The 72,089-nt window shown below is 31.4% G+C and overlaps 2 protein-coding genes across 2 annotated transcripts; one reads left to right on the top strand and one right to left on the bottom strand.

Moving 5' to 3' along the window:
• Positions 1–25,689: 25,689 nt before the first annotated feature.
• LOC130897208 (scoloptoxin SSD976-like) lies at positions 25,690–29,838 on the bottom strand. Its single transcript, XM_057805949.1, has 4 exons — positions 29,529–29,838; positions 28,365–28,541; positions 27,161–27,385; positions 25,690–25,926 (listed from the first exon to the last, which is right to left on the bottom strand). Exons 1-4 carry the CDS (start codon positions 29,770–29,772, stop codon positions 25,721–25,723), a joined length of 852 nt encoding a protein of 283 aa, XP_057661932.1. The 5' UTR covers positions 29,773–29,838; the 3' UTR covers positions 25,690–25,720.
• Positions 29,839–32,887: 3,049 nt separating this feature from the next.
• Positions 32,888–34,532, top strand: LOC130897045 (uncharacterized). Its single transcript, XM_057805545.1, has 2 exons — positions 32,888–33,209; positions 33,997–34,532. Exons 1-2 carry the CDS (start codon positions 33,008–33,010, stop codon positions 34,470–34,472), a joined length of 678 nt encoding a protein of 225 aa, XP_057661528.1. The 5' UTR covers positions 32,888–33,007; the 3' UTR covers positions 34,473–34,532.
• The last annotated feature ends 37,557 nt before the right edge of the window (positions 34,533–72,089 follow it).

Below are 72,089 nucleotides of genomic sequence, written 5' to 3'. Positions count from 1 at the left end.
CAATTGTAAATTACATCAAATTTTTTAGGTTAGGTGGTTATGAGTGTAGTTGAGTTTCATATATTAGGTAAGGTTAGTTGGTTGCCGATAGCGTTGAATTTCTTTTAGTGATTTTGTTCTTTGTTCTTTCAAAATCTAAAAGATATGCATAGCAACATAGTTAAATTGTGGTAGTATTTGACAACAATTAGTAACTTTTGTTTTGACAATGAAAAAAATTATTGAAACGAAACACAATTTTTGATAGAAAAACTAATATTTAGAAAGTGGAAAGAGGCTTCAATGAATAGCTGGTGTTATCAGATGATATTCAACAATAATCCTATCAAAGTTATTCGTATTGCCAAGGAAAAATGAAATCTCAAATGAATTCAATTCGAATGGAATGGATTCGAAGGGAAATAACTGGCATAGGAAATTTATGGGTCTGGATCAAAACACTATGAATAACATAATTTGAGTGGAAATTTATATTATAAGAAGATATACTAGAATATTACCTTTCTGAACACGCGGTTTACATTGTGATACACGTTTTGAAAGCCAATTTATCGTCAAAATATGTCAAACACACGTGTAATTACCACACTGTATTATTATGGAATTGCTTCAACTTTATCAGAAATATGTCGGCCAAAAATTCTTTTCACTTATTTTTAATGAATGGATTATAACATTTGCGAGCATCATTACATTTTTAATTTGCTAAATGTTTCTAAAAACTATCATAAATGTACATAAAGCTCTAAAACTGCAAGGTAAGAATATTATACATGCTTATACTGAAAATTCAGAAGCTCATCCTTTAAAAATTTTCATTTTTCCAGCAGATTATTACTGAGTATGTGCTTTGAGTTATGATAAATATGCTTTTAGGAGTAATAAATATCACAGGGAAAATTTCATGTGAAATATCTCAAATAACTATCTTGTATATTTCGTGAGTGTGGCGGCAGCATCGGCATTCCAATTTGTCTAAAAGCTTCAGATAAACCAAAAAAGTATTTGCAGAATAAAGCTCCATGACTTCTACGAGGGATTAAATATATCTAAAATATACGGTCGGTCTGTTGAAAAATATGGAATTTGGTTACAATCAATGAAAGAGAATACAGTTTCTTAAATGGTTTCGTCGACTACTAAAAAGCTTTATATGATATAGTTTAAGTGAATCCATTAAGGTGCGACAAAAAAAGGATATTTTGATTTAATGGACTAATAATTATAAACAGCTTATAAAATATATCTCCGTTTCATCTTATCATTATCTATATAGTGGGATATACATTTTTACTAAAGACAGACACAAATATTCGAGTATATCACTTCGCATTTTTGGTTACGAAAGCGGTATACTAATATAGAGGTTCAAAAACTAAATGCAAACAATAAGTACTTGATAAGGAGTTACAAAAATAGATAAAATACGAACTAAAGGTTTAAAGATGATGCTAAGCTTCGAACCGATATTAGAAAAAATTGGGATTACAACACTGGAATGGTGTGACCATCTAAGACAGATGAAGAATGAGATACAGGTTAAAATATTTGAGAACACACGAGAAAAATCTTACAAGAAGATCTCCAAGACTTTCAAGCATAGAAAGAAGTCTCTGCCCTCTCATATTTGAAACAGTTATACATAATCTGAGATCAAACAATTCTTTTCCAAGATATTGAAAAAATGATATAAATCTTGTTTTTTTTAATAGCAGTATCGGCAACTGGCTATAGCATAGTTCTCATTATTAATTCTATCAGATAGCAAAATTAAAAATACAAACTCCACTTCTAGATCTAGAAGCGGAGAAGTAAAACTGGATGGAATATCCATGCAGAAGATCGCATTTTTAAAAAGAGGTTCATTTCTAAAATTTGTTTGTAGGAGCTGCTTCATAACCTTAAAACAATGTGGTTTACCTCAGCAGTGCTCCATAGTTGTTGATCCAGCCTAGCACCCAATGATTTCTTCTTATTTCTGCGGATCAAAAATAAATTGCGAGGTCAACCTGAACCTGAACATGAACCCTACAACTGAAGAACCAGTTGACGCACGATTTGGAGATACCTCAATCGAAATTGGGAAAAATACTAATAATTTAATACTCAATTTAAGTCACCTTTTAAGGTTGATATCTCGGAAAGGGGTGATCTGAGAAAATTTTGTTATAGGAAAGTCCTATCTAATTTCATACTGGTGATCACTTTACGAATTTTGTCGCAATAATTTAGAAACCCTGTATATTGAAGCAAAAAATTCAGTTCACTTTGATTAAATCGCGTCCGTAAGGCCTGGGAAATGTTCATTCGAATGCGCTGTTGGTCTAACTCGAGCAAACGCGACCCCCAACGTGCAGATAGCTTGCCCATGCATAATTGTTTAAACAGTATATGAAAAATGCGTATGCCTTCTATAATTAAATCCTATCGTTCATTATTTTTCCATGATATTTCCATGAACACTCGTCAACATTCATGCTGATAATTTAGGATAAATTTTCCGTTTCGCAAGGTTAATCAATTTACTTTTAACCACGAAACCGAGATGAAGTTCACTGACAATTTGGGATAAAATGTGTAATTAAGTTCGATGTAATTGCATACTTATTACCTGATATTTTAGTTTGAAAAGGAGGTTAATTCCTTAGTTAGCCAGTCATTCTGCTTATACATTGACTAGAATGATTCTGTTCAAAAGTAGAGGATCATCCGATTCGATTCTAACATTGTAAAACCTGAATTCAATTATATAACGAACGTATCGAAAGAAAAAAAAAAGGAAAATTCATTTTAATATGGCGTTATTGCACATTTTATTTTGATATCTGCATTTAAAAAATTACCCTTAATTAAGTTTGGAAACAATCAATTGATTTTTTATTTAATTTTTGAAAGCAAATGTTAGATAAAAGTTGTCGTAACCCCTCTGATTACCTGTTTCACAACTGATTTAGATTTAGCTCAAGGATGGGGTGTTATAGTCTCTATTTTTATGGATTTTAATTTAATGACATTATCCAACCTCGTCGCTCCCACGATGGGTGTTTCCAAAGTTATCCGAAATATTATTGCGTGGATCCAACATAATGTTACTTGACTTCACCTTTATTACACACAATTGCATTACAAATTATCTTCTACAGTTCAATACGGGACTCTACATTACTCTTTATCACCCATCACAATTATTTGCTCTAAAATATGATTATATTTAAAAATATATAGATAAATAGATAAATATATAAAGATAAACAGATATTTTTCTGTATTTTCCATGAAAACATTAGTGGAAATATTTGCTAGGTTTTGGTCTTTTTCAATAAGTCAACGATTAACACGAGTAGTGATTTGAGTGACTCTAACCAGGAACATCGTTATCGATATTCATTTTCGAAGAAATTGTACAGTGGAGGACAATAAACATCAGTAAAATTTCGTTACGATTTTTCAATAATTAAAACTGAAATCATAACTACATTGCGTCATTCTTTCCATTATGACAGAATTCTACTACTTCAAGGAAGTATTTTCTATTGAAGATTTTTCTAATCTTCATGAATTAGCAGATCCTCAAAGTTGCAGCTTCTCTTCATTCTTCAATTTTTTTCTTCTTGGTGTCTATACAATTAGTTTTGAATCGATTGTTTTCGCGATCTTGGATGCTTGTTATAGTTTCTTGGTTATCCCTTTATCATTAATTTTAATTAATTCACCTATTATATTGGTTATTCCTATAAGTGACCCTTATCGACATTATTTTTTTATTTCAAATTATCTCATCCTGTATCAAATTCTACTTTTTTTGTATATATACCAATGTTCTGTGATAAATGTTACGTTCCATCCTGGATGTCGTCTCATATTTTCAGTCATAAAGAAATATAAATCGAATTAATGTGTAGAACTTTTGATGGAAGTTAATGAAATACGATTCATGAATAGAAAGGGGCAGTTGTCTTGAAATAGCTAGGGCTATTTATCATTGTAACTGAGGGACGGTCTTGTTGAAAGGGATTTTGCAGATTGACAATTAGCAAGCAACTAGCTAGTATATCAGAATGACTAACGAAACGGAAATGGCTTTATCTGAAACGTCGAGGCGAATAAATGAAATTGATCGATCGAGATGTCGAAGACCTTGCACAAAATTGTTATTCATATTAGGTGGAGTATGGAAAACGTTCATTTTGTAGTTTATTAATTTCTTTTTCAATTCATAAAATAATCGCAGATATAACTTTTCATTCTCTTTATGATGAATTGATGCTTTAATGAATAATATAGAAAACAGGTTATTTTTGTTTATTTTCGTTCCTTACATTATTCGCTTCAAACATGTGTTTAAAAACATTTGAGCATCTACCACATTAAAAAAAAAACAATTCTTCAGCGACATATTTGTCTTTAATTTAGGGTCAAACTAACAATTATTATTAACTGAATCAGTTTACTAATAAAATATGTACTAGTAGAAAGCTTCATATTTTCTGCACAATATGCAGCCAATATATAAGTGATATTCAAAAATGACTAATTAATAAAATAGAACAAACTTTAGTCTAGATGGTTCAATATCTATTTGAAGCAAAGAATTATGTTATAAAATTATGTTTAACGCAATTTTTCAATACTCTAATCAGTGCAGAAAATCGAAATTGACGAAAAGCGCATTGAAACACCAACAAATCAGGGAAACCATGTTCTACCAACAACTCAAATACGAGAATGGTTCTAGTACCTAGTACCTGGCCTGACCTAGTGATGGCGCTAGTGAGTATTTGTTTGGCAGACATCAATAGTGAACTTTTTCTGTGAATTTGTAAACATGGAAAAAATTAGTCATCGTTATGTGATACTTTACTTTTATCTGAAAGGCATTGGTCCAACCAATATAAGTACTGAACTAGATTCTACTTTGGGTGAGACTGCTTCTTCGTTATCAACCGTAAAATATTGGGTAGCAGAGTTTAAACTAGACCGTACGACTTACAGAGACCAGCATCCCAGTGGTCGACCAAATGAGTTGACTCTAGAAATGCTGGATGATCGTCGACTGAAAGTGGACGAGCTATCAGACATAGTATTTCCAAAAAAAGCGGTACAATGCATATTAGATGGAAATTTGAGCATGAGAAAACTGTCCGCAAGATGGATATCGCGTTTGCACACAATGGAACAAAAACTGTGTCGTTAATTTTTCACATAAATTTTTGCGCCGCTTCATAACCATGGATGAAACATGGGGCCATCAGTTTACACCCGAAATGGACTGAAAACTGGGTCATGACGTCGGTTTTTTGGAATGCGCGTGGGAAAATTTTCATTGACTATTTTGAAAAAGAAAAAACTATCAGCGGCGAGTATTATGGGAACTTATTGCAACGTTTTAGCGAAGGAATCTAGCAAAAACGGCCCACATTTGGCTAAGAAGAAAGTATTGTTTCATCAAGACAATGCACCAAGTCAAACATCCGTTATTGCAAATGCTTAAATTTAATATATGGCCCTCTGCGCAATTGATTTTGACACCTTTAGATCAACTCCTCTTCCAATTTCGTAGACGTATTGCCTTTCAAAAACAAATATTTAATGATAGCTCGATACTAAATTTTTCCCATTATCAGAAAAACCATCACAACGACTCTTCAGATTGAGTTGGGAAAATTTTCAGACAATTCCGTCATGTTAAATAATCCAAAGTGGAAAACAACATTCTATGAAAAAAAACACAGAAAAAAAGGTGTTGAAGAATGCTGGGATTCTTAATCAATTAATAAACGTTTTGAACGTTTAAACATATTATTATCATTTTAAGCTCATAATACTTTTATTGATATAAAACTGAATCATTTTTACTATTTTTTGTAGTCTATTGAATCATATTCACCTCATCACAAACCCTTAGGTGTCTTTTCGGGGGTAGTAGAAAGGCAGATGTGCCAAGACCAAACCGGCAAATGTTAAGAAGTTAGAAGCACGAACAAAAAAGGAGTGTAAAATAATTGAAATTGTTCAAAACGAATTTGGATACTGCCAAATAGCCAATGGCCTGCATTATGAGCATACAGTTATTTCAATTATTCAATTACTTTTGTAGCGAGAGAAATAAAAATTTTATATATTATTATAGCAGTTAGGCACAACTGAAACATTTTATAAAAAAGTATTAGAAATAACAGTTTTGTAGTTTTGTCATTTGACAAAATTAACGATTTGATTGATTGAATTTGGGACATGTTGTATACGTTATTATTGTATGTGAAGATATTAACAAGAAAAGAGGCTAAACAATGAGTATTCTTATTCCAATTGACAGACTCTTGTCAAAAGTATTCTTATTTCCGTATTTATTGTCGTATATTTTATAGTCACAAGTATTCAGTAATTTCAAAATGAATGAGAATATCTAACAGTGGAAGTTGAACTACCATTGTGTTACGAATTTAGAAACTCAACCAATCTTATAGAAAAACTAACGCATTCTCCTGATATGGCTGTAGTTAACTTTGTTCTCATCTTAATATTCAAACCATGCTTCTAGGCACACGTTCTTAGTTGATTGCAACCACTAACGTATAAAAATGTCATTCCATATATTTTCAGCTGCTATTTTCTATGTCCTTGCTCCATTCAGTTTATCACGTATTCCATAATTTCAATAAATCAAACAGAGAAAAATATAGATAGAGTTTGGTTTCTTTTGGAAAATACGATAGAATATGGAAATAAAGAAAAACAATTAAAACACAAAATCTTGATTTATTTTTCCAAGAAAACTTCATTAATTCTAACCATCAATAAAAACAAAAGATTCAGAGAGTTGAGAATAAATATGATAGTTCCCAGTCTAGTAACAAAAATTTTTCCAGCCAAATTGCGTTTTTATAAATCAACATACTTCCCTTCCAGAGTGATACAATCAGTCTGGAACACTTTTCCAACTTTTCTCTGTTATTTTTATAGAATGATTTTTCCTCAATCTCAAAATGGGCTTCTATTTCCTCGATTGATTGTTATTTTTTCCTATTGCACATTTTTTCAAGTCAGAAAGTAGCTAGAAGTCGTTGGGGGAAAATATGAAAAATATAGCCGGCAATGAAGGATTTCAAAGTTCTACTTATTGAAGCGGATTCTTTCTGATTTTCTCTAAATCTATTCAATTATATAATAATAACTGATAATTGTTTTTTTATTTCCTAGCTATTTATCATAGCCTACTTCCACCGAATCTCGTCCACTCAAATGATTGATGATAATAAATTTGTTCCTAAATAGCTTCAAACAGTTCTCAGATCATCAGTTCATTGTTTTCATTTCAAGAATATTTTTGCTTGTGGAGTAAGTCCGTATGACGTTACGTCTTCTCTCTATAAATTTATGTAACCACCTATTTTCGACGTTCTGATCGTTAAGCATCATGGTTGTATGCCTATATTTCAACTCCTCATACCAGTCAATGATTAATCATTTTCTCCTAATTTCACGCAGATTTTTAAATCGTGAAGCTACGATATTATTTTTTTCAAAAAAGCAATAAAAGTATGAGTACGTAGAAGACGTGCTTTTGGTATCTGGCAAATCTCTATTGTTGTTAATGTTAAAAAGGATAATATCTATTTCTGGTATTTCATTTATTAAAAAGAAAACTGTGTACGGGACCTTTTTAAAGAATTTTGTACTTCCTCCGAAAAATCTAACAATTTGCGCAGTCTCTTTTGGAAAACTGATACACTCAATCTTATACACTCATATAAAAGGAAAAAATTTGATCCACTTATTTAATAGGTATAGAAAACGTACCAAAAGATTTAGCACCAAATTCCACACATTCGGTTTTGAATTGTCTTTTTATCAGTATTTGAAATATTTGGAACTGTCTGCTTTTCCTTATTTTTTTGCGGAAAGATAATTTCTTACTTTAACACAAAACACACTTCTTTTCATGTTATAATATGAAAATATAATATAGTACGAAATATCAAAATCTAGAAGCACTTAATTTGACAATAAACTGACTAATATAATAAATGTTTTGCTCCTAAATCTTTTATTACTCCACGTACTATTTTTCTTATTTTCCAATTAATGATTTTGTTGTAGTTGATTCTATGTCTCATTCTAGCTCAGTAAAATTTTGGACCATGCAACTGAACTAATTGTTAGCATTAACACACATACACAAATTGTATGAAAAACTCAGAGGTTGGTCATCCAGAAAATTCTAACAAACAATTTATTGGAGAGAATATGCTCAAAAGTTCAAGGAAATAATAGTAATATTGATATATGACATCCATAACAATTTTTAAGTATCAATATAGTTATTGATGTCAAATGGTACTAATCATATGGCAAATTCCAAAAATAATGCTTAACCCAATATTCACTTCACTTAATGTACCGCAAATAAATTCAATTTTCAATCGAGCATTAGACCGCATTACGCAATTGAAATCTGTAATATGAATCATCCTCAGAGAGGATAGATATAATTTATTGCATCTCTAAAGCAATATGCTAATATTTTACAATTTCAATTAACTTATCTCATTCAATGTAACAGTTTACTTTGTTGTTGAGGTGTTTGTATACAACTCACGAAGTGGAACTTATTTAAATTGATATAAATAATTTTTTGACGTAATCGAAGTTTAATTAGATGGGAGACTGAAAAATGTATTCAGTTCAAACTAGAGAGACCTATGGTAAGCAAAAGATTATCATCCTGTCCGAAAGTCTAGCGGCCATTAGAGCTATAAGCTCCAATATAATAAAATCAAAACTCGTTTGGGATTGTCTAGATAAATTGAACGTGCTAGATAGATAAAATTACTTTACAATGGATTTCAGCGAAGGGAAATAATAAAGTTGATAAGCTCACTAAAGCGGGGCCAGACAAGCACTTCATGGGTGTGGTATCGGCTACAGAACAATGGAAACAGCCCTGGAAAAGAAGGAGTTCTATCGTGCCACCGTCGCCACAACAAACACCTGAAGACGCTGGAATTAGCAGACAGTGCGGCGCGCAGATTTCGTTGCACAGAAACCTCTATCCAGATTCTCTCGAATTGTGAAACACTAAGCAACTCCAGAGCACTACACCTGGGTGAGCTTGAAGGAGACGAAGACCTCTGGCAATTGAAGTTATCCCACATTCTAGACTTTTTAAAAGAAGTGGAATTAATCAGCTGTAAATACTGGGTTCTTCAGTATCGCAGTAAGAAAGGAGGACATAATAGATCCTTTGGGTCGCAGTGTATACGAGACCCCAAATCTATACATAAATATATAGGCTTCAAAATGTTCTTGGTTTCAAGTCTCTTCTTTTTTATTAATTTTTGAAAAATTAATAAAAAATTGTCATTGTCAATATCATATTTTGCTATTCCTCTTCATTAGGAACTAAACTTTTCCTTAATAAGGTAGAAATATTCCAATCCAAGAGCAAAATTTTCTGTCAAAGTATCTGTATTCGACTTATCTTTTCATCTTTAATGTTTCTACGGCTACAATTATCAATAACTAATTATTTTGCATAAATGACGTGATCACACCTGTGGAGTCTTTCCCAATTTTTCAAACTAAATACTCTCACTATCTTATGACTTACCAACTAGTTACTTATTAACTTACAAGAGCTCAACATCAAGTTTATAAATCGGTAATTGAAATTTGGGGTGGGTAAGTTTCTGTTGGGCCATAGTTATTTCATAAAAATTGTAGACACTTCGGCAACATAAAAGGAAGTTATCACAAATATGGAAACAATATCTACAATTATTTCTCTCATTATTCAGCAAATTGCTTTTGAAATAAGGAAAATACTAAACTTGTTATGTCGCACAAGTTTCGTTGCGACATATTATTTTTTTATCATCATGTTACATCATGTTACATATAATATGTCTAATGGGAAAATTAGTACTTGGTATATTGATGAGAGACGGCAGGAGTATTCTTTGATAAGGATCTTTTTTTTAAACTAACTTAAATAAGTTTTTATATTGTCTGTTTTTATATTTTAATTGAATCAATTTACATGTCCATTTGGTTTGAATTATTTAAGACGACGTATCTTTACGTAACAAGAAGATGGCGTCTTGAACAACAGTTTCCGGTTAATCGACCAATCACCAGTCGTATTTGGCGACTGTTAAAACGAAGCAATTGATTGGAGATATTCATATCAAGGGATTTCTATTCAACTTCGCAGAGTTCGTCTTATTAGCAGACTACTCAGCTATCTAAAAGCTGTACTTTTAGCTACATCAAGAATGGGCTCTGAAACCATTGGTGGTTTAGCGGATACTTGTCAATTAAGAGGATCACTCTCGTTGCTGTTCTTATTTCCCAAGTAACCCGACACCCAAACAATTTTAATCTCTACGCAATCCCCTAACTATTTATGTAGGACTGTTTTACCTTACCACACTAGTTCGGCAGTTATGATTTTTATAGCAGCTCTGTATTGGAACAGATTCTGATAACTGTTTGGCGTCGACAAGGTATTGCTCCACCACGTTCCATCACACGTCCATACATCTTCGGTTTATGTATTGTGTATTCCAAACGAGAAAAATCTGCTTATTTTCTTGGACCAATCCGTGTACCCGTGTACTCAGTATCGCGAGCTTGGTATCCCCCATCCACTGTCAGGAATGTGCGTCCCAGCCTTCATTATCAACAGTCACAGGCGTTATTCGTGATTCGAGTTAGGTCCTGATCATTCAGATCATGATTAGGTTAACGCGATCATAGTTTCCGAGAAGTTCTCCCGTATTATTCAATATATTTTTTTGAAAACATAACAGAAATGGAAATACTAATAAGAACGTTACTTTATGAGCTCACTGTGTATTGGACTATTACTCAAAACTTCTGACAAGCTATATGCTATACAACTTCCTCTATCTCCGAATATCATATAAGTGAAACTAAAATGGCTGTCATAGCGTACACGTCAAAATGCCGGATAATATCAGATAATCTTCAACAAACACATCGGTTGGATTATACAATCATTGCGGGCGGGTTTACTGTTTCAATTGCAGATGTATTTCTCTCATATCAGAATGTTGTGAAGCAAACATCGTGTGTTATCAATTTATGAATCTATTTGATGATTCCAGAGCTGCGATTGAACCATCATAGGAATATCGGATGTTATTCAGACCAGTGGCTTCATGTTACAATGAACAAATAGAAATATTGAACGAAACGTAATTAGTGTGTACATTAATTTAGTTTTTTGCACCCACAAAATCCATTCGATAAATGGAGAGATTAGGGTAGAAAACAGAATAGATTCGATAGGAACACGTTATTAATAAAATAACAGCGGAATTAACGGAAAATTCTGCTAATCTACGTTCAAAACTACTTTTGAGTACAAATTAGAAACTAGATATAAAATTCAGGCCTCAATGAAATTAACTTCTAAATAGATGTTAATCGATTAGACAAAGATGTGGCGGCATAATTGCAGGAAATATAATGTTATACTTCCTTACATTGAGATCCAAATTGTGAATGAGACAATCCTAATTAACATTATACAAGCCGCTTATTTGCTGGGTTTTTACGTATTTACTTATGGCAGCATCATCATTGTCAATTAGCTCCCAGTGGAGCGAAGGGCAGCTGTTGGTGTTTCAGCAGCAATGATGTTGCCTTTCTCATGTGCATCGTTCCATCTAATTTAGTTGAGGACGGCTCTCCATTTCCATCTGTTTTTGGCTATTCCTGTAGCCTTTTTCCATGTTAAATTCATCTGTTGCAGTTCGTTATCGATAATTTCTTTCCATGTTTTATTTTGCCTGTTTTAATATAATTTTAAATGAAACTCATTGTTATACGTTTAAATTAATAACAATGATTGAATTTTCTGGAATATCTTTCCATTATATTTCCATTTTTCCGCCCCTATATAATAGAACAAATTTTAAATTCGTCTAAAACGTTATTAGTTTTGTTGTTCTTGATATACTTGCTAAAGAACATATTTTGAACAGTGTTTTTCAAGCGTTTTGCACCAAGCCTATTCTTCTTTCGATGTCATTTTCAGTAACTCTTTTTGTACTTACTATACAGCTAAAATAGCATAATTGTTCGACGTAATCTATTTCTTTTCCTTCCAGTAGATGGTGCATTCTATTTCGATTTTGCTGGTTCGTAATATATTCGGTGGCATTCGTAAAAAATTTTGATTCAAAAAATAAGCTGGAGGTCCTGAGAAACACAATGTACTTTAATGCTGGTCTTTACAATAATTTGCAACAAGTCTATTGAAGTTTGTTTTTACGTACATAGCAATCCCGCGATGGCGGGAAAAAGAAGGCAATGTTACATCCTGGCTAATAGTACGCAAAAAGAGTAGAAGGGAATTTTTGTAGGAAAGTTAATAAACTAAATAAAAATCTAATTAACAAATGTATTTTATTATTTCTGTTTTCCATTTTGCTCAATGACCTTTTTCCATATTTTTTTCAGTTCCATGTTTCCAGGCTCATGAAATTTCTAGTCCTTACCAGCAAAAAACTGAACCAGGTGCGATTGAAGGTCATTTGTGTAACTTTAACCATTTAAAGAATTCTGCAAACTTCGAAATAAATGGTAATCAGATGATGCCAGATCAGGGCTGTATGGGGGATGTAGCATCACTTCCCAGGCAAGCTCCAATAGGTGTGTGAGAACAAAGATGTGTGAGGCCTTGCAATCTCCTGGTGGAACGCTAAATCTTTCCAATTCTGGCCGTTTTTATTTGATTGTTTTATCCAGTTTTATTAATTGTTTACAGTAAACATCAGAATAGATCGTTCCTTGGAAGCAGCCCAATAAACACAACATCTTGTAATCCCACCAAACTAACAGCATGAGCTTTTTTGCTGTTTTTCAGCTTTCGAAGTGGTTTGTGCCGGTTCATCGTATTTGCCCCATGATCGTTTTCGAACTATGTTACTGTACAGGCCCCATTTTTTAATGAATTTCTTTCAATTCGGTACTCGAATATCAAGCTAACCCAAGATATTTTGAGTGATTCTCAATTGTTTTGTGCAATACATGTACACTTTTCGCAACTTCTTGAAAAGTTATATGCCGATCCTCTTCATCATCAACTTCAGTAGGCCGACCAGAACGTTTCAAATCTTTGAGGGAAAAATCTCCAGAATGGATTTTTTTATACCAATTCTGACACGTGCAATCTTTGAAGCAATCGGCAGCATAAAACTCATATTTTTCTTGGTGATCGCAGCAGCTTTGTTTTCTTGGCAGAAACGAAAAAGTAAAATACGCCGAAAATGTTTGTTTCTGCACTCTATATATTCTATATATATTATCATGAAAATATGTGCCAATTTTGAGAGCGTTACAGCATTTTTTCACCAAAAAATCTCATTTTACTATACTTCATTATATTGAAAAAAAGATTCTTGCTCATGCAAAGCCGAGCTAGTATATATTATATTTTCAATAATCTCATTCAATAATGCTTGTTATAAATAGATTCTTACAGGTATTCGTTATATTAAAAATCAATGACACAACACTTAATTAAAATTATGAATACATATAACACTCGAAAGAATACAAAACAAATATTAGTCATTTTGAGGTCAAAGAAAAAATCCAAGAAAAATTAACATGACTTTCTTAGTCACCTCATGTTATTGGTTAGATTTATTACTTTAGTTATGTCATTCATGTTTCTTACAGTGATTACGCTACAAATTTATCTTCATATTTACAAGTAAATCAACACCATATCAATAATTCATAAATTGTTTAGGAATACCGATGAGCTGATATCATGATAAAGCATCAAGATTCTGAGTGCATTTCCTGAATATTTTACATGAGTTTCACCATAAGCTTTCTTAGTAAACGACTTTATTTCATAAATCATCCGGTAGCTTTACACAGGGTGCAGGAGAGGAAAATTAGCAATTTGCAGTAATTTTTGAAAAATATCAAGTCAAAAGAGTAACAGAAAAATTGTAAAGTTATGAAAGAAAAAAAAGAAACTTTTCATAGTTTATACAAACGAGAAAAAAATCATAAAATTTTGTCTTTGTGATTCAAAGATACTAGAGAAACCTAAAACGATTTTGGGTAAAAAGCTGTAGACACAAGAAAAAAATTATTTTGCTTGAAAAAATATTATTAGCCACTAAGAATATTTTACTATATATGGTATATGTTTAATCATCAGAACCAACAAATGCCTTTTAAAACTTTTCAATTGTCGTCAGTGCATTACGCTAGTTTTCTAATGAAATTAACTCGAATCTACTATCATTATAAGTAAACAAAACAATTAATTCTAAAACTTTTTCATATGTATTTCGCACTTTTAGGTTAATTGAATCTGATTTGTGAAAAATACGATATATGTGGCTTCTATAAGAATTCTCAGCTCGAAGATAATTCTATCAATGATCATCAAAAGGCTTTAGTCCGTAAAAATATTACAAACATGTAAATTTACCTTGGTAAAATCTAAAGTTTGCATTTGCATTAAAACTAGTGAGAATAGACTCGCGTTTTCTTGATCCATTAATATTTGAAAAACGTAGTCGAAAATGAAATGCATTCGTTGATACTCCATTACTTTCTCATTTCAGATTTTAACAGAATCGGCTTACGATCCTTAGCTTTGGGGAAATAAATATGGAATTTATGAATGGATTTCAGCTAGAATGTTACATAAATCGACTTATTTACAGCATATAGGTATGATGGCTTTGTTTGTTGATGAGAATTGTTCTCCAAGCATTCTGGAAAATCTTGTACTTATTTTTATTTCAGCGGTTTCCTATATCTCAAAATGTTGCAATAAAACTAAAAATACTATTTCCTTTGGGGCCTCAGGTCCATATCGGCCTGAGAAGGAAGGTATCGTGCATAAAAACAGCCCGATTCGGTCTCAAACCCAGAATCTACTTAGCGGTAGACTACTGGGTGCTACCTATTTAGAAATTTAAATCTAAATGTTACCTACCAGTTTTTTTGGTGAAAATACTAAATTTTAGTTGTCACATAAATCACACATCTTAGAGAGGCACAAGCGATATGTTTCTTCACGAAAACAGAATACTAACGAAATATAACGCCCATTAAAAACGCCATGTATAGTGAAAAGTTGTTTAAAAAAGTGTTTTCCTAGATTGCACACTCATTTTTACCTAAGAAAGTATCTTTTTCAGACATGCACTAAAAAATAACAAAACATACATGTATTGAAATGCTTCTTTTTCTTATGTTATATATGGTCTCGAACGATAGAGGGAATATGCTAATACAATATGAATTTGGCTGGGTGCCGAAAGGCAAAAGGCGAAATTTAAGAAGACTGAAGAAGTACACAATACACCCAATGTTTTTTGAGGTTGCAATATAAATTGAAAGTTTGTTGTGATTAGTGACCGCAAGATAATTTAAACGTTAAAATTAAGTATTATTACTATTACTGGATAATGTATAAAGTAGTTGATGAAAATTTATTCACCATAGTGAAGGAAAACATTCTTCATTCTTGATTTTACTAGATAACAGGTAAGCTAGAAGTAAAAATGATATTAAGTAGTATAAATAATTTTCAACTCATCTGTGATATTGTTTAATTGACTTTTTTATTTAAAAATACGTTTTTTTGAAGAATTTTTTATGTGATCGTAGGAAAAATAGTGTACGCAACTTGTTGGAAAGTTTATGCTCGTTATGTAATATACTATTTACCACGTACGCTTGTGATTTCACTTAATTTAACCGAATCACCCATTTTTCCGCCTTCTTTTACTAGATTATTACAATTTAAATGTTACTGTAGAACTAAATAATCTAACAATGAGCACCCCTAAGATAGTCCTTTTAGGAAATAATACATATTGAGGATTAGGTAAAATACCTTTCAATTAGATTTTTATTGTAAGCCGAAATGGACAATTATCCAACCTCATTAAAATTCATCTTACCTGGTATTTCTTATTTCTGGGCCGAAACGAACGACCGCGACGCCCCTTTTATAACACTAGTAAGTCGTCTACTACTGACTATTGTTACCAAATCTTAAGATTTGAGTACATTCATAAATGAACACTTTAGACCATTATCTTGTATTTTAAAAACATTTAAAAGGAATTTGGTCTCGTAGTGCTTCATAAAATAATCTGAAGCCATAAAAAGTGTTTATATATAGGTACCGACACTTTGATTATTCAGTTCTATCTTAATAGTTACATCTTTCAGAGACAATAAAATGGTGTTCGTTGTATACTAAACAGAAAATATCAAGACATTATCTGTATCTTGGAATTGGAATTGGAATTAGAATATCAATTTAAATGCATATTACTTGTCCTTTGTTTTCGCCCGTAAGTTTAAATATTCCATTCGAGGACATACATTACATTAATGATTAGACTATTTCTATAATTCTATCATCAAGTTTGGGCAGAGAAAATAGTGTTAAATCAGGAGAATATGGTAAACGAAGCATTAAATCCTCAATGCATACGGTATTATTGAGGAAATCATCTAACTTTGTCCGCAAGTTAGCAAATTATTTGCCGTTTTTCATTTATTGAAATAATCAATCAATATTACACCTTTGGAAACATTGTAACCGAAACGAGAGGTAAATCAGGGGCGTCCTACCTTAACTACTATACTAGTCACAGTCATTGTTTGCTTCGCTTGTGAGGATAAACGACATAACAAAAAGATATTTTAAGAAAGCCTTTTAGAAATGCTCTAGTTATGGTTATCCATTATAGTATTTGGCTACCTGAGTGCAGTACTTTGAAAAACTTTACATTTTTGCTCAGATTTTAGTAAAACAATTCTTTTAATAAAATAATTCACTGTATTTTTTATCAGGCCTTGTATTTCCTTGAATAAAACGATCAATAAATGGTTTTAGGATGAAATTATTTGATTATGCTCTAACAATTATTCAGGTAACACAATGTACCCATATTAACTATATTTGCCAAATTTGCATATGCACTCAGGGCTCATCAAATTCAATTTCCAACTTTCCAGTTTAACGTCATTCTGAAATTGTTGAATGTTTGTGGTTCAAAAGCACTTTGCTGTATTAGGATGGTCAATAATTAAGTGATTTCCAGTTCGGCAGATAAGTGGATTGTATTTCGTTCAAACGAGGTCACAATTCTGCTTTTATCTAGTTTTATTGTGAACAGACTCACTGCTATAAAAACAAAACAGATGATTCCAATTACATTTTGTTGAAGTTACTGTTTGTCGTACAGCAAATTAATTTAAATCTTATAAATAGGTGTGGAATCGACACTTGAGAATTAACGTTATCGTTAACAATCACGTTAGAAATGAGGTGTATGTTAGAAAAAAAATTCTTTATAATGAATTTATTGTGCCGCTGAATTCCCACCTTCGACCTTTGGCTCGTAAATTTAAATTTGAACAACTCCTGTTAATCAAAATAAATAGAAGCTTTTCAAATTCATCACATATTTTATCGTTACCTACAGTTAAACAATCGAAGTAGACAGCAGCGGAGGAATCGGATTAACTGCCTATCAACTATCCAAATCGATGGAAATAATGAAGAAACCATCGAGTGATAACTTTCTGATAATTTTCTTGGAAATTTGCAAAATTTTTTCCACGGGCTCTGATTGAAAATCAGAAAGAAGAACGAATTGAAACATGTTGTGCTGATTTAGATATTCTGCCAGAGTTCACTAGTAGTGATAAATCACTTTGTTATGGGTATAGCCGAATCAAACCAATAGTTCAAATCAACGTCAAAGCCGTGATGATTTGTTTTGTTAATATCTAGGGTCTAAAGTTTGCTTCCTTAGACAGAACATCAATCGTATCTTTCAGCTGAAAGTCCCAACAGCAGTTTCGTCCAAAATACACAATCTGGTTAATCTCTTTGAATTCATTCATCATCAGAATGCACCAGCACACCCAGCCACTTCAGTTAAACCTTTTGTGTTTATTCGATACAGTACGGGTATTGTGATTGTGAAGTACTGAAATGCCTTAACTAAATAGCAAGACTACGGATTTCAACACTAGAAACTATGAATTATCTTAAAGAAGCTGGAGTTAATGTTTGGCGTTGGGCACCTCAGTGATCAGATTTACATACTATCGAGTATGTGTTTGAATATGATAGTGAGGAAATAGTCCAATAGACATCAATCCGCATAGACTCTGGCGTAGTTAATCCACGAAGTTGAAGTTGCTAGGAACAAGCTGCCATAACCAGATGTTTTTGTTGTTGTGTCCAAAATATATTTACAGTTTTTCCTCGGGTATTTCTTTTCTTGATGTCGGGCTACACTTTTATCAAAAAAATCATAGTAGATAAATTACTTCTTATAAGTGAAAACTTTCAATGCACCGTTTTGAGGAAAGACGAAATTGCAGACTACATAAACGGTGAGCACAGCACAAATACGTAGGAGGTTCAGATACAAGCACAAGTAAACGTTAAAGTTTGCCCAGTAATGTTAAGAGGTCCTGGTTTAGATGATTGTTTGATATTTTTTATGGAAATTGGCTTATGGTACTTTTAACAGGCTTATCAGATCACAAACGTCTACTGTCCCAACTAGGAATTATGAACTTTCTAAACTTTGGTATATTTGGAAATTGAATTCATATAGTGAATGAAAATCAAAAATTCACTTCGTGAACACACTGTATATATATATCAAGGTTTCCAATTTTTGGTAGAAACTCTGCTGATACTGATTTTTTCTAACAAAGTACATATATTCTATTTGTATACTATACAATATTATTTCAAAGAATTTCAAAAACGTCTCTTGTTGCTTCTACAGTGTCTATGAGTCATAGTCAATTAAACACACCGACATAAACTTGAATACTTATGCAGGTGTTCGAATTCCATTCATAAAAAGTGCATCGAATACCATGAATACAACTACGACCATTGGAATGATGGACATGACCATACTTCAAGGTCGACTTGAAGACCTTTCTTAATTCTCTTCATATTCATAGATTCATAGATTAATATAAAGTATTATGAACGGTTTATCTAAATTTTTTTCTCAATTTGATATTTAGTGTGCATTGTGCTTGAAGAAATATTTTGACGCAATGTTAATTTTTTCAATCTAATGAGATGATTCCATTTAAGAAAAAGTATACTGAGTAAAGTACATACGGTATAAAGGTTTGAAATAATGTCGTCAAGAATTTTTCATATAATTTTGATACAGTTAACGCTAAGTGAAAGGTAGAATTAAGAATTGACCATTTGATTAATTGTATTATACCAGGAACAAAAATAAATGCACGTGTCTTCATTTTAAATAATTTCAATTATTGTTAAATCGAGATACATTACATCCTTGTGATCTGCATTTTCATAACTTCATAAATTGATCTTCTACTAAATTCTTCTAAGCAACGTATCAACAATTTATTCAATTTTTTGCTAAGCATCCTTGCTTTTTATTGAAGACAACCCCAAACTTGGCACGAATTTGTAATTCATCCGGCAAATTTGATTCAGATGCTTTGTTTTGCTACAAAATTAATTCATTGTAATATCAATGCTATTCGAAATTATTAATGTCTTTAAATTATTATGAATAACATTCACTATACTACACAACACAAAGTAATAATTTTGAAACAAAAAGTAGACAAAAGTTGGAACATAATAATGAGTGGCTATAAAACCATTTGTAATAGACTTGTATACAGTTCAGGGTACAATGTGACACAACGTAGGTTGATACATTAAACAGATCGTTTCTGATTATATTTTCCAATAATTCAGTAACTGGTTTTACCCCTATATATCTCCTTTCCCTGCTTTTTTTCAATTGTTCTGTAGCAGAAACCACACAAGTGTTCAGGTTTATCTGCCCTATCTTAGCGTTTGTCATCTATTTCGTTTCCCTCCACGTCAGGGTGTCCCGGAATCCATTGAAGGGTAACATCTTTCTGTCTATCTTGTTTCGCATGTCCGGGCACTCCCAAACCCATTTGAATTTCATGACATTAGAGCTTAGAGCTTGGCTATCAAAATAGATGATGATCTCCTGTTTGCGATTATTCAATTCTTGTTTGAACTAGATACATATTACCCAGACGTTCGGAGTGTTTTGTTCTGGGCTTGTATACTTCCACTCCAATCCTTTCTATTTTGGAGGCATCTGTATATCATTTGATGGCATTTTTGTTCCTTTCTCGAATTTTGATTCTATTCGCATCTTCCATTTTTCTCAAAACTAAATGTAGAAATACTTTTAGTGCAATTGTTTGGCATGATCTCATGGCACCGGTAGCAGGCCAGATTGTTCTTCATGGTATTCAGACCAGTTCTGGTACTTCAAAACACTGCCCTATACGTGAATGTTGGTTTCCTATCGCGTGCACATCCACATAATTTTTGCATTAGAGTTCTAATTTTTCCCTTCGAAACTTCTGCCCACCATCGGGACTCCAGAACCATTTGTAATAGATTTATTTACACGACACGACATGCTGTCACTTCAATGGGCTACAAACCAAACGACGAATTATGGCACTGTTTTACTTAATGGTGGTAGTTTTAATGATATGGAAGTGCAACATATTAAAAATTTAACCAAGATGATGTACTCGTATTTATTACAGAATTGTGAACTATAAAGAATGGCCAAGTGTACTAAGAATAAGTACTTCTTTCAAATTCCTGTGTACTCTGACTATGTATTGGTGCCATTGAACTATTAGAACTTTCCAGCTTACTCTAATTGTTTGCAAATTGTTATTTTTTATACACAGTTCTTCATCCATCCAGCTCTGCAGCTTTGACAATTGATGCCTTGACAGCTTTGACAACTATGATGAAAATTTTTACCAAATATCTACCTTATGCATAGTAGAATTTTTCAAGAAAGAAGTCATCATTTGTGGTGAATATTGAATTCAACATCATATTTTCCAAATGTGTACACGGTGGAGAAAACCCTACAACTGCATCTAAATTGTCAACAAGGAATGGAAAATGTCAGAGGAATATCAAGACAAGTGTCCAGTGTTCATATATACTACAGAAGATGTTATCAAAAGAACAACTAATATGAAAACGAATCCAAATGTAACCTTAATGTCTCCGTCTAGAGAACTTTCCTCAGGAATATTTGGCTCTTATATTAATAATACTAATAATAATAATAATAATCTTTGGTATTTCACCCGAGGTAATAGCTGAGTTGCTGAAACTACCTTTCTTGTGTCTTGCGATTTCTTGGTGATGTTTTGGTAACGTTTAAAGATGACATTACTTAATCCCTTCATATCAATCGATGCATTTTTGACAGTTTTCGAATTAGATATTATCAACCACAGAGAAAAATAACAAACTATTGAATTTTTTAAAAAGAATCGTTCAAAAATTTGTGAAATCAGTGGTAACAAAGTTTTCAATAGTCACTGTCTCGCTATATATTAGATTACCTTGAATTGAGCCTACTGACGACGATTATTCCTGCTAATTAACTGTTTACTTTAAGCAAATATGAGTTTATCTGTTAATCGGGTTATAAAGATAAAATCTATATATTAGAAACTAGATACCTAAACCGAACCCGTACTGTATTAATAATTTTGTAAATATTTTTGATCAATAATGATACAACAAACGATTCTCGTGGTATTGGTGATCATACATTTAAATTTAGTCGCAACAAATGATTATTCTGATTACGGTGAAGAAATAGAATTTCCACTCGACGATGAATATCCAAATTCAGGAAGAGTATCTAGAATTCCGGATCAAGTGATTATACTAGCCAGATTAGGTGATATTGTTGAACTGAATTGCAGAGCGAGTGACTTGGCTTGTCAAAATAGATTTTTGTTAAAAAATGGAAATGAATCGAGCCTACATCAGATAATCGACAACAATGAGTTGAATATATTAGTTAAAGAAAATGTGAATTATACTTGTGGTTGTGCTGGGTCAAATTTTGATAAAATAAATGTGAGTTTCTCAGTGTCTGTTGTATCCGAATTTTCACAAACTGGAAGAGAAGTAAAATGGAAAACTTCTTTAGCAGAAAATTTGATTCCCATAATGGGAACTATGATTGGTGCAGTTTTTGTTATGTTATTTGTGAATTAATTGTAACTTATCATCAATAATACTTAGAAATGTTCGAGATTTGTTATTGAAAATATATTCAATAATACTATAAACTATTGTTGGACACAAATCGAAAGATGAAAAATTAAATTTAATTTGGTTTTAAACAAAGATTTCTTTTATCATTATTGAGAGGATCTTTCACTATCATTTGATCAGTTTTCTTTGTAACTAACGTAAGTACAATAAAATGAACAATTTGTATGAAATTATATAATACTTTCCATGTTTATTTTAGGGAAAAAAATATAAAATATATGTATAGATATTTTCAATTCTTTATATTTTTTGTGAATAATAAGCCCAATCTAATTAATAATGTTATCTATACGTAGATAATTCAATAATTATAAATCTTCTCTACTAAGTCGGGATACTAGTAATAACCCACAGTTACTAATTTCTAGATAGATAGATAGATAACGATCATAAATGATATGCTAGGGACTTACGTTGAGTGCTACAATTAAATAACTCAATTCACCAACTTTTTTTTTTTTTAACAAATAGTTACCCTATTCTGACTAACGTACTAGACGAATATCAAATTAAATGAACTAAGAATTTAAAGTTATAAATGGTTACATTTCTAGCATACTAGACGAATATCAGTTGAATGAACAAAATATTAGTTTCACAGGCTTCTTTATATACTAGTTCTTATCTTATACCAAAATAATTATAAAATTAGATTAATTAATAATTAATTAAATTAACTGGAGATGATACTTCAATGGAGTTATAAACTTACAGACAGACTAAACATATTCAAAATTTATAGCAAGATAACTTAAAGAGGTTAGAGTTCATAATAATAAATAAGTAATTGATGATGATGCGCCGCTGTGAATAGGGTTATTTTGGATAACTTAACTCTACTATTAGTTGCTGCAGACAATATAATGAATTGTTTTTGGCAATAAGAGGTAGGTCAATTCAGTTATTTTCAGTTTACATTCAGACTCTGAAGACGATAACTTTGTTACGGAAACGCACGTCAGACAGTGTAATTACGAGTGTTGGTACAGTGTAGTGTGGTGTAAACAGTGCGTTTGATATGAAACGTTAACTGAGCAATATTGTTGCAGAATAATCAGCCGAATGAATGCTCCATAAATCAAATTCACCTGATCGGTCTCCCTTAAATTACTTTCTACTCTCAAACTCAAAGTAGTGTCTACGTGGAAAGCTATTTCAGACAAATGAAGAGGTGATTGCAGACAAACGTCTAATAGATTAATATTATTTTTATCAAATGTACATAGTATGGTTTCCAATCTGGAAGACTTTGATGACAATTTTATCCATTTTATAATTAGATGAACCATATCTATAACTCCAAAGAGCGGTGAAAATCTATACAATTAGCAGTAATTAAAATGCAGTCGGAATATTCATATTAAGTACGTTAAATTAGAAGGTACACCGACAATATAGACAACAAATAGGTCTGTTCATCAACTCTCAGGGCCGACAAGTAATAAAAAAAGGAACAAAATAAAATTGTCTGCGGTTTTATGAAAGAAACCAGTAGAAAACAGTGACGTAGAAAAAGTGTATGTCTATATGGGATCACTTTTCAAAATATTGCTTTCAAAACTAAACTGTTGATTAGCGTTAAGTCTGAATCCTCTCAATTTTACTTGTTTATTATATTCGTAAGCAAAATATTTTGTCTGCAATCTGTAAGTCTCTTTAAACATTTGGAGATGTGGCAACAAATTTCCTAATCTGGACCACCTGAATTCCCAATTTGTACCAGTTTAAATTGAATGTAAAAAAAAAGATTAAAAGTATAATACATTCCTTTGTTAAAAAAACAAAAACAAAGTTGGGTACAAATATCACAAAAATTACTTTGAGTTATTCAATCCCATATCTAAAGGAGGGTGTACCTACCACCCCATCGAAGCAATAGAATAAAACAAAAAAAAATATCTAATGCAAATAGTGCAAAAAGTGAAATTTATAGATTAATTGCAACATGAATCTGTTTCAATCCAAATTGCGGTATCATCATTAAATTGGATTCAACCTGTTCAAAATCGAATCGTAAATATTGTGTCCTTTGATGAATTATTACTGGTGGTAGCGCGTTTAGAAAACCATTGATTATTTTAATCTAAACTGCACTTACTTTACCGTCAACTACATGGATGAGTAGCCACAAATTGCCCCAATTCCCATTTTGAGGGTGGTACATTTTCTTCTACTAAAATGACCATCGTGCAGCCTTTACAACGGTAAAGTTGGGTTGTTGTATTTGGTGCCCTTTGGGTCTTGCTTATAACTTTTTTAAATATTCGTTGTACCATCTCTGGATCTGTGGAATTCGCTGATATAGAGATAATCTGAGATAAGGTATATCGCGAAAATCAATTTCCACAGAAGCAAGTTACAAAAGCTTCACAGTTTATAAATAATAAACTACAATGTGAGATGTTAAATAGTTGTTTTAATTCCTAAATAAGATAGGAATAGAAAAACAACGAGGACTGGACACACTGATTGAGGTCTTAGGTTTCTATTCATTCCTTTCGCAATTATAGAGGCTAATGCAAGCGCACGGTTATCTATTCTAAAATTTTAATATTACGTACGTAAATTTTTCACAATCCCCTTAGAAAGCAAAACGGACACTTAGTTAACAGATAAATTATTAATTTGCTGGCGCGATATATAGAAGTACTCGTACTACAAACGAGCAAACTTTTGTAATTTTCACTAATCTTTACAGCGAATTGGAACAGCAGTTTTAATTTGAAATTTCACATTTCTGATATATTAACAACAGAAATATTCAGTGATATATAAGGGATATAATGTATCACCTTGTCATAATCTGTTAATTTACCTTCTAGAAAATCTTTATACTACATACTTACAAACTTTTAACTCGTGATCGTGGTTGTCATGAAGATTAGACAACTGGTGACGGAAAATTATGTAGCTCGGGATTTTAATTATCGAAATAAAAACAAAAATATAATATATATTGCTAGTGTATTTCACTAAAAAATATTTTACATTCTAAACAAATAACAAAACAAATGGGAAAACAATAAAAAACAAAATTCATATTCTATTATTTTATTTGACTAACCTAACCTGACCTATCCTAACCTAACCAATTGCAGGTGTCATATAGAATTTTACAAATTTTGAAAATTTATTTTTCTGTTGTATATTGTTTAGTTACCTATTCTAAAACGCAATTTAAAGGAAGGAAATCTTAAGTTTTAATTTTTGAATTTTCCAACTTTACAAGTAGGATTAGGTACTAAATTCCAGGTAATACTTTTATTGAATCCGTATTGTATTATGTACTCTGACTCTACCTTTTCGTTTACCTGAAATATCCCTGTCTCGATTGGGCTCATCCTTATCTCAACGGATTAAAAATCGTCCCGAGTTGTAGTACACCAAAAGAATGGTATGTTGGTATATTAATTTGTAGTATATGCAATTACCACACAAAAAGGTTCTCCTGACTTGTTAAATGTGTTTGTAGGACAAAAACTCTCTGATGTTTTTAAATGAAATGTATTTGAAAACAACTCATATGATATTAATAGATATGTGGATGCAAGAAATAATTGTGCAAATTAAAGCAAAAATAGAATTAGATTTCAATACACTAACAGCGCCAGATCTAACTTTAACTGTAATTCTCCTATTGGTGCTGACAGGCTGAACTGTTCCACACAAACCACGGTATTCGGAATTACCGTGCATACCGGGAGGACATTTTGAAACAGGTTCACCTACAAAATAGTGGATTATTTTACCGAATAGTTAAGTTGGAAGTATGAAATGTTTTGTTGGTGGTCCTTTAATATAACTGAAATTTAATTAAATTACGACGAAATCATTTACTTGCCAGCAATACTAAATAAGTATACGAATGGTTCAACTTAATTGTAAAGGTCAATTATTAGTAATAAATTTGAATCAATTTCAATATGAGTCTTCATATATGTCTGAGCTTGGAAATATTTCAATTTTTTATCAAAATTACACATATCGTAGCAGCTGATTTCAACCAAGTTGTCTAATAACTTTTGTGATTTCTGCCCCACGTTGTGCAAGATTTCTTAGAATCTGTATTATTTTCGGATTGTGGACGTCAATAGCTTGTTATAACTGAAACCAAGCAATTGCTATGGGATTCACATAAGGCGATCTGGGTGGAAGCGGTAGATGAGGAAAATCTAGATTTTATATTTGAAATCACTGCAGCTGGATGTGCGAATTAACAAAACTAAACTTGGGATATCTAGTGGCAGGAAATTGTGACAGTTCGATGGATACCTCCATCCAATATAATCAACTATTATTAGAATAAATTTCTCTCCAGACAATAACTGTATCTATTCCAGGGAAGAATTCCTTGCTCAGGCGTTTGATGGGAGGGCGCCAATGGATTGATCCATATTCGCTCTCGTCTTCAAAGATAGAATTTCCACATTTATTTCTCACTGTTAATTTTGAAATGCTCAAGTTAATTTGTCTATGTGCAGGTGTCAATGCTACTCTTTTGGATCTTAAATTAGCATTACAGATTCTTCTTATTATTGACGAGATGGATACAGAAGTACCTTTAGCATAAAAAAGCTAAAAATTCTTTTGATTTTGCTAAGTATCCTCGAAATGACACTTTGGGATACATTCAGCTAATTTGCAACATCTGTTTGACTCCGCTATAGCTCGTGATGACCTTTAGGTAGATAGTGTCATTAGCATTATTGGAATTAACCAAACTATAAATATTTTCTAGGGCTCGGGCTCTTCAATATTTTTTTTACAAATGAAAATTGAGACTGGTAAGTAGTCCAGATCAAAAAAATCGAATGAAAAAATTTCAAATAAATCGATTTAGTTCCGTAAACAAGACGCTTTGAAAATATTCTTAACTTGGGAATATATGTATATAATTTGATCATATAGTTAATAGAAACGCTTAAGAAGAGCTGCTCAAATATTTATAAAGTTACTCACCTGCTTTGTATATGGGAAGAAGATTGATATTCCCTGGCGGACCATAATTGCAAACTAATACGATTTTAGATTCTTTGCTTGAATATGCTCTTGCACAACCTATATGTGTTGTTTCTGCCCAAATCATCTGTGTGAATGTTAAAGGAAGGCTAAGATTCTTCCAATAATGTCGATATCCCTCTGGTTTCATGAATCTAATGTTATCGAACCATCGGTGTGGTATACCTAACATATTATATCATTATAATTTTTAGTGGTGAATAAATCAAAAAAGGTGATAAGAAATCATTCAATAAAACCAGCCAGGAATTGAATACACGAATAATGTGTCCTTAGTTTGTGATTTCACACATACATATAAATAAATTTTCGATTGACTTTGATTCTCCATATTTTTGTAGAAAAAAACACCCATAATTTACAATGATTTGAAAACTATCCGTTTGATGGAATTACCACAAATACATGAGGATTAGGAATAGAATAACCTCGGGGTGTGTCGTGAACATCTGCCAGTTTTATAATTTTGGAGATATCTAGAAAGTATTAGCATCATGGATGGAGAAAAGTTAAGATAATGATCAAAATTCGATTAATCACGATATAATAATTAAATTTAGTCGATATCCCTTATGCGTATCCAAATTCAAGGAGCAGCGTAGTTCGACTATAATCAACCCTTTCCAGATACGTTCACTTGGATAGATAACGTCTCCCTTGTATTCGTTTAAGAAATAGTTTGATGACGTAGAACTATAGTTATGTTGGTTTTTACTGAAACGTGCTACAAGGTATTTTGGAGAGACGTATACCGATATACCGTTAGACAATTTAGAATATCATGAAAGAAAGGTAATTTAGAAGTCCCAAAAGAAGGCAATTTGGAATCCCCTCTGTCAGGCGTCTGTCAATTGAATTATAAATATATATTGGTTTTTTGAGGTTGTTGTTCAGGGAAACAGTGGAAAGATGAAAAATGTCGTGAATAAAAGTTTACTTCTATTATATATTTTTTAATGCGGCGCGAAGAGTTCCTACTATATGGATGGCTTTGCTAAAGTCAAAATTATTTATACCAAATAATATTTATCTACCAATTTTTAATGAGTTACAAGACTATAAACTAATAAGTTCATATTCTTTTCTAAAACTATTGAGCATTATCTTGGATTGGTTATTAATAATAAAGGAGAATAATACGTACTTGAAATCACATCTTCACCACCATGTATGATTTCCATGTTCTGTCCGTTTTGCCAGAATTTTTTTGTTCGTCCACAATAATCAGTTTGCGGTTTACACAAATTGGCGGAGCACGAAGCTGTATATTCCAAATCTAAATCATAATTGATGACTCTCATATTTGCCGCAGAGGCAACACCTACGAAAAATATTTTAATTATACTTTCATTTGGCAAATTAACAATCAACGCTGCAACAACAATGTTCATATCAGATGCCTCAATCGTTTTGATTTGGCCTTTGTTCAAATCACTCTGGATATCGTGCAATCAGTTCTGTTTGACCCTGTATCTTCGAATTTTATTCTTATATCAATAGCATCGTTTTATAATGTCATCGGTAGTAGCACCGTTACTGTCTTTTCACCATTGTCTCCCATCGTCCCACCTTTAACACGCCTATCTGCCTTAGAGATCCCCCTACTTCATAGTGTCCAGGTCACTATTGTGTTTAACGCAACTTGGATGTAGTATTTCTGTTTGATTAACCACTTTTCCTTAACAATTAGGCAGCTTCTTCATTGCGTAGATTTACGCTTGAAGAATATTACATTCACTTTTAGATTGTACGATTTTTGGATGTGTAGTTGACAAACCGACGATTGAGATCTCATTATTATTTGTGATACAGTCGGTGTTCTGAGATGATAGATCTATTTTTCTCTTTCTTCCAATATTATCTGTTTCCTTGATAGTTGTATATCCATACAGCTTATTTGAACAATTCTATAGGCTGTAGGCTTAGCGTTGCTTCTCAATAATTACTTCTAAAATATGACAAAACACTTCTGACAGCATCTTCATCATCATCTTTAGTTTTTTAATTAACTGTAATTCTATTTCATTTGAATAGAATAAAACCTATTTTAACAAAATGTTTAATCAAAAGTCCCATATCGCTAAATAAATATTTATTCTAATCAAAAACAACCATTACGTCACCACAACATCTCTACCAAATGTGAGTTAACAAAAATAACGTTGAAAATATAAATCGATTCCTAAGAAAATGGAAATAATTCTAACGTACGCTTATGGCAGATATTTAAACTATAGATATCTCTTTTTAGTTTATCTTACTCATTTTTAAACATCTGTAATCAATATAAACTGAAAATGAGACTTACCCTGTACTTCCCCTAATGCAATTCGATTTCTGTAGCAGTTATGAACTTCTACAATCCAATCCCGAAAAGTGTTATTATTTGGTATGGGTACACAATCGGAATTAAGATCGGGTTTACAGGTACCACCGTTTCTGCAGACGATATTTTCTACAGTACCACATCGAGGCCATTTGATATCACATGAACGATCAGCGTAACAATAATAGAAAATGGTTATTGAAATTAATAGTTTGAGATAAAACATAATTTTTGAATAATTCCAAAGATTCAATAAGTCAGTGTCATAATAAATTTGATTGACATATGTAACTTCGTCACTTGACTCACCGCTTCTTCACAAAATCTCGTTCTGTCGCTGGCATCGTCGTATAACATCTGTTATTCGATGCATTTGTTTGTATATTCTTAGCCTTTCGGCTTATGGGTTTCCACTCTTACCCTCGATGAATCAGTTATAGATTTATGGCATGTTTATGTTATATTTTGTTTAAAGAACGTCTCTTAATAATAAAGTCATCAATAGGCTACATTCCATGAGCGCAGCTTCAACAAAATTATTGTAAGTACTCAAAGTAAATAGTGAATTAACTATTTACAAACTTGTGATGAAAACAAATTGAGTGTTCGTATTCAATGATGATATTATTTGAACTAGACAATGAGAACTATCCATTATATATAAATATTTCATTAAAAACTAATTTTCATGGAAAAATATAATTTTTCCTTCTCTTTATACGGATAGTTCTCTAATTTTTAGGACTCGCAAAACTGATGAACGAAACTCTTATAGGTGACAGAGAATTTCTCACTTTCATAAGTATAGGTAGGTAGTTTGCACTCATACGCCTACCTACTTAGTTTATTAAAGCTCGGAAGAAAAATTCGAGAATCGATTCCTAATCTATTTTTATTATATTATACACTACCGACAGTATTTCATCATTTTGATAACATACTACCAAAACCTATTGGGTTGCATGAATCTTCCATAAAATTTCGTTTCCATATTCCTCCATAAAAAGGGTTGACTTATCCACTCTTCCACTATTCAATTTTTAAAAAAATTGAGGTTAGGATTTGTTCATTAATCTAAAAAGTGATCGCGATCTGTCAGTTTCCTCAAGATGCCACCGACAATGAGAAAACCACATAATAGAAATAATAAAAAAATATTATCAGAAAGCCAACTGTCGCAATTTATAATGAAACCAAATCTAGTTAGTAAAATTATTGCAGAATGTATTTAAACACATTGGTAGGAGAAGTTTCAACAATTATTTAATCGATATAGTTACCAATAAAATAAGTACAAATGCAAAATATTTGATCTGACCACTTCATTGAATCTCCTATTTTAGTATACATCTAGTGAATGCTGGCATGTTGCCGACTATTTCCAATTGTTTCAAGTGTGGCAACATATATTTGGTCTGTTTTTCTCGCGTTCATTTTCGTGCTAGAATTCACTCCATTCTTAAATGATTGTGGGTAATTTTCTGTAGAGGGTTGGTGCCCCTGAATAACAGTTTTGACAGCTCACTGGATGATGCATTCTTCGGTCATGTATGACGGTGATGTGAGGATAATTAAATTTTTAGATACTATTTACAATAAATTATAATGAGTTTTAGCACATAGTAAATTTCGTCATGAAATATGGACTAAACATACAAATCTACAGTGAAGAAATTTCTTAAAAAGACCAAACCTTAAAACTTTTAAATTTAAATATTATTCCCAAAGTCAACTGTCAAACTTGAATCAATGCTACCAACCGACCACCAAAGTTACAGTGTAATTTCCCTAATTTGTATTTTCAACAATTTTTTTTATATATAAAAGATGTAAATACAAGTCGAAACAGAGAAAATGGTATGAAACACTCGTAATAGAAGGTCATTCCAGCAATCATTCTTTGGAACTAGAATGAAAATCCTAGCAATTTACTAAATAGAGGATGAAAAACAAATATAAATTGAGCTTGACAATTCCAGAAAAGTAATTTCCAATCAAAAAAAAATATTTTGTTTCTTTATATTTTGATATAATTTTACATTATTTTTATTATCATTTTCCAAGCTTTCCATACTGTCATTTAGCCATTTTATTCTCTTTGCTCTTATTATCCTTGTGCTCTCGTTTCCTATTTTTCAGTATATTCATAATCATCTTTTTGATTGATTAGTAACAACCAGATTCTAATAAAGATAAAAGATACATGATCAGATATACAAAAAACTACTTAAAATAGTATGGACTTATGGTTTATAGCAGTGGGGCTATATTAGTGAAAGTAATTGCCTTCAACGAGTCAAAAACCAAATAATAAAGAATATGGTTAACGTCTTATCGTATGCCTGCAATGACGATCTAGACAGGTAACTCAAAAAATATTCAAAAAAGAAATAAAAAACATTGCTAAAGGTTACGAAGAACGTCTTCATATAAACAATGAAATGTTGGATTTGCTAGATAATCAAGACACAGTCAGCAGGCTCATATCCACCATTTGCGTAAAAAACCATTGGGAATATTTAGGAGAATAAAGCAATTAGTTTATTATGTTGAATGTAAAATGCCATCACGAAAAATTTTTATTTTCCCATTTAGTCTATATTTATTTGCAAAGACATTCAGTATTTTGTTAATTAGTTAGTTTTACAAAAGTTTATGATTTGTTGTATAAATATATAAATATTTTTTCAATGAACACCAAAACATGATTGATAAGGAGTTATAAGCGATAACCTCTAACCTACTGACTGATTATAATTTTCTGAGTGGCGTAGATGTGGTATACAAATGAAAAGATTGTTGAAAAAATATAAGAATATGAGAAAATTGATGATAGATCCAGTTAGTTCATTAGAGAACTTCTGCAAATAATTATCTGTGCTGGAACCGAGGTAGCAAATTATTAATCTAATATACTAAATTCATTTTTCTTCAATTAGGTGGACCAATATTTACTAATCAGAACCACGAAAGTATAAAATTCAGGAAATAAAAAACGGATTCGTCACAATGTGTACTACAATTAAAAATTCCACCAGTTACTAGATGCAGTATGATATACGGTTTTCGGTGGAAAAAGTCTGAATCACTTGGAGAAGTTATCGACAACTGCATTCACCATGGAAACAAGACTGGAGGCCAGAGCATTGTGACTGACGAACTGGTCTCTAGACTCGATGAAAAGATGAAAAATCGTTTAAAAATATCCCAACAGTAGCCGCTTCTCATATATTTCAATTATTCATTTTAAATGGGATATTATCAATATTATATTTTGGATGTTTATACTTTTTATCAGTATCCTAATTTAAATAAAAAAAATATGAGAATAAAAATAAACGAGACCGTTTCATCAGCATAATATGTTATCAAGTAAATAATAACAAGCAACTACTATAACCTTTCAACTATGATCAATATCGTATTTTGCTGGTAGAGTATAACAAAAGTTTGAATTAGAAATGGCGATTTCAGTAATTTTGGTGGCAGTTTGTTGTTTATTTGTTGTTACCTGTGCATGGGACGACTATACTGACTATTATGATTATGAAGATGTCACGGTCATGGAAGTTACAATCGGTTCTAAAAAGGACTTACATTGTTTTCCATTTGATTCCATTACAATTCAATATTGGAAACATAATGGACAGGAATATCATCAAGGTATTATTATAACAATCTTCTTTACGAGGATACGTATACAGAGTGTTTTTTTTATTTATGTGATGAAACACAGGTGAGGTGTAATATTAAGATGGGTTTTTCTTTAACAAAAGATATTACTCCTATAAGATGGTGAGTTGGGTTGAGTTTTTTAATTTCGTAATTTCTGTACATTGACAAAGTGCTCATTATCAGCATTTTTCCTTTTTATAAGAGGTCAAATTTAGCCACCCCCACATAATTTTATCAAATTTTTTTGGGTTTCTGAAATAAATAGATTGTTTCAATTGCCCGTTTATTTGAAAACATTTTTTAGGTTTTTTTAAATTTTAAAAAGAATAATTATTTATAATAATGCTATCCAAAAAGCAGAAACTGCATTAAAACTCTTCTTCTTGAGTTGTTTTTCACGTGAAAAATTCTTTCTCCTATATCTTCAAGTAAACCTTTCTATTTATACGACTATTGAAACGAGTCTCTACATCAAATTTATTTATAAATAAATAAAATAGAAATAAAACCACAAATAATATAATTACTATGACCGTTAGTTTTGATCAATCTTTGAAAAGTCTAACTGATTATTAGATTATTAAGATTTGTTTTGGTTGGTATAAGTTTTCATTTCATTTTTTGTTTGGGATAGATCGGATGTTCACTTTTTCGAAATTTGTGTTACCGATGTAAAATAACATAAATAATATACGAGTAACTTGAGTGAAAATATTTCTTTCTAAAGTTAAATATTAAACTACAATAATTGTTGCTTAAAATTAATTATCTTTAGGTGAAAATTTAACGTACTTGCATTGGATTGATGGAGAACCAGGTGCAATAGAAGTTACGTTTTTATCCCAGGAACAAGCAGGAAGATGGGAATGTTATTACTACGGCGACGTTTTTGTATCGTATTACTTTGTAATTGTACCGGATAAAGGCAAACAACAGTTATGGCCGATTGAGAATATGGAAGAATCTAGAACAAATAATACATATATTGAGACCACAGAAACTTATATACCAAGAGAAACCACAGAGGGCACGGTAGAAGTGGTTAATTCAACGTTAAGTATAAGAAGTGGGGAAATTGAAAACGAAGATATTCAAAGTGAAACATATGACAATTTTCTTGATATTCTTTTAAATTCTCTACGCAATCCATTTGTAAGAGCGGATCAGATAAAAGGAAAATCAGGTGCAATTACTCTAAACGCTTCTTATATAGCTTTAAGTATCTTTATTGTAAACTTATTGACTTTGTAATAATTTATTTTAATATTGCATTTATCAATTCAAAATAAACTTTATCTTCAGTAGCGATAATCGTTTATTAAAGAAGTTCTGTTTATTTTGTACTTTTGTTTTTAAGGAAACTTATAACAAGGTGGTTGGGTCATGAAAGGCCACGCTCTTTTGAAGACAACAATTAAAAAGACATTATTATCGACATGTGAAGACATATACCATACACCAAGATCCAACAAACTCAAGGCCGCAAATGGGCCATACAAGGAGCATATACAATCCATGAACACATGAACACTCACGTTTTAGTTATAACTACGTACCGTTGCTTTAAAAATAATGATTAATTTTTATTTATTAACCGTTTATAACTTATTCAACTTCAAACATGTTTTTCAAAATTATTTTATTAGCGGTGTACGTTTAAATATCTTTTATGAAAAGGTTATGTCTAAAAACAAACTAATGTGATAAGTTACATTTAAGATATTCTTGACTACAAGACTGACTATGTACTACGATAAGTTTTTTGAAAAAGTCAAAGTCACAATTGCTAGTTTAACCTTCTTAGGAACATTTTGGCCTTACAAAGAAAGGACCCGTAAGAAAGCTATTTCATGTGAAAAAAATTTCTAGTTTCATTATGAGACAAGTTGGCAAGTTATTTGATGCCGACTCATACTATTTTTTAAAAACTTCTATTAATATAGTCTTAGTTATGCAATGGAGTTCAAGTAATGATCTCTAGATTTTATAAATTATAAAAATATATTGAGCATTTGATGATTGGCTTAAATGTTTAGCTTATTATGTAGTTTAAGAAGAGGCGGATATATTTATTGTTAAAACTCTATTTTCAAGTATATGCATTGTTTGGAGCCATTTGGTAGAGCTTAATAAACCTAAAGTTCAATAAATAGTAATTAAAGTTAGGTGGTGCACAATAGTATTACAAAAGTATTACGTAGTAATGTGTTTTCTCCATTTAACCAGTAAATAAATGGATAAAAAGTGGCTCCATGGTCCACCCACCTCGTATCAAACAAACGCTTCTAAAGGAATATTTTGATTTGCACACCTTTTTGATCGAAAGTAATATGATATTAGTGATGCTGTGCATGTGAATTTTTCTACAAATAAGTGATACCAGGTTGGAAATTATCTTTTATTGATATTAATTTATAGTCAAATCAGGATCTGTCTGCTTAACCTTCAGTTATTGACAAGTTCTGGTGGAAACTGTGGCAGTCTCCATCAAATTAAGGAAGAAGAGACAAAATAGTGTGGTCAACCAATCCAAAGTAAACAGACATAGCTAACGTAGACATATTGCCACAAAATGAACGTTTATCGATAGCCTGAAACTCGGTTTGTACCATTTTCAGAAAAATTAATAGAAAACAGTAGTAAAAAAATGAAATATTGTAGAGACGCACACTGAGCATTTATCTGAATCATTCATATCAATATTTTGAATTATCATTTTCCATTCAAATTCCTTGGAAGATTTTTGTAATTCTTGTAATTCAACCCCCTTTTCGTAACAAATAGATAGTACAGTTAAGTCCTATTGAATAAATTGAATTATGAAGACAGGACCCTCATATTTTGACAATCTATATATTGAATCAATTAAAGTTAAATGACATAAGTATGAAGTGTAGTCATCGAAAAATTGAAAATTTCATAAATTCGGTGTATTTAGAAAATTAATAAATAAGATTAAATTAATGTTATGATACAGTTTCAGCAAGGATGTGGCAATTTATGGATATCTCCACTTGTGTTCGAAATCAGTAAATAAACTTGAATCGAGATATTTTTGAGTGGAACTGAATTGATCATTTAAAAAATATACGTTAGAATATATTATATTGGGGCCGGAGAATAATAATTGTTTTAAGATGTTAAACATAAATACTTGCATTGAATGAGTTAAAAAATTCCGAAAATCATTGAGGTACATATCAAGTAATTTGTATTTATTGGTCCTTATATTTAATTGTAGAGCCCAAACAAATGGAAACATATGAAGACATAAAATCAATCTAGCTTGGCCAATAAAAAAAATTTAAGCGAATCGGAATTAGAATGACCACTATAAATAGTTATTAATGAAGTGATTGTTAAAAGTAATGTTTTATTTTTTGAAACGAGTGGATCGAAATAAATAATTTCACGAGAACATAAAAGCATTCTTAACACAAATGTCATACTATATTTTTTGTATGACTGACTTATTTTGATAATAAATTAGAAGAATTTGGAATGATATTATATTTCAAAATGCATTTTAATATCACAAATAATAGTTTTAGCACGCTTAAAATATTTTAACATTTTAACGAAATTCATAATTTTTAACGCTGTTAGCTGTAGTTAAAATTGTCACTTTTAATGTCAGTTGTATAAAAGAATCTATTTGGTTTTTGTCGACTTATTCTTAATATTGACCAGTGGAATCTACTAGAAACATAATTTGCTACAAACATTTTGAGCTATTATCACAATTATACGCGTTAAAAAATGGATTGAGTCTCTAAATAACTTACCCTCTATTGAAAACAAGATAGTAAAACAAAAATTTCACGTTTTTATTTCAAATTAATAATAATTTTACAATGAAAAGAACAATGGGAAATTCATAAACACAGTTTTGTTCAAATAGAGCTGAAGAACTTGAGTTAAGAATTTGTTTGGCTTCATTGAGAAGACTTTTCTCACTATCGACCACGGCTCTCGATAAATCATCCGCTATCATGGAAGGCAATTGATCTATGCTTGGAAACAATTTACCCAAAGTAGAATTTTTCAATTCTTTTCCTAAAGTATTTTTCAATGGTAATTTAGACGTAGACTCTGGATCCATAATTACTTCCATTGCGTTAGCCTTATCTTCTTCGTATTCCTCATATTGACATTGTATATTACGTAACACTAACAATAGAATACAAAACTGCGTTAACCGAAACATTCTGTTCGAGTATCTAGAACAAAACAAGAACTGGAATTGAAATGTGGTAGTATTTTAAATAGTCGAACAGTTATTGACGATAACAGTGATCTGGATTCATTACATTTCAGATAATGAATAGAAACACATGGCTCCATTTGACTCATATGGGTGATTCCATTATAACTGTGATATTCAATGTCCTGTATTGTTTTTTTGTACTAGTCATTAATTAATAATCAATTAATAAAAATTTTGTGTTAATTGAATAATTCTTAAGATATTTAAACATTATTTTTATACAATATAACTTGCCACTTAAAGAAAACTTATACTACATCACTTGAATGTCAGTACCGTGTCATGTCCATTCCTAGAATTTACCGATAAATTATTAATTTTTTTTGTCGTAACAAATGATTTAAACTAATTACCTTATAAATTCTAATGTTTATGATCAAACTGAGGAAAATTGATGCACTTGTTGTTTAATATCTTAAGTTACCATGTCAGTACCGTGGATAAATGAGTCAGTACCGTGGAACTCAAAATCCGACATTTGTGTCTTGCTCGTGATACTTTGAAGTTGTAGTAAATTCCTCTTAGAGTTTTATTTTTACAGTAAAATAGATGAATAATATGCATAAAAAAGTTAGAAAAGTTAAATTTTAAAATCTTGAAATTTTGAATACAAAAAATCACAGTTAGAACGGAATCACCCATATAGAGATTTCATGAAGGTGACATTTTGTTATCGCACGTGAATATAGCAGCACCTCAACGGGCTCGGGTTCGAGGAGAAGACCCCTTAGATATATAAGATAAATAATCGCAATTCCTTGAATATATTCGATAACACGAGTGTTTTTATGTTAACTTGGAGCCGATAGATAGGATTCTAGTGATAAACAGCGAGAAACTATAATTGAGTTCTAATTTTTTTTCTAAAATTCCAATTTTTTTAATATTCCTGTTAAATTATAGGAGTGTGAAATTAGGGACCCAAAACAAGATTTTTGAATTATAATTTCATGTCATAAAACTTCATCTTGAAAGCAGTTTTGATATGAAAAAAATTGAGGGTTGCTAACTTCAAGATTTTAGCTTTACTGAAATTAAAAAAAAAATAAAAACTCAATTTTAATCACCACTTTTTAATGGTGATATCTCGGAAAGGGGTGGGCTAAGGAAATTTTGTTGTAGGAAATACATTTATTAATTTCATATGACCAATCACCTCCTGAATTTTTTCACATGAATTTAGAAAAACTCTGAATAATAATGTGGAAGGTATTACTTGAAAAATCGTCTGCATAAGGCTACAGATGAAGATAATATTTATAGAATGTATGCTTTTCCTATTTGAATCAGATATTTTCCATTATTGCATTAGTTTTAATTTTCTTTTCTAGTACAATAAACAAAAATAAAATTACTGATATTAGATATCCAGTATTTTAACAGTTTAACAGAAACAAACAGACAGATAGACAAAAAATCTGAACATTTTTTTTGATTCAAGTATTGAGTAAACTTTATAATGAATAGAGTTAAAATTTATTAATTTGGATACAGATAATTTTATTTATCAATTCAACTTATCAATTTCCGCTTAATCATCAATTATTAAACCTGTTTGAGTTAGTATTGGCAACACTTGAATAATATATGGTACAATAATTTTATCTTCTGATTTCTTTCAATGTCTCTTATCTTATTAAGTAAGTATTAAGTTTCATTTTACGGATTTTCTTCATTAACCTAATTGCTCTTACATAACGGCATTGCTATTGTTGTAAAGGACAATGGAATAACACTTTTTAATATAAACAGGAAGGGTATATGACACGGGTGAAAAGTTTTCTGGGACATAAAAATTCACTTTAAATTGCATTATGAATCGTTAGTGCCCTTATATACAAACGGATGAAAAAATAGGAAATAATCACCTTCCGGTGCGGCTAATAAATTAAAATTTCATAGATGGTACAATGTTCCTCAAACGTGCCCAACTAACTAGACGAGCCTACAACGAAGTGTCTAAATCTCCTTCACCTGAAAGATAAAATACGTAGTAATATGGGAGATATTCTACGAGGGATGTTTTTTATTTCAACCTCCGATAGGCTACAAATAAAACACAAGTTCATATAAAACATTAATTTTATTACCAAAAGATTGGTTACTTTTCGACATAATTACCGAAGAGATTGAGATATCTGTGGATAATTACCCGCTTCAAAGAAAGTTGCCGCTAATGTAGTCTAACCGTTCAGTAACGATAAAGTAGAAAACCGACATTGAAACTTCTGGAAATACCGTAGACAAAGTAGTAATGGTGAATCTGCGGTTTTCTTCAACCATTCTGCCAACTCGTTGAACCAGGTCATCTGAAACGACAGATTTGCGTCCTTCGCCTCCTTCATCATGCACATCATTGCGGCCATCTTTAATCTTTCGATACCATCACTCATGATACATACATACGATACATTCTCCGATGAACTTCTGCAGCACTAACACCTAACCTATAGAAAACGAATCACACTTTGCAGGAGCATCAATAATGGCTGTAGCACAACGCCGACTGACGCCTGAACGTCAACAATGGTGGAGTGTGTAGTGCGAGAGCATCGCAGTCGCCCACAGCGTTTGTCCGGTTCCTTCTGCCCGCGTAGCATCTACACGGAGCTGTCGGAGGTTGGAAAAAAACGGCCCTCCTAAGTACAATTCTGTATCATAGAGATTATTTTGATTAATATCCATATTCTCGTTATTAGTTCTTACTTCATCTTGAATGACATAGAAGTCAAAACACTCAGTATTAGTTAATTTATCAAGAAGAATTTCAATTTATAAGTCAAGATAAGGAACTCAGTTTTTCAACAATATCTACAGAGTGATAGTTGTACTATCACTGCTGTTTTCACACACGATAATTGTGTTTCTCAATTCGTATTCGATCTTCGTCGAATACATGAGCTACTTTAATTTGTTCTGTTAATGCTAGTTGAAAAATCGAGGAGATTCTTATTCGTGCATTTAGCTTCTCAAAATTTGGCAGTTTGTTCTTAAAAACTACGCTCTTCAAGTAACCCCATACAAAAAAGTCTAAAAGTTCTTAATTTTTGTGACTTGGATAGGAATCAAATTAGCTATTGCAGGCACTAATTTTTCTTTCTCCAGAATACAAACAATTCTATTCGGCTGAAAGTAATATTAGCCCTACAAATTAATTTGCCTGCTATTTCATTTTTTGTGGGTCCTGAGTTCAGCCTTCTCTCATGCAGCATTTTACACAAACATATTGCCACCAAATTCGTATTTAATTGATCCATAAGTTTACAAGGATGGAATTTATGTTCTTCAAGAATTGGTATAAATAACGCGACTGATTAATTTTAGCAGTTTTAGATATCTGCTTGGTTATAAACAGATATTTTAGATAATAGTACATTTATGGTCTTTTAAAATATCTTCCAATATTGATCCAGCCCATTATACTTATACAATCAGATTTTTAAACATTGTCAAGATCATGTTTTCTATATTGCTTCTAAAGTTATTATATTCCTTTGCAAAAACTGTCACTATTCCATTTTCTCCTTTAATAAATCATGTTACTTCAAAATTAGCTGATCCACTTAATTGTGACCAAAGAAAAAGAGGATTTAATTTTTTTCACATTTGCCTCTTCAACCTTGTTCCGGTAAAGATCTGTTGTCGGAAATTTAGACACAACCGTTATTATCAAATTCAACTGGAACTATTTTTATAGGAAGAATGGTAGGGAAACACGCGGCGGCAGATCATCTATCACCTGGGGGAGACGGTTGTTTTATTGAGGAAACGTTGCGATATGCCCTTCTACATCCGTAATTTTTTCGAAGTAACGCGTGTTCTACTGTATTCTAATTGAATTAAATACTTTGTTTTAATGAAATACGATTAGGGTTCGTATAAAGAGTGGAGTGTTATAAATATTTTTTACCAAAAAGCGTGAAAAAAGTACCAAAGCGGTTCATTTTTCTCATGTCAATTTGTTTATTCGATAAATTGTCGACCTTTTAATTCTTAATTATCATTATTGTTCACGCTATAGCATTAAGAGATTGATATTGTTTGTTAGTGTTACTGTCGTAATTAATGATTAGGTGTCTTCTCTTTCAAAATTAGTTTTTTTTGATAGTTTTTAAAAGAAAGATAAATTTTCATTTTGACTTAAAGACTTAAAGAAAAGTCGAAACGTCAAAATTGAAGTTTAGTCAATTTTTTATAAATCTACGAACGTAGAAAAAATTTTGTATGAAACTCGTGAGTACAGTAACTCTTTTTAATTCGTAGGAATTGCCGTTAAACTGTCCTACTCGTGAAAAAAGTATTACTTTACTCACTTGTTGCAAAAATAACTATTAATACACTTGGAACTCATGACGATAAGGAGTCATTTTTTCTTTATTTGTACTTTTATAATCGTATAGAAAAGTTGTGGCTCTTTTATGGCCTAATGTCGCCAGATTTAAATGCGATGGAATATGCGTGATGTTCACTGAGCAATTGCAACGCCGACCTTTTTCCACGAGCAACATGCGACTAATTATTATTCTCAAGTCGTTGATAAATAATATTGAAGAATTTGAAACGGTTACTTTTGCTACTTTGGAGAAAACCGAATTCTTCTATTCTGGGTGGTAATGATTTCGACGCCACCTTTTGATACGGAAATTTATTGCAGTTTATAATTTAACTAACACAATCTAAGTTATACGATATAACACAGGAAAATGTTTAGTTTTAAAACAAGATTTTCGAGATAATCATTTGTATTCATATTATTTACAGATATAGAGTTGTAAGGCTGTAAAATAAATAAATTTATCTCTCAAAATCAGTTTCAGTAGTCTAAAAATTTTATCGATTATTAAATTGATATAATATAAAATGTAATGCGATAATGTAGAGAAAAATGACTAGTTTTGATATTGTTTTTCAAGATAATTATTGATAATTTTAATATAGATAAGTAACCATATATACACTTGAATGAAATTAGTATATTATGCAATAATTTCGTGTTAGAACCTGTTAGAACTAACGGCCATACATCAAACAATATTTCTTTTTCAATTACTTGTATCTAATCATTATTAAATAATCAGACCATTACGTCTTACGCCATAAAAGTAATAAAATTATATCTATCACTTGTAACTGGCCTCGTTATTTCTCAGCAGATACATTTAATGACTCAATTTTTTATAGTAAATTATTTTTTACAGCTGTTTTTGATATAATACTATTTAATATTATAGGCAAAGTTTAATGAGGATTTAAGAGTTTGTACATAGTTATTCATTATGCAACCATTATGGGTATAGACATCAATGTACTGGGTGATGGTATATGTTAACTAGACTGGATTAGATGATGTAGAGCGTGAAGACTGTTTATCTATTTCCTATTGATGTATTGTGTACCCCACACTGTTTATAGTAGTTTTGTTTTTACATGAAGGAGAAAAAAATACGGTGACTGAAAAAAATAATAAAGGATTCTATAGTCTTTAGCAGCCTCTCAGTTTTAAAATTAGTTATATTGTAATAGAATTTTTATATTGAAATTTTGAATGGATTATTGGTGCTTTTCAGATATTACTTTGAAATTTTCATAATCATCACTGCAATATTCATTCAGTCTCTTTATAACACGTTAAACACAATTTCTTGAATTCATATATAACTTGACGTACGTATTCCAAACCATTTCTAAAGAGTTAAGAACACCATAAGAGGGGGGCTGTAATAATAATTTTACGAACTCATCTCCGCTCTAGAGCCGGTTCTGGTTGGATATAGTGGAATTCTGAGTCTCGGCGAAGGCGCTATCTTTAATAAAATAATCGGAATTCGATTGATCTTTGTTTTTTATATAAGTTTTCATTGCAAGCGGTCTATTTATATTGTTTCCTTTGAATAATTTCTAGGAAGGTCTATTTATTTTGTTTTGTTTCTTTATTTTTCTAGATCTTGAGAGAATTCTTTTGGGATATATAAGGACTTTATGCAGTGAGGTTACTTCAGTTTAAAATAAATAGTCGTAGTGAACCGAACAAGTTAGCAAAGTAATCGAAGAATTTGAATAAATTATTTAAGTTAGTTAAGTGATAGTCATAAGTGAATTATTATAAGTGTGGTGTATAGTATTTAAATAAATTAAGATCATAAGAGACAGTATTTATTAATTAATTCCACGAATGGAAATCATATAAATAAAGTATTTCGATTAGTCTTGCAAATGCTATCAACAACAAATTTGTTTTTCAGATATTACTTTTTGTGATTTGATGCCACTATTTTTTTGTGGCGATATTTAGGAATATTTTTGACTTTTATAAATGTTGATATCTTATCTTCTAAGAAAGAACTGTTATTAGTAAATTTGTTCAATATTCCAGAATGATGAATTGCTTTATCCATAACAATGACTGAATGTAGATGAATGTTTGGTAGCTTATTGGTGAACTATTTTTCAAATAAAGTCGCGTCATGTTTTAGTGGTAATCAGAATTGGGAAATATTTTTGATGGATAAAGGCAAAGTTTTTGGTAGAAAACAAACTTTATTGCCTACATGAAAAATAATTAATCGTTTCTCCCACGAAGAAGGAATATTTCAAAAGAATTTTGTAGAATTGTCAACCCTGTGATATTTAACTATATCGTGTTTAGAAAATTACACTATATTTTCATTTTAGTTTTTGTATGTCATAATACGTAAATATTATTGTCGAAGTACGACGATAAAACTTGATTCCACAATAACCATTCTCAAGTTTTGCATACTCTAGTGATGTACACCTGTGTGTTTCAAAACATTTATAATCATAATCAGCGTACTTGCATACGCAATTTGTTCTATATAACAGTCAAATAACATCTTTGATTGAATTGTTGAGTTTTCGGTTGGTTTTGTCTCCTTTTATGGCATGATCAAGAATATCTCTCTCTTGTAAAACACGATAAATAGTATATATTTGGCCGTTTTTGCTAGATTTCTTCGCTCAAATATTACGCATAATACTCGCCGTTGATAATATTTCCTTTTTCAAGGCACTTAATGGAAATTGACCTTGCCTGCAGATGGAAAGGTCTTTGCTTTCTTTGGAGCCGGTTCTCTCTTTTCAGTCCATTGTTTTGATTGTTTCGGGTGTGAAGTGACAGACCCACGCTTCATCCATGTTTATGAAACATTGCCAAACAGTCGATGGAAACATCTTCACCACGCTGTTTTCGTTCCATTGTAAGCAAACGCAATACCCATCTTGCTTACAGCTTTCTTGTGTCCAAATTTTTAGTTAATATGAAATGCATACTATGTCTGCTAGTTCTCGCAATTTCACTGGACGAACCGCTTTGTGGATTTTCTCCAACATTTCTTGAGTCTTCACCTCATTTGGTCGACAATTACGAGTGAGTGAAAATTTGATCCGGAAGTCTTCAAACAAATGAAATTCAAGGCCCAACGTGTCAAGCTAGATATCGTAGACAACTACAGCTAGCACCACGAGAATGCTTCAACCCACAACACCTTTATCGTCTTCGACTACCAAATTAATGTACCTCAGACCTCGTACAACTCTAAAGTAGCTTATCTCGACTTTTCTTTTATTTCCATTTTTCAAAACATCGATAAAACGCGTTAAAGGTATTTCCGCATAACAGACGGAATAAAAAGAGCCCCGGTATCTGAGGATTTGCCGGAGGATACCTACAGCAGAGTTTCTCTGGAGTCGATATGTTGAAGTGGAAGAATCCCGTTTTAAAAGTTTTAAATCACTTGTTAGAAATATTTCCATAAATGATTTTTTATCGACTAGTTTCATGTTATCCCAACTTATACACCGTATAACTTCATAAATATAAATAAATTAATAATATAACCATAAAATGTAAATGAGGCTTAAACTTTGAAATCTGTGTTTGACGAGCAGAACGTTGAATTATTTTATAATGTGAATGATGTTCAAAAAGTTGAATATAATCATTCACAAAGTTCACAAACAATGAATTATATGATATTATCTATCAAGAGGCAAGGATTAAGCTCAAAGGCATTGCTTGTTATTGAAGCGATCCGTCGTTTTAGTAAACCCTAATAGCTTTGGATTATACCAGATGAACAAAATTCCTGAGATATAATGTCAATAGATATATAAGAGCTCCTAGAAAACTGACGTTTAGTATTTAAGCTGATATTAGTACACAAACACAATTATAGAACATACAAATTTTACACCTTTCTCTCAACTCTTTAAACTAGTATGAGATATTAGTTCTTCTTATAGTTGTGTCAATATTGTGTAGAATATGAATTTTCCAACTAATAAAATCGCGATAGCCTACGAATGCTACACAATAAAGGGTTAGAACAATTTTTGTGCAAAATTATGTGATTCAGAACTTTTGTCTAAGCTATTTTGGCAATAGTATATATAGTTTTCGAGAAAAATGGAAAAAATTTCGAGCGTTGTACCTTGAATACAGAATGCATAAATATAATCGACGAAAATTTTTGACATTTCATTTATAATGGTGTATTTGACATTTCTACCAACTTTTAACTTATTAATGCTTCTGAACTTTAGGACTCTTCTGTTTAAAAAGTAGGTTTTTTTTAATAATTTTTGGAGGAGAGATAAAATTTGACGTTTCCATTAATTAATATATTAAAATATATCAAAAGGTCTTGGAAATGAGAAATTGAAGAAGGTTATAGCTTATTTATGCCTATTATATGTGTAACCGATGATATGCATTTTTTGTTTTGGGACTAGTACTGCCTATAATTTTCAAAAAATTGATTTCTATTTCTATTTTTCGAATTCTTCTACTTTCAATAAACATCTCCTGAAATTTCATAGCAAAATTCGAAATAATAGTTATTTAGAAAGCTATAATAGTTCGAGCGTGCACATGTTTTCGGTGCTCTACATGCAGTTTGGAGCGATCGACAGCTGCTCTTGAAAAAGAAAAATTTTCCATGAAAAAAAAAGTGAAAAAAAAAACGTTTATTTTACATATTGTTTTAACAGCTGCCATTTTGTTTTTTATTTAATGTTTCATTCAAAGGTGGTAAATTACCAAATTCGAAATTATCTCAGCTTTGGCACCCTCTATAAAATTATGTTGCAGAAAAAAACAAATTAAAAAAAATTGTAACACTCTATTATGAAAAAATAATAAACAAAAAGTTTTATGTGAATAATAAGGAAAACGAGAGAAAAGATATTTAATTATTTGTCATTTTTTACACTTATAACCGATACTAGACCGTTAATTGACCAATTCCCTAATATTTTGCGAATTAAATATGCAGTTCTTCGATCAGAAGAAAATGATAATACAAGAATTTGTTTCAATCTTATTATCATGAAGGTTATAGCCTTGTAAGTCGGGAAAAAGCAGGAATATATAATACTATGTGCTATTGTGAAATACGCACGTTATATTTCTAAAATTTTAGTACAACAATCAAAATATTATGACAAAAAATTATTAGAAAACTGAACATTTGAAGAAAACCCAAAAATCTATTCGTTAAAATTCTAAATCCTAACCACTCTTTATTATGAAACTAATCCTTCCCAAAATTATAGACACTACCGCGTAAAAACGTTAAACCTCATGGAACGCTATTTGACATTCGTCTCAGACTTCCATCAGATAAAAATAACAAAAACTTAAAATCCCAGTGTAATATATATCTATCCTTCATAAATTATAGATAAGCTATTCTTCTTCTTGGGTATTGTTGTACAATGTACACCTTTTATCGGTAGTTTCAAATTTCAATTCTTTGTTAAACCATGCAGATGGTAAGAAATTCTAACAGCTCACAAATATAAAAGAATACAATGTTGATAAATCCAATAAATACATTCAAATACACATCTTGACTATATGGAATTGGAATTGTATAGTTAATTAAGCGTTTCAGGATTTATTTTTGAAAATTTCCATAATTATGATATAATCTACCACTCAATATGATATGAGTGAAAGTTTTAGAGACAAACTTTAGTGAGTTCCACAAGAACATCGGTATTTATTATCATCAATAAGTCATAATCAACCACTAATAAATACATGTGCAATCTGGGTCTTCCTATTTGTTAACGACAATTCAAGTATGTACATAATATACTCTATAGTCTTTTGAAAGTTTTTGATGATGTCATTAATCTTAACTATCACATGGAATTTCACACAATTTTATGATTTACAGCATTTCTACTTTCCATAGTAGACCATCTTTTTGAATTAAATAGTCAAATCTCCTCTTAAACCTTTCATTATAGAAAGTGCTTTTAAAAAGTTTGAACTATCTCTGAAAGAAAGAAAAGCAACGCAAAATGTTTTTGAACGTACTTATTTTTTTCCTTGAGATCGCCTGTGTAGCACCACCTGCTAGTTGCGATTTATTAAGGCGTCCCTTTATTTTGATTTCTTTTTGTCCCAGTTCAATAAGCTTTTTCGGTAAGGGACGGACGAAATTCAATAAAAGAATTTATTTGTTTTTGATATTGCTTTGAATTATACAGAGCAATTGACAACGTCAATAACATTCCTTAATTCTCTTCAAGTCATACAGGTGGCCAAAGATGGATAGTTGAATGAATTAAATAAATATTCAGAAGATCAAAGCAAATATATGTTCAGCTTCATTCTCTTTGCTAAAATAAATATTTAAGTCATATTTAATAACATAATCTTATAAATTTTGTCATTGACGCATCACCAGAGGTCTTTCTGTTCTAGCTTTCCGTAAAATATGTTTCAAAGGTGATACAACTGATTTTTGAGAATAGTTACAATATATTTTGGAAAGAAAAAATATGCAGCGAACCCTTGTAGTAGCCTTTTGTAATAACGCTGTTGCCAAGAGTCTCAGTTTTAGACCAAATATTATAAATTGCAAGTAAATTATGTTTTTGTGATTTGGGAACAGATTTTACTCATTGGTACATACATGAACTGAAATGCACGACATCTTTTGCGTTCATACGGTACTACAATCTCTTTAAAGCATAAAAGAACAAGTGCAGAAGGAATGCGATGTTTCAAAGTAAACACGATACAACTTTATACCTATAAAAGCACCTTTTTCCCAATTTGACTGATTTCCTAACTACTAGAATTCATTTTATAATTTCTTGAAGAAATGTTGCCAATAAAAGTTACCTTCAAAGGAAATTGATTGATAACCTAAAACATATGAAGATGTCCGCTTATTGTCCTGACTAATTACCACTGAATTATAACTCGAGTAAACTTGAAATGGTATTTTGACTCACCCGGATGTACTTTTCACCATAGGATAATTAATAAATATTCTTTTAAGGTAACTCATTATCATTAAATTATTTTAATAGCAATTATGTCAGCTTATACAAACGACACGTATCTTTCGCAACGTTTAACTTTAGCAGCCAGCTGAAATATTAATTATATTGTTATATTTATTTGAGAATTTTCAAAAGCTAAGAAGATTTTATTCAACTTCTAGTATTGTTCTTTTGGGGCAAGTAATTTTGTCCCTTTGTATATAAAGAAGACAGATAAAAACAGGTGAATCAGAAATACAACTTATACGAAAAAAATTATATTTTATTGGCCACTATAACACGGTACAGTACAGTATTGAATTCCGAAAATAAACATCTCAAAAATATTTTAACTGGTGAAACAGTACAAGTCAGAAGTCAGAATAATGCCGTTGAAGAACTTAATCTATATAGAAGTACAGGAAATCGAAGCTTGGTTCTTTTATATGTATGTACAATATTCATCTTCGAGATTGATTTTTGTTGTCACATTTCAATGAACATTCCCAGACCTTATTGAAGCGGTTGAAGCAAAATGAGTCCGTTTTTTGCATCAATTGATAACTATAGATGAAACCTGAATTCATTACTACACTCATGGAACGAAAAGCTATTCAAGGCAGTGAATTGGAAATTGCAAACTTGTTTCCAAAAAGGTGGTTTCATAATGGGTTAGTTAAATATAAATGGCGTTTACTGATTACGGCTTAAACGTTACCAGTGGCCAGGGCTTAGTTCAAATTTCATTTTAACTTGAAACCGAAGACCCGAACCTAAATTTTTCATATTGTTTACGATGTTTATGATATTATAAAGAGTTTTGTTGAAGTGATTAATAATTTGCACTTCATATTCAATGAACTTGACGACGATGAAGAAACAATTATCAATATTATCTACAAAAAAAAAACAAATCATTAGGCCTGGTTTCATCGACAGTTCTAGTTATTTTCCTTATAAAATTTCTTGCCAACTCGTCCAAAGTTTTTTCCTTCAAGTTACTGCATCACTTTTTTTTGATGCCACTGTTTCTCTGTATTTCTTCATATTCTTTGTTCTCTTTTGTTAATAATTTTTTTCAAGCAATTCAACTTTAAAACTAATAACGGAAAAATTTTGGATTAAAGTGTTTAGGAGAATCCTATGTTGGAAAATAGAAATTATTACGATATTAAGTTATTGCAATTATTTTCATGCTTTTGGATATATTTACATTCATGTCTTGGGGTTTTCAAATGTTTTCTGAATGGGGTTTTCTGAATATGAATCTCGGTATCAACAGTTCGACATATTATAACATTATGTGACCGATAGATAAAAGACGTTAAGCATCACGTATATTTTTTTTGTTGTGAGTCTTCACCCATCCAAGACTGTTGCACTGGGATCCTGGACCATCATCACAGGTAAACCATTTACAAGTATAAATATAATCTATTTTGATTTGATGTTTTTATTCATTAAAAAACTTCTTCGTAAAATTTTTGATTAGTGATAGGATTGGGTTTTTTTAAGATAAATAATTTATGGTTTTTCAACTAATTCGAAAACTTGTTTTTTGTTTTATTTTGAAAACAGTCGGCGATAAAAATAATTGTGTAACAATAATGAAGCAATTGAAATACCAATCTTCAGAATCTACTTTGTATTCTTTTGCAGTATTATAGTGACTAGAGTTAACTGTTCATTTGAAACAATCGATTCACATTCAGAGCACAAAGTTACGCTCGTTCATCGAATTCTTGCATACAATGTTTGGTTGGTTTCAAAGGCGTAACCTGAGCGCTTAAAGGGATGAGTGCTGTTATTTCGTTTCAAAAAATAGTGTTACGTTGTTGCTAATGGATTTATATAAATGAATCAGCAATTATTCATGACATCGCTGAATAAATACGTATGTGTGAGTTGTGACACGAGTGTATTTTTCTGATTTATTTTTAATCATTACTGGTTACTGAATAGTCGAATTGAAAGAACAAAACACTCGAATAAAACATTTTATTTAATTTTTAAAGACATCAAAGCTATTAGGTACAGTCCTAATGGAGATTTTCGAGTGAAAACTAATATCTTTCTATAAGATCGAAGCCTCTGGCACCATCAAGAAAATACCTTAGATTACAACAAAATAACGAAGAATAAAACAGGTGGGATCATTTAAAATAAATTTTCCATCGAAAAGACGAAATTTTTAGAAATAATTTATTGTAATAATAAATGTAGATATTGATCCAAAAGTAAATGCTAGATATATTTTGATAATACAGATGATATTTAATTTGGATGTTAATATCTTCTTATCAATTTTGTAATTGATATTTTTTTATGTGCACGTGATAATTATAAGCATTATGAATTTATAATTGTGTTTTATTTTAATTTTGCTTAACAGGAAATCGTTCTAAGTTATCTACGCCTTTCGTATGTGTATATTTTGCTGATGAATGGCGTTTTAGTTTTCAAGGTGGTCTCTTAGTGGTTAATGCAAACTGAATACAAGAAAAAGGACGAATTCCAGCAATTCATGTTGTTTGCTTTACCTGAGTAGAAATGTCAGTGTTGCTATATATGAAGTAGAACTGTATAGTATGCGAATTATTACATTTTTGTGAGTTACTTGTTTCAATAGATTGAACAATTTGAGGTATTCAATCTTAACTGTTCAATAGATAGTATTATTGTGTTAAATAAACAAGTAATAGAATATATAGTACCATTTGAATGAGATCAATAAATGCAAAAATTACAAAAAAAATGAAATTATATCAATAGTTTCCTCCCCTTTCCTGTTGTAATAATTTCTCTTTCCCAATTTTTTTTACTACATTTAGCAGCCTTATTCTCGCTTTTCAGGTGACATCTTCTAGTTATTTCCGATTTTAAGAATATACGAGGCACATGCAGAAAGTGTAATTTACAAAAAGGATCCAGACCATATTTATTGACAACAAGTGCAGCAATGTTTAGGCAATTCTTCAAAGTAGCCACCACCAAATTTCAGTAACACTTTATGGTAGAAGTAACTTCTGTATGCATCTATCGCAGAAATCTACCACCTATTAATGAAACAGCATGAGACGGACGTCTTATCTTCGCGATATTTGCGGGAAATTGCTGCTCGACTCTATAATTGCGAAGCGGCGCGACGGTTTCCCATCCTACGCTGCCATACAAGCTTATTATTGATACGGTCGTCCTCTGAGTTATTCAAGAGGGAACTGTCTACATCAGCGACGCACTCATTATGTTGAACTTATTGACTTGGCATAGTTGACGATGAATTTCAATTGAACTTTATCATTGACCAAATTTCGCAGTTATGGAAATGTTCTATGACGCCATAGCTTCCATTTTCTTTTTCTAATGTTAAATTAGTTTCTAGATCCCATACTACATACTTGCACTATGTTATTCATTCTCACAATAAAATTCTTTGTATCAAGAAAAATGATTTGATAGTGGTGTGTAAGTTTTCTTTTTGTATGACAAACCATTTACCATATTTATTACACAATTAATTACAATTTGCTGTTGTACGTGTGTTGTGGAATTATGTTGTAAAACATTCAAATTTGGTATAGAAAACTATTTATGACAACCCCTGTATAACAGAAGAGGTATGTGTGCTTACCGAAGCGAAAATAAAGGTGCATATTTTGGTGGCATATGGCCAATTGCCCATTGACCATTGCAAGCGGTCGACCGTTATTATATTTGGATCAGCTGTGCCCATATAACGCAAAATGGCAATCTGTTCATAAAGGTTGAGGAGTATTCATTCAAGATTGAAAATTTTGTATTAAGAAGCTACAGAATATGTAAACGATATGACCAAAATATATAACATTACATCGACGCAAATCAACAAATCAACTATCAGTTTAATATTCCAGTTTTTTTTCTCCGTGAATACTAGGAAACGATTCGTTCTGTGCTCGGAATACAGAATTTATTTGAATACATTGAACGTTACTTACAAGAATTTAAAAGTGCAAGTAAATGCCAATTATCAGTAACTAACTGAGTTTGAAAGAAGTCAAATCATAGCTCTTCCGGAAACTGGGTAGGATAAACAGGACACTGTATTTGTTATTATCAGACATCAAGCATCGAAATGGTTGAAGACGAAAAGCTGCAGCTGAAGAAGGAAAACAGCAGAGAGCCAAAATTGTTGTAGGAGATGGTTCTTTACTGAAAGAGAATAGTTTTTGGAATGAGAAGTGCTTATAAGCAAATAATAAAGCTGGGACTTCTTCCTCACCGATTCTAGCTTTTATTAACGTCAACAAGGAGGAAATCGACATCAGTTGTAGAATCACAACACAGAATGGGGTAATATTATCTTTAGCAATGAGTTCTGGCACTGAATAGACATGTACGACAGCTCAATCAAGATAAAAAGGATAGAGGGTAAACTTTTTAACCTTTTTTTCATTATGTACCTCGCGCTATTGCAGTTATTGTATGGGTTAACATTACGTATGATTCAAGGCCACCATAGCTTTCATTGATGCTTATCAATACATTTAACAAATATTGTGACCTTCCAAATATCAAGAGACTCCATAATTTATCTTTTCACTGGACTTCACCTACTAAATTAATACCTTACCTTGGTCCTCAAAATCTCCTAATTTCTGATTGTGTGAAATATAATCAGTCGAAGGTTACAACTTCACATCGCTCTCCTCCAAGTTTGATGGCTCTGTCTCAATAAAGAGGTTATATAGAATCTGTTAAAAATCATGCTTCAGCCCATTATAGAGAGTTAGGTGCAGAAATTTGATTCATCCTCCCCTAATTGGATTGAAATTTTTAATCTCCTTCATTTGTACCAAAAGTTACCGAAACTAGATATTCGGGTTCCTATGTAATATTCTGGATTCAGAACTGTACAAAAAAACATATTTATAAATAGAGGTTTGGATTTAGAAGAGACAAAGGACATTATAATTAGTATCAATGAAATACCCTAGCTAGAATAGAGTGAGCTAGATACATTAAATCTGCAGACACCAAATAAAATTTTGTGTTACATATGGACTTGATTTTATAGAATAAGTGAGGGAAAACAAGTGATTTACACAAGCTCCTTTTGAAGAAAACTCTATACTATTAACATAATATTTAATAGATCTGAGCAATGGATAGTCCGACGTAGCAAAACAGGATTATAATGTGGCATCAAAACTTCCCAACCAAACTCTCTCATTTCTTTGTTTATATCAGAGAGTCGAAATAAAAAGCTAGCTAGCTGAATATAATGAAAAATACCCTTTCAATACCACAAAACAATAACGTCGACTCTCTTTATTTCAATAAGGGCTTCGCAATTGTTTTTTCAACTTTTTCGGGCTTCAATCACGATCTGTTTCACACATAATTGTCATATATGATGTATCTTCGAGACCCATAATCGTTTTCAAATAAATATTGTGTTTCAAAAATGGATCACATCAAAAGTTTCCATCTTACATAAGCCTTTTTGTATCTAGTCTAACGTGAATGGTTAAAAATTGTCTTATAGTAGTTTTAAAAATTCTACATAATTTTTGACGAGCTTGCCTTGCAGTTTTCCATTGAGGAAATAAATGTGCTTTAGAATGTTTAGTAGATTGTAGCATCGATTCATTGGAAAACCTCATATATGGAAATAAAAAAAACGAAGTTAAGTAATTTTCCGTCTATCTATTATCCACTATCCAATTTTTTTCTGTACTATATTAAATATATTAAAAAATAGATTTTTTTTGAGTTAATATCTAACCAATTCCTCTGTTTATATTAATTTCCAAATATTTTCATTGCTCTTTTAATTAATTTAATTAATTTCATCAAGAGCTGTTATTTCGAAAATGTTTTTTATAAACAATAAGCCGAAAAACAATTAAAATTCTGCTCTTAAGTTAAAAAAACTCATTGAAATCATATATACACAACCTCTTCCTAAAACATTGTGTTTATAATAACTGATGGAATGTTTGTTTTCAGTGGCGCATATGTGTATGTGCATTCATTTCATGTGAAAACCGGTAACTGAAAGCTGCATAAAGTATGCGTGGAATTACTAAAAAATCTCTTTTTATTTAGCTCTGCAATTCCAGTGAACTAATTTCAACATATGGTTGAAACTAAATGACGCTGCCTTTACAGTACAGTACAGGATTTAGGCGTCGAATTTGCATGTTTGGAACAGTTTCTTCTTAATATGTTTTGTCAGCATAATCTGCGATCATGGAACAGAGAGTGTAAGGGAGAATTACAAAAAAACTACACACTTTTCAAACCATTATGTAATCCTTTCGACTAAATTCTAATTGTGTTGATATTCTACCTGTTCGAAATCTATATGCAACAAAAATAAGCTTCAAAATGGGAACAATTCCAGAATTCATAAATAGAGAGAAGAAAAAATTGTGAAGTGATTCAGAAAAATTACGAAAATTTTCATTGGAACTTCAAAATATGAATAAACATATAAAAAAATTGGGCAAGAACAAGAACAGAGGAAGAAAGATCACAATAGAAAGAATTTTCAAGCATCTGCTGGAAGATGTATAACCAAATAAATAAGAAGTATTTGGAGCTGCAAAAAAAGTATATTAACACCAGACGAAATGATGAAAAAAACGATGAATGAAATTTTGAAAGAGACTAAAAGAAAAGAGAAAATTGCTAGAACAAGAACAAGCATCCAATTCACTTAATTACTCATAATCTGTATCTATACAAGTGCAAATCCCTTCTTCGTTATTGCTTAGTCTTTGTTTTGCTTTATATATAAGTTGTTATGTTTACACAGAAATACATTGCGATTATATTGAGTACATTATCGGACAATGTAACATTTGTTCTAAAAAAGTATATACCTTATTATATAAATCGGATTTTTGATCCACCCCTGCAAGATTTTTTTAATCATCACAGATGGTCTCGCAAATATTATACCGTATTGTACGGTTCTAGAAATGAATAAATTCGCGCTGCCAAGAATTCAACAATTCAAAAACAAACGGGTGAATAAGCTTCTAGAAATCATGGTATAATAAGAATTGACTGGATCCATGTATTAAACTCATTGAGACATCAATTAATTGATTCAAACATCACGTCACAAAACGTCAATATATTGTGTTTGACGTGTATAAGTCTGATTAATAGTCATAAAAACACAAGTTCAATGACCCACTGCAGTTTTATTGTACGCACACAGTCCTTGAACAATCTAATACTCTACAGAGGCATTAGGTTGAGAGGTACCGAAACTATGTATTCGTTAAAAAAAAGAATAGAAAGTTCAAGCACCATTTTGTACACAGAAGTATCTCACATACTCAAAAAAGGTATAGAAACTATAGTCAGCTAAAGGAGCTCCATGAAAAATTAACAAGAAATTTCAAAAAATAAATAATTTTGAAAATGTTGAATTGAAAGCTATAAATTGTAACTCAGATCAACAATCATAGCTATGAAACTACCTCGAGGTACGTGAGGAACATTGGATAATAATGTGAAAATAAACTCACTATTAAATCAGTATTAAACTCATTGAGACATCAATTAATTGATTCAAACATCACGTCACAAAACGTCAATATATTGTGGATGCTCAGCTTTCGAATGACGAAGGTGATTTGTGACCCTAAAGTGTGTTCGATGTGTATAAGTCTGATTAATTTTGCAATGCACGTGGGAAGAGTCATAAAAACACAAGTTCAATTACACACTGCAGTTTTATTGTAGGCACACAGCCCTTGAACAATCTAATACTCTACAGAGGCTTTAAGTTGAGAGATACCGAAATTATGTATTCCTTAAAAAAAGAGTAGAAAGTTCAAGCACCATTTTGTACACAGAAGTATCTCACATACTCCAAAAAGTTATAGAAAGTATAGTCGAAAAAAGCTTTTGTCAGCTAAAGGAGCCCCATGAAAAATTAACAAGAAATTTCAAAAAATAAATATCATAATTTTGAAAATATTGAATTGAAAGCTATAAATTGTAACTCAGATCAACAATCATAGCTATGAAACTACTTCGAATTACGTGAGGAACATAATATAAACATAAAAATGTGAAAATATATATATTTAGTATAATTTATTTTCAATTTCAATTAATTTTTCTGCTAAATTCCAGGATCGCAACAAATAACTCCAAGAAATATTTCAAACGGCGTTGTTGCTTATTTCTTCAGATCTCGTTGTTATGTGAATTTTAAAATAGTAATTTGGGTTTCGAAAGATTTGCATGATTAGTGGCAGGTTCGAGTATCACGAAAAAGCTTCATTTGACTCCTTCTTAAATATGCCGCGGGCTTGCGTGTAAAACAATGTTTTACCGACTATTAACCCGTTAAAATATAATAACATATAAAGATTACAAATAATTTACGAAAATTATCATTTCAGAAAACTTTTACATAAACCAAATGTTGGACCATATGTGCTAACAGCACTAGAGACAAAAGTTAAACATGGTAATAATGGGCTTAGTTACAACCATATTTGTTCTCAAATTACATAAGTATACGAATATTGTTATGTTTTTACTCCAAATATCATTCACGACTAAAATTAACATCATAAAGACCTTTTGTATGTTAATGTTAAAAGTAAAATTGTATTTACGTGGAATGAATACTAAATATACAAAACGGAGATAATATGGTATGATGTGGATATGGGATGCAAAAACTTTTTTCAAAGAAAATTATATAATTCAATGTAGTAGTTTGTAAAAAATATGACTGACTTAATGGTTTACCGGACTACCTTGGTGTCCACGGTAAAAGATTGATATGGTCTTGATCCATGAGAGCTATAGATTTTCTAGCCACATGTGGTCTGGCATACAACTCTAATATCAAATATTACCTCATAATATTGCGCTCAAGGTATGGTGCACACGACGCAGATCTTTCTCCACGTCGCTTTTAGAGCATGCTCTACCATCCTATGATCCGATTTCATTGCTATCTTATTAAATGTATTTCTATAAACTAGAGCAGACATTTCGAGGATGTTGAGCTGCACGATGGAAGATCGACTGTAAAACTGTAAGGACATCGATAAACCTTCCATATTCTTCGTGCTGCTGAATGTTCATATGAATCTGAATGATTTATACATTTATACGCAAAAACTTACTCAATGGATAAGCACGAAAGTTCTCCATTTTTTTCAGTGAGTATATAAATAGAAATTATACTCCACATTCCTTTTAGGGATTAAGTTTGTGACTGATGTCCACAACAGTTGGAAATTAGAAGATACCCGCAGACATTGAACTAGAACTAGAAGAATGGTAGATAAAAGTTAAATTTTTTTCATTATCAAAAGTTCATTTTGATAGGATGGATAATCGACATCCTTTAGATCTTTTATCGCGGTGGATACATCCAATTTTTTCCCTTTCTTTCATTTCGCCTTTTCTCTACAAGGAAAGGATTTTTGTTATGCTTTTCAGTATTTTCTTGTTTTCTGGCTCTCACTTTTCCTTTCCACTCCATACTTGATCTTCTCATGGTGTACTTTCTTTCTAAATAAATTTAATTCGTTTTTGAAGATCGAAGTAGCTTCAATAGCAAATTTTATCTTTTTTATAAGCAGCAGTCTTAATAGTATTAACCATCAAGGATCTGGACGTGTATCATTCCTTGAGGGGAGTAAAAGTTTTTTGCATCTTATTTTCTATTTTTAACTATTCAAAAGTAGTAAAGAAATTTGCCGATTCCTTTGTGATATTAGAACTAAAAATACCTCATATTATTTAGTTATGATGAATAGGCTAGACTTGCTTGAATAATCCTTTATAATCTCTATCTACAAGAAATGTCAATGTATATGTTAGTCTCTACATTATGATTATTACCTGAATCTTCTCATATTTTCCTTCTTTGTTATCATATCAACTTTCAAATAAAATAATAGAAAAGTTTTGTAGGATACAATAGTTTTGTTTCAATATTGGAAGAAACATGAGAATCCATTGTTTAGATACACGTTAACCTACTTTACTGGTTTATGTCTTCTATAATATTTTGTTAAAATCCCTAGTAAATATTTATGAAAGATTTCGAATAGACTTCCACAGGAAATTTTCACAGTTAGTTTGTTAATTAAGCATAAAGTTGTTTAAAACAAACAAATTTAATTGAAGTCAAAACAAACTGCATATGGAAACGGCTGTTAACACAGGATTTCAATTAAACTCCATATTGAGTAATAAGTCGTTGATGTTTTTTCTAATAATTACATTTTATCGCGGATAATTTGAAAATTTGCAACCATTTATAATTAAGTATTTGTTTTCAAAAGACACTATGCCTACGGAAATCAAACATTGCGTACAGAGACTCTACACCTTCAAATATTTAACTTTTGAGCAGCTAAGTTTAAACGTAACTGTGTCAACTTGACTGACTATGAGCGTTCGGGACAATTGAAAAGGTTAAAGAGGAAGGAGCTATCGGCATATCAATATAGCCACATTTGCCTTATACTTACTGAACAGTAATGCACGCGTGCTAACTTTGAATCAAAAGCGAATTTGAATGAACATTTCTCAGACCTTATTGACGCAATTTAGGCCCAATCATTGGGAATAGGGTCATTGATGTATAACCTAGATGAAACCCTTACATTCCTAAACCGAAAAAGAGCAAACACGGTTTTATTGGCCTAAAAATTATGGGTTAGTCATGAGATTGTGACTATTTTCAAAACTGTTATAAAATAACGTATCATTACTTGATAATATAAAAAAGAAAGTGAATTTTCATCAAGACAATGCTCCTTCCCATACTATGTTAGTTGCTACGGCTAAAAATCGTCTTCAGAGACTGAAGGTAAACAGTTTAATGATTTCTATTCCTAGGCTCAGTACTGGGTAACAATAGAAATTTTAACGAGTCTATATATTTCGTGCGAAATTTTTTTATGTAATTATTTAAGCAAATTATACTTCAAATTATTATTAGTTTAAACATGGATCCGATGAACTATCCTTTTTCACTTATATTCGAGCGCCAGCAATGAACTTGACCCATAATAACAATAGTCTATGGTCGATGTGGGCGTCCATATGAATAATGACCAGATTTCAATCGGATCAACTTGGATTGGTATCATCCAAACAAGTATATTGTGTGAAGAGGAAAGTGACGGCTAAACAAGAAACATTTGTTTTGTTGTAGACCTTGTAAAGCTTCAAAAGTTGTAAGTGGAAGGATCAAAGACGGTTTTAAGTCTCAATATTTTTATTTTTTCTTTTACATCAAACTTGTTATACACATACAAGGTGTAATAAGCTTAAAACGAACAATATGGGTTTTTGAAAGAGTGTGGTTTACAATAAATATTACAAAATAACTCGGTTCTCATAAACTTTAGGTATTGGGAACGATTACCATAAATTAGAGTTATATATCTATTTGCGCTGTGAAATACAGGGCGGTCCGTTTGAAATAAGAAAGACAATGAAAAGTTCGAGTTTCCGTCCTTCCTTCATAAGAAAAAATAAATCTAATCTAATAGATATTATAACATCAACTCTGTACCCTGTAAGGTAAAATAAATTTTTTTCTTTCTGTGAGGTGAAAAAATTCTTCAGAAGAATTTAAGGATACCAAATTCGATATAATATAAAGGGGTTCTCATTTAAAAATCACATGTTTTGTTATACAACACAAAGTTATACAACACTTGGTATTATTTCTCTCAAGAATATGTTTTCTTTCTCAAAATAAACTGTATATAAATTATCTCTTTTGAAGCGAATATTATTTTTCAATAGAATTCATTTGACGTACATGTTTTTAAACGACAATATGAATATTTCTTATAATTTGAAAGACTTTACCAAGTGGATTTTTTTTAGGTTCGCGATGTTTTGACCCAAACTCATTTTGAAAAATTATTTGAAATTATACAAAATAAAACTATATCCATCTTGAGTAAACCTAATCGTTTTGGAATCAATACCCGTGAGTTTCAACCATGAAATTATTTTATTTTGCATCTCAAGGTACTAAAATAGTTTTTAAATGGAAGCAGTCGTGAAACAAGTTGTTTTTCAGTATAATCTGTATCATAGGGAAAGTTGTTACATTAAATTTAGATACATATAATAAAAGTAAGGCGCCGTCGTTCTCTTTTATATCAATCTGAAAGAATTTGCAAATCATTGTAACACTGAGAATATTATGTATCAACAGGTGTCTTTAGTATACTCGAAAAACCGTGTGTAGACATAATAACACTTTTGAAAAAATACCGAATGTATTGACCTTGAAAGTTTGTCGCGACACAACATTCTACATTATTATAAGCCTGCGGTGTATCAGTAATGGATTTTAAGAAAACAAACCGATAATATGAACGTGTGAAGCAAATTGTAAAAGAAAAAGAAATGTTTAATATATCAGAATACACGAATTATGTTAACAGTCTCGTTTTTTAATGGAATGGTGATACATTATTGGCACGGAGTTAACTGGAAAAAAGGATTAGTAACCATCCAATGGAATGAAAACGTTTGAGCTCAATGTGAAGTTATAGTTTCGCTTAAAATATTCCTTTACGATGTTAATTTTGAAAATTAAAAGTTGATTTCGAAAACGTTTTTTTGACATAAAGATGTTCCCAAAAAAATACTTTTCCATTTCCATTCAGAAAATATGAATACCCATATTGAAAAAGCTCTGTAAATGCAGAGAAACGTAAGGCACACAATATTTGAAGAATTTGCTATTGAAGATTATACGAGGTGTCGCAATAATTCAGTTAACTAGGGAACTGACAACACTGTATCAGTTCCTCAACATTAGCCAACAAATGGGCACTGTATCTCAGTATGACTTCAAGCTAAAAGTCGATTTCATGTTTGGTTTGTATTTTGTGTGTATTTCTCTAGAGAAACTGTTTTAGTGAGTCCCTGGAAATGAGTGACTCACATTAGAAGCGTGGTTCAATTTTTAGTGAAAATTGCGAGAAAACCTGTACATATTGTAGTGATTGTTTGTGAAGACTAGTCTATGTCCTAAGAGTGCGTGTATAAATGCAGAAAATGGTTCAAATAGGAACGAGGGTCCATATCTGACTGGCGCCTTACCCTTACAGCGTTGTCTGATAAGTTGATTTTATTAACTAATAAAAGTTCTTTTTAAAAAATAAAGTGTTTTTGTTATAAGGAGGTATAAACCATTTTATTTATTTTTAATTATTCGTTTAGAGAAGTTGAAAATAAGTAAAATTTTTGTTTTAAGCTTATTTAAAAAATTATTTTCAACCTTTGGTATTAGTTTTTTAAAACTATATTTATTTTTACTTTTCAGGTTTTTAATTGATACCACCTAAACAATCTCATACAGACCAACAACCCAATTTTTATTATTTATCTTATCTTATCTAGCTGCTAACATCAACAAACTGAATAAAATCAAAGATGCCGCGTAGTGTGAAGTTAAAATCCGAAAGGGCTTTATATTTGAGTAAATAAGGAAAAGCCGCTCCGACTGGATTTTTTTCTAAATTAGTGACTTTGGATGTCGGCAGGGATTAAAACACTTTATCTTTCATCAAGGGAGATATTATAAAAACAGTTTCCAAAAACTATATTCACCAACATATGTAGTCGGTTACATAAATATTAAAGATGTTTGTCTTCAATTTAATTAGTTATACAACCATAAAATGATGGTAGTTTCTCTAATAAGACAATTATTGTAATATATGATGACAAGTGAATAATTTTAACGACGAAAATTCTTGAATGAATATGATACTCAGTATTCAAAGAAAGTGAACGTTTGGCTGGTATCGTTAGATTTTTGTTCTTTGAGGAAACGGATAAGCCCTACTTAAATTTACTTGAAGAAATAATAAATTGCTTGATAACTACTAGTTTTGGCAATCGAATTGATACGGTTGGTGAAATGATTTTGAAAGATCTTTTCCTTCTTCAACAAGATCAGCACTACCACATCACTTTCTTCTGGTTGAACAGCGACCAAGCGATACATTTCTTGTGATATGAATTGGTCCAAGAGGAGGAAAAGGGTGGCCAACACTTCTTTTGATTTTGCATTTTTAAAATCTAAAATCGATCGTTACAAAAATTGAATGAATTGAGTTATTTTTCACTTTCTGTTGCAAATTGATTTCTCCAAAAGTACTAAAAACAAAGATCAAATATGGATCCCAATTTAAATTTGAGATTTCAGGGGCTATGTCTACCCCAGCTAGAGAGTTGATGTTATTTAGTTCGAGTTGAACCTAGAAACTGTTTACCTTAAAAATTAGTGCGTGTGAGTCTTCGCATTATTTTCAATTTGCTAAGAGGTCAAATTAGGAATACTGAATATGCATATTATATATCTGACAGAACATCAAACAAGTTATTTTCTTCCAATAGGAAATGGAAATAGCTGACATGAAACAAACTAAAGAACAAACACAAATGGGCCTTCTGCTTATCTTAGAAATCGACTTCTTTTATACAGGTGCGAAATATGACTGATTGCTAGCTTTATAACCATATACGGTAATCTTAGACGGCGCCATTATGCTATAGATATCAGGTATACTCCGGAATGTCCCTACTGCAAGTTGGTGAAAGTGTTGATTTTTGAATATCATTCACTGCACCAATATTATTGATAATATCATTATTTCCTTATAGAAATTGCCGAAGATCATTCTTTGGCAGAAACTTTTCATGTTGTACCCATTTTCTTTTGATAAAATCTCTTATCATCACCTAACCTAACCTAACTACGTTTTTCTTACGTAGCTGATGAGATTCCTAAAGTTTTCCTATGTAATGGTTTTCAAATCATAAAAATCCTCAACCGCCATGTATGTGAATGGATTTGTCTAAAGTAAGTCTCTGTCAAAACTAAAGGAACTGTGTCCTTTCATGAAAAATTTATAAACAATTTCGTCAAAAAGATTATTTCCTAGCAAACTCAAATACTTTTGGTTGCAGTGCAAGATTGACACAGCATACTGTATTGTTGAACATTGCTAAGAAATACTTTCTTACTTTTTCATCACAAAGACTTCAGTGGTTTTCCAAACAGCCCTTTTGGATATTTTGTTTACTTAGCTAACCTCAAATTTTTTGAATCGTTTTTTAAATCTATAGAAAAAATAGAGTGAGGATTGATTTTTAATATAGTTTTGGGCTCTGAAGTATCAGTTTTTTTGGGAAAAATAATGTTGAAATAGTTTGGTAATCGCAGGTTTAACTTTATTGAAAATATGCAAATTACTGAATCGTCAAACATCCTGCTTTTTTCTTCTTTCGCCATGACCTGATACAACAATATAATTTTCATCACAATACCAAGTTCTATTGTAACTATTGGTATTTTCATATTGTTGTAAAGTCCATAAACCTGCTTTTCAAAATAGCGAAAATAAATTATTTATTCTATTAAATAATCATATAATTAACATACATGGAACTAACCTTGAATACGAACAACAAATTGCTTAATAAATTCTTTATTTCCTACATTGAGCTTTTTATGTACAAAACTATTTTTAGAATATGACATGAATGGTACTGAAATAGGAAAAGAAAATATTATGAAACAATAAAAATTATCTCGGAATCTATAATAAATAAATTATATTTCTATAAAACCTTTTACTTGGTTGTATAATAAGCTAACGCAATTGATAATTGATAATTGCATGATACAATAAATCCATTAATTAAGTATTAGAATGTGGTATCAAGATTGGACAAAAATGTAGAAAGCTGTTTTATATCAGAATCAATAATCATTATTTAAAAATAAGAATAAATAATACGTCAAAGAGGAGAGCTGGTATGTGGTTTAAAAGAAATGTTGTTAGACAGACCTTCCAAAGTACCTGATTCAACATTTGGATTACAGTTTTAACGATGTATCTGTGCAAGCAACAATGAAATCATACGGAAGCTCCAGAATAAGAACAATTTTTCTATTCTTTTTATAAAATTATTAGCAAGTAAACGTCATACAAATCCTCTTAAACATTTAGAAAAAGACAAAATGCGAGTAGGAATTATGGAAATTTTAATTCATTCATATAATAAAAAAGATAGACCAGCCTTCTGAGTGTATTAAATGGTAACAAGTTAAAACTCTTAAGAAACATAGAAGAGTAGGGTGAAATAACAAAACGTTGATATAAACTTGAGAGATGAAAGAATCGTAGTATTAAGTATCATACTATACATATATAATTAGTGTGTAGTGAAGTATCTGAAGTGTATTAAATATTCCCATAGATAAAAAGATGTAACAGAAGGATTTGTAAAACATCGACTTTTGTTTGTATTTACAATGTGAATATGGAATCATTTTAAGCAAACCAAGAAAAATACTATGATAAAAAATCTCTGGGATGTCTAATCGGTAAAATCTGGGATTTTTTAGTCCATGGAATTCGATAATAACTAAGTCTACTAGGATCCGAGCGATTCTGCTCATCACTTGCGATGTTGCTGGCAATGGAAAGGCGCTGCTCACAACGAACAGATCATCCCACGATTCTCATATATGTATATATATCACAGTTATTGAGTGAACATGTAGAGTTTTTTGCTTTTGCAATTATTTTATGATTTTTGTGTTAAACAGAAAAACTCGAATGTCTATAGCGATGGTGAAATATCGATTCAATGAATCGATTTAATTCAACATATCGATTCATAACATCGATTTATTTTGTTCGAGGAATCTATTCTTGGGTTAATTCATTTCAGATCGCCATGTCTAGTATAGTGTCATCGATGTATTGATATTGCACTCAATATGTTGAATTACTTTCCGCTCTGAACGAATTGACAATGATTGATTTAACATTAAATGATAATTTTCAATGTATTGTCTCCACTGTGTCAATTATCATCAATCCATTATATATTTTCTTGGCGTAAACAAACTTTTTTGGGTTAATATGCATATCAATAAACTATAATATTCATGTCCTGCTGGCAATCATAAAATTTATGCCAGTGTTCTATGCGTTTTTAGACATTTCTATATCTTGCTAAAGGCGGAATCTTATTTATATAATCAGAAAATACATGATTCAGCGATAAACTCTGGCTAAATGCCAGTTGGTCAATAACCTCGGAAGGTACATTTGATTTTAGGTATTTATATTGCGATTGAAACGGTATAACGCAATTCAAGACATTTTGTCCGGAAAGAGTGATGAGAGATTTGTTTGACTTCACACTTCCTCGTTTATTTGAATGTGAAGGTCTCAAATGCTTCGATGGCGCCTTAATATTTTTATAATTGAGCTTTAGTCAAGACATCAAAAACGAGAATGATTTTTGAAGTATAAAACGATTGCGTATTCTGTCAAATTATGCAAGCATCAGTAATAACTTTAATTTGCTGCAGCTGGTTAGTCGGAACTTTATCTCCAAAAGTCCCAGCATTGATCTTTTATTTTTTCTGAGTAATTTCGTATGTTATTCACAAAATGTTTTGTAAACCTGACGGTTTCTGCTGCGTAAGTAAGCACTGACAATTCTATAACCTTCCTCTTAAGGCATTTTGGAACATCTTATTGGAAGATAACTTTCATTTTCTAGAGCTGGTTATTTGAAACTTTGTCTCCAAGAGAAAGTCCCAATATTGATCTTTTATTTTTTCTGAGTAATTTCGTATGTTATTCACAAAATGTTTTGTAAACCTGGCGGTTTCTGCCTTGTTTATGCCCTTTCTTCGAAATACACTCTTTTGAACATATATTCCATTAGCACTGTGATTAACTTTGAAGATTGAAAAAGTCCCGTACTTGATGCAAAAATCTTTGGGTTTAACACGTGCTGTTGCCTTGTCAGTAAACTGACACAACTGATTATTCCTGGAGAAGTATTCTTTTAAAAAAATAATCCGAGGAAGTAGCCTTCGAATACTGTAGCCCTTCAATACATATTAACGATTCATCATTCAAAGGTTAGTGCACTCCCTCAAAGATTAATTCAATAACAAAATTATTAAATTCTTTGAGAACGGAGTTGTATAGGCTCGATTATATTGAATTAATTTCCATGTCAATTTGCGGCTCGATTTAAAAAAATTAATGTCTAATTCTGATAAAAGCGGTTATTTGTAAAGAGATTTTTGTTTATAAATTTCAATCAATTGTGTCATTATTTTTATTGAAATAAATTTTCGTTCATTTTTAAGTACCCGAAAAATTGAAATGAACATTTGAATGAAAATATTTGACGGACTACATCATCTTGTGATTCAATTATCAAATTACTGGAAATTAACTAGTTTCAATGAGTTAATTGATTCATTTACCAAGCAATTGTGATAAATTGATTTTTCATACTTCAGCAGCTGTTACCGATAAGGTTTCTTATTAAATGTGTTTAATGGGTTGATAATTGAAGGGCAAAACGGCGACAGTTCATCCGGACGAATTTGGAGAATATCGAAAATATGGGTTTACTAACTCGTTAGAAGGTAAAATTTAATTCAAAACTAGTCACGTAACAGAAAAGTAAAAAAGTTTTATTCTGGACTCATGCCACTTTTCCCCATCACACTAATCTGTTGGTGGGTCATCCATATCCACATCCACGAATGCCGTTTTTCAATACACGCGCGGACTCATGTAATTCTTCCCAAGTATAGCGTTTGTTTTAGCTGTTCTTTTGTGAACACAAGCGGTTTTTACCATTTTACGATTTCATTATCTGATAGTAACCACAAAATGGCATAAAATAATACTGCGTGCGGAGTTTCGTATAAAAATGGACTACTGCCGTTTTCCCCTGGACCCTTCAATTGTTCAAGAAATGATACATCAATTTACAAAATGTTTTCCTTTCTTTGCTTTGTTTTTTGTTTTATAAAGTATTGTAATGAAAAGGTCATCTTTTATAATTCAGATTCCATTGGTTCCACTGCAATTACTAGACTGAGTATCCTTGTTTCTTATTACGGTGATTTCTGTCTGCTTGTCCAAGATATTTTTTAGAGAACGATTATACTTCTTCTTCTTATACGAGCTCATTCGAAGCGGCTAATTTTCTCACCCTCCACGATTTCTTGTGCATTCTGGATCATGTATTAAATCGTGCAACATAAATTGAATGTAATATTTGTAGATAATTTATCTTGATGTTAGAAATAGTGCTGAAGAAAATATCCAAAGATTTAACTATATGACAGTGATATTGGTTCATTCAATTTAAAGGTGAAATGTACTTAAAAAGACTGAAACTACCTAGAGTTTTTCTATATCAAGATTTCTAAGTCCACCACAAGTTAAACTTATTTATAGAATGATGTAGTTTTAAATTTACATCGTAAATGAGAACATTAGGATAAAGCTGAGGTAATTTCTATGGAGTTGAAACCGTAGTAAGTAACTGTGGGTTTTCTGTCAATCAGGCTGAGTTAAGCTAATGTTGAAAAGGCTTTCAAATATTTTGGAAAAGTCTTCCGAGCAACAGTCTTGGCTGTCAATAAAGTTCGAGTTCGTAATGCTATACTTACATCTTGTGGAGCATTCAAGATTTTTTCTCCTTCCCACAAAATTAATTCTTCTATTAATTCAATTTAATGTAACCGATTTATATAGAATCCTAAGCATTGTGATTTCATCAACAACGTCAAGTTGACAGTTTATTAACATAAATTGGGATAAATTGGAATTATTGGTTTGTACAACAGTCAAATAGATATTGAGAATCAGCAAATAGCGCCTGTCTGTCGCTACTGCCAGAAAAATAAATCGCAAATTGTAAGCGATTTCTGAAATTGTCCATGAAGCATGCGCTGAGGATTTCTTAAGATTTCCAATCGGTTCTCTCCTGGAGTTCTTGGGGAATCGCACTTGGGAAAATGGCGTGATGTCGAGTGAACGGAGAGGCCAAGGAATCGCTCCGTTTCGAGATATCACACGATTCGTGAAAATTATGTGGCTTGTGCCTCCGTCATGTTGGAATAAGGATTGTTGCATGTTGATAAAGTTGAGAAACCTAGCATAATCGTAACTTTTCCAAATACTGCTCTGCGTTAACGGAACAGACTGCTACCTTCCTTTTTGTGGACATGGTACACAAACTTGTTACTTTAGCTGAGTGGAGAGGTTGTTGATGAATGCACAAGGTCCTCATTTTCTTTAACCATACCCAAAACAGTTTTGCAGAATTGCCGTCAGATAATAAAATCATTTTCGTTCAATGCTTGAACTACTTGAATTTTGTTAGGGTGATGGAGCAAACTCAATATCCTTCAAATATACGTGTCGGAAATTCCAAGACACTTCATTGAATTTACACTAGGCACTGGCTGATTGGGATCAATTTCAAAATGAGTACGGAAGCAATATTGAGCTACCAGTTTTGTGAAATGCTTTCACAGCAAATGCGCGATGTTGTTTTGACCCCTGTTTTTCAACGACTGAAATGAGGTGGGGAACATAACGGTAGCCTTGACAACTCTTTCCGGCCCCTTTCTACGTTTCTATGGCCACTTTAAAGATGCAGGATTGACTGCTGCACCCTGTCATTTGTCTCAATGATACACGTAGGAGTTACTTATACAAAAGCAACATTTAATGTAACACCTGCCTTGTTAAGAGTTAATTTCTATTTTGTCTGGACCAATATAGATATATTAAGATCTAAACAACTTTCATTTGTCCTTACAAAACAGTTATTATGAAAATAAATTTAATATCACGATCTTGAGAATTTCAAGTATGGAAATTTCAACTATTTTTATTTAATCCCTCTTCAATAAAACGAAAAAAAAAGTATTGGATTACGTTCTCCAAATACGTGACTGTGTGATGTTTAACCGAATCTAGCAGTGACCTTGGATATTTCTTTCCGTTTCGTTTCCATTTTCGGGGTGATGAAACCAGTTGATGACATATAAAACCACATGGAAGTGAATCATATCAATTATTATAATATAGTTGTCTATTTTTCGACAACCATATAACGGTTACTTAGTATGATGTATAGAACATAATGATGTCAGATGTCCTAAATAAATAGTAAAAAATAATTATCATTCATACAATCATCATAAACACATAGCGAACGAACTATTGTATTTGGAACAACAACTCATTCTGTTTGTGCAATTTTCAATACATGAATATACTCAAAATTAATGGATTAATATTTATTATTCATGTTAAATATTTCTACGTAGAAGTAGTTTTAAGAAGACATCTAGTTTTTAGAGTTATCCCACCAGTAAGAACTATTTCTACTTGAGTTTTGAGATAGGCAAATAAAAACAAATATTCATAAGTGTACATGGCTTTTTTGTTTTTCAAAATATAAACTTTTGCATGCGTTTGAACAAATTTTCGGAAACAAAAATGTTAATCTAGCAATATATTTTTTATATAATACGAAATAATTGGGTGATAAACAAAGACTGTACAGCGGATAACCCATAAATTCGATGTTTTGACTATTCAAAAACGTTTTTGTTTGAACTGATATGTGAGAGCTCGCCTTGTCGTGACGGAGAATGATTCGTCTTCTGCGATTGGTTTCCCTTGATTTTTCTTAACACTTCCGGTGATGTACCATTCAGAATTGACTGACTACTTTGCTCTAACGGGACGGTAGCAACATGTCCAGTTATTCCGAAAAAACAGGCGACCATTTGCTTCGAAGTGCCTCGTGCGCAAACAAATTATGTTGAATTTGACGTGAAGAAGCATCAGCTATCGTCTTTTCTTTTTCCAGACCTAAGTAAAACAGATTGTTCTTGGTATCTCTAGTTCAGGAAGTGTACACTAGAACGTTCTTTGTAGAAGAACCTGCGCTAGTGTCGCTGTTCTTAAGAGCAGTGCAAGACATCTAGTTCACCCAGATAACTGTACTGCTTGCACTGGGTCTAAAGTCAGTTCTGCCAATGCACTACATCTTCGTCATTGGACGAATGTGAAATATAAAAAGTACTAAATAGTTTTCCATTATTGTTAATACTACAAGGCTTGAATCACATCAAATAACCTCAAATACAACAATCAAGAAATGCTCCGTTGCTCTCTGCACTACTCTGCACTATATCGTTCTTTGTATCCGATCGAACTAAATCTATACACTCGTGAACTGGTCTGCACTCGTCCAGTTCAGTACAGTTCCAGTGCAGTTTCCAAGAACAAACCTAATATAATTTAAAACATTATTTATTCTAATGCTCAGTAATAAATACAAACTTACTGTTCTATAGAATATTCTGTTAAAATTAGGAAATATTTAAATAGTGGAATAAAATTAAAACTTCCATCTATGCTGCTCAATGATTGCCGCTTTTGGAAGCAAAAATTGAGGAACTAAAACTGATGTACTTCTAAAAAATCACTTATATTCTGATAAAAAATTGCTGAGGTAGATTTCTCCTGGAATTCTAACCCTAAATATGTCGTTCTGACTCTGGGTCTTTCTAGAACAGAAATACTGTTCAGAATTGTTCAAAACTTCCTTCCGTTGTTAGAAAAAAGACCGATAACTGTGTGAAGAGGAGGGAATCGTAAATCCTAGGGTATCAATGAATTTAGATGTCAAATCCCTATCGGAACGACTTTGAGTGGGCGATCTAATATCGAATTTATCAAGGGACATGGAATTTTATGTGACATTCAAACAATTTAACAAAGTTCCTTGGGCAAAGGGGAGTGGAGGAATATCGGATTCAATAGCCGCTTACTGTATTGTGTTACGATAAGTGGAAGATGACTAAGATTGTAAATAAATGTGAGAAATTACGAGTGGTGTACGGGAATTTGATTAATGAAATGATTCAAGGCAATTAGCTGACTTGAGAACAATTTTTTTGATCATAACAAACAGAAACAACACAATAGAAAATATTGTCAATACATTACTTGTCAGCTTGCATACAATTTATTCACTGTCGTGCAAAGGATCGGATTAGAAGCAATTATTCATGAAATATTATTTTTTTTTTAATTTCAAAGATTCTAAACCACATTTTTGTTATATTTTTGGATGTATTACCGTAATGGTTCTAATCGTCATAGTTTATGCTATATTAATAGTAATACAATAAAAAAATTACACGGGCAAGTCAAACTGATTCCAAATATGCTATAAAATTTAGCATTTGGTAAAAACTTATTTATTTATTTATTATTTATTATTAATTATTACTAACTAAATCAAATATGGATGTCATCACTTAACGGTTTTTAGCAAAAATGCGTAAAAGGTCGTGTGGATAGGTCATTTCGTAGCAGTCAAATGATCGCGGGCTCTATTATCAATTTTGGATA

This window comes from Diorhabda carinulata, chromosome 8 (assembly GCF_026250575.1).
Source record: "Diorhabda carinulata isolate Delta chromosome 8, icDioCari1.1, whole genome shotgun sequence".
NCBI lineage: Eukaryota > Metazoa > Arthropoda > Insecta > Coleoptera > Chrysomelidae > Diorhabda > Diorhabda carinulata.
Note: the sequence above shows the minus strand (reverse complement) of the source record. Positions and strands in the feature narration are given on the sequence as shown.

Coding starts and splice junctions, on each gene's coding strand:
- LOC130897045 (XM_057805545.1), top strand. CDS start 33,008: ATGGCGATTTCAGTAATTTTGGTGGCAGTTTGTTGTTTATTTGTTGTT. Junction 33,210..33,996: donor TGGACAGGAATATCATCAAG/GTATTATTATAA, acceptor AATTATCTTTAG/GTGAAAATTTAACGTACTTG.
- LOC130897208 (XM_057805949.1), bottom strand. CDS start 29,772: ATGTTTTATCTCAAACTATTAATTTCAATAACCATTTTCTATTATTGT. Junction 28,542..29,528: donor TGCATTAGGGGAAGTACAGG/GTAAGTCTCATT, acceptor TATTTTTCGTAG/GTGTTGCCTCTGCGGCAAAT. Junction 25,927..27,160: donor TCTTCCCATATACAAAGCAG/GTGAGTAACTTT, acceptor ACTATTTTGTAG/GTGAACCTGTTTCAAAATGT.